Raw genomic sequence first — 72,089 nt, 5'->3', positions numbered from 1 at the left:
AAATAAAAATTTAGCTTTTTTGAACAAAACAAAAGTGTATAATTAATTAATGGCTCATAATGACTGATGCAGATAATTAATGAAGATACTAAAATGTTTTACTTATTGTTTATTAATTTAAGTTTTAAGTAGATTAGTATATAATTTTATATAATGTTTGTAGATTAAATGATAATGAATTATTAAAAATTTTAAAATAAATCGACGAAATTTAAAATTTGATGATTTATCATAATCTGACTCATAATAGTATATAAAATCATAAACGAATATAAACCCTAAGTTTGATTATAAAACTTCATGCGGATTAAATTCTATTTTATTATAAATATAAGTATTTTTATTATATATAAAGTGGTTGATTAAGTTGATGTCACGAGCCAATTTAGTTGTGAAATTACTTTAAAAGATATTTTCATCTATTCATCTTTTTATAAACTATTTAAATAAAATAATCAAAAATATTATTTGAAAATCGAATAGGAGATCAACAAATTTATATAAAAAAACTTTAACCACTCTACTAATAATCATATTGATTGATATACTTTTTTATAAATATATATTTCTTAATATAAAATATTCTCTTTTGCTCCTATTGTGGGTGTGATAAAAGATGCTGTAAATTAAATTATTTTTTATGAGAAAGCATTTATTAATATTTGTTAAGGATTTAAACCCTCATACACACCTCACCAAGATAAGAAAGAAGATATGGGGAGGTGCAGTACTTGAAAGATATTTGCATTGCAAACAACAGCAAAGTAGCCTTTTTTAGCCCAATAATTTCCCCTTCCTTTTACAATCCAATTATGATGAAAGCTCATGTAGAAAGAGATGAAGTTGGATTTATCTCCTAAATATAATGTGTTAGAATTTATTTGATTAGAAGGCACTAAATCATACGATTTGAGTCCCCCTTTTTAAAGTTTTTTGGAGGGATAAGGGCTGAATTGCCTGTAAGTGGAGGCCGCACGTCATATATTTCTTTATAAATTTCCCCTTTTTTCACTCAAATCTCGGTGATCCAAAAACAAAAAGGATATTCTAATAATTGAGATTGGTATCAATGGTGGCCAATATATTTTCCTCTTTATTTAAATTACAAGATAAGATATATGGGGTATGATTTTAAGCTTAGCCCTAACCCCCCACACCAAATTTCCCATGCAAAAAAGGGATTTTTAAATAAATAAATAAATAATTTCCTTTTAAGAAAAAGAAATGCTGAATATTGTGATGATAAGGTTGACACTTTGATGCAAATGGCGTCAAGTTACTAAATAATTTCAGTCATATATATATATAATATATGGAAAGGTTGAATACGATTTGAGACAAGCAAGGAGAAATACGTCATGATAAATGCTTTTTTCTTTCTCTTTACCGTTTCGTTTTTGCAAAGTTGAGACGATAAGATCACTCTTACATAAGCATATGTTTTTTTTTTCCTTTTTTTTCGGTGTTAAAGTGCATCTCTCTACTAGGGTTTACATGATTATAATATGGGATTATTGTTCGCTCAATCATTGGTCCGATTAATAAAAAAATTGTATTTAAATTTTTTATAAACACTAATTTCAGATAACTTTATCATTTATCTTTATATCAATGATATATAAGATTATTAATAGTTTAGTTTGTATGAATTGAAATATTAAACATAATTCGCGTTGAACTTAATATAAAAATAACATAAATATAATATAAATACTTAAAAATTTAAATTTTTGACTTAGTCTTAGATAATAATAAAAAAAACACGTGGACTAATCAATAAACACCTCTAATCAGAATATATGTAAAATACAACGAATAAAATATGAATACATGAGGGAAACAAAACTTAAATAAAATACATATATAAAAGTAATATGAATAGAGGAATTATGAAAATGGAAAGAAAGTGGGGAATCACCAACTCAACTATGCTTTTCATCTATCAAAGTGTATGAATTATCCTTAGTCCATTCATCCTAAAAATAATGCAGCAAACTTTTTTTTTTTTTTAATTGGGCGTTCTTTATATCTGAAATATGCAGCCACTGCACAGTTTGCATGACATCAGAGAATACTAATGATTTTTCATTGCTCTTTTCTTTTTATTTCAATCATCGAAAAGTGCAGTAAATTTAAAACCACATGTTCAGCAACTCGAACTTTTGTCGGACGCCTTAACATTAAAAAAAAAAAAAAAAAGACCATCTCCATCACTCACGTATCTATTTTTTATTTAATTATGCCACTTAACTAAATGTTATTTAAAAAAAAAAAATCTTTTACACTAACAAAGATTAACACTTGACTAGGGTCCCCTGATGTCCCCTGAATTTTTAAGGTTCTATCATATACTAGACTGATATAAGGGTCCATATGAATTTATCTTAAATGATATATCGTATATGCATATATATATATTTTTTTTAATTTTTAATTTTTAAGAATAATAAAATGAATTTTCAATAAAAACTGAGTACAGGGTTTTAGCAAATCCTAAATTGCGACCTGACCCATAAAAGGAATAGGAGGGACATAAAAGCACAATATTCCAAATGGTTTGAAATCGAGACCACTACTGCATGGATTGATCCTGTTTAATTTATTTCACATTTTTAATAACTGAAATAAGCTGATTGAGTTATATTTTGATAGACATGAATATAAATTAAAAAAATTTATGGCTATTCAAGTTGAATTCAATTTTATTTTTTATTTAATTTATAATTGATTTTAATTTTTAATAATGTAAAAAATAAATACTTTATATTTAAGTAACGAAAATAAAATTAAAATTTTTAATTTTAGAAAAAAGTATATTCTATAAAAAGAGTTTGACTACTTTTACCAAAAAAATACAAAATTAATATAAAAAATTGAGAACTAATTTGGACAAAATGGACGGTTTGAAAATAAATAAATAGAAGGTTGAACCGAGAGCAACTGAAGTTACCCCTACTAATTGACAGCCAAAGGTATGAAATCTGTACAATTGTCAGCAAATTATAAAAATGAGATGAGGCGTGCATTTTGTGATAAAAGGAACAATTTTTGAGTAAATTAGGTTTTGTTCAATCATTCATGATATGGACATTCACAAACCTATACCGGTCCAGTGTACGGAAGATAATGTTTTATGCCCATTTCCTCCTTCAAGCCCATTCTATCTGCTAGTGCATATATTGGCTTTTTTATAAAATTAACCTAAAATTTTAATTAATTACATAAATAATTTTTTTTATTAAACACATAAATGACTTAAAATCTACAATGAAAGTTTGTGGAGCCAAAGAGTTTGGCGCCACCAATATGCCACATCAGCAATTGGGATTAAAAAATTAATTTTTTAGTGGAGCCATGTAAAATGGCGCCATCTGTATAAATATTAGAAAAATACTGTAATTTCTGATAAATGGGGAGACTTTAATAAAAAAATTTCATTTTCTGATAGAGCTAAATAAGTTCACGCCACAAGTTCCCAATGTGATTTTTTTTAAGTTTTCTAAAATTTTAAATATATTAAAAAAATATTAAGTATAATTAATTTTGAAAGTTTAATATATTTAAAATTTTAATATACTTAATATATATTTTTAATAGGAAAAGATAAAAAAAATTTCTTAATATATTTAAATTTTTTTAAGTTTATATTAAAAATGTTAAGTATAACTAATTTTAATATTTTAATATTTTTAATACATTTTTAAAAAATTAAATATATTAAAAAATTTTAAGTATAACCAATTTTAAAATTTTAAAATTTTAATATATTTTTTAATAGGTAAAGAGAAAAGATTTCTTAATATATTTAAAATTTTAAAAAACTTAAAAAAATTTAAATATATTAAAATTTTAAATATGTTAAAGAAAACGTTGAGTATAATCAATTTTAAATATTTAATCTATTAAAATTTTGAAACATATTAAAAGAAAATTTAAGTATAAGCAAATTTAAATTTTTAAAATTTTAATATATTTTTTAATAGGTAAAGACAAAAGAAAATTAATATATTTAAAATTTTAGAAAACTTTAAAAAAAAATCACAATCTAATGGTGCCAATTTATTGGGATCCACTAGAAAATGGAATTTTTTTTATTAAAGCCCCCATTTTTCAGAAATTATAGTATTTCCCTAATATTTATACATATAGCACCATTCTACATGGCTCCACCAAAATATTGATTTTTTTATCCCGGTTGCTGACATGGCATGTTGGTGGCTCCAAACTCTTTGGCTCTACCTATTTTTCACTATAAATTTTAGGTCATTTACGTGTTTAATAAAAAAAATGAGTCATTTATGTAATTAATCAAATTTTTTAAGTTAATTTTATAAAAAAAGCCGCATCTATTAGATTTTTGTACTAAAGTAACGAATCTTCTAAGATTTTTAAATATATGGGAAAAAAACTTTTATAGTATAAAATATATATTTGACCCAAAAATTCGAATAAAATTAATAAATTACTTAAATAAATCAAAGTGCTAGCTACTTGTGTTGAATCATAATTTTTAAGTAGTCTTAACTCTCAGTTAATTTTTTGATTTGTTTATATATCGTATTTTATCTTTATTAATGTTGTGAGTTTTTTTTTTTTTTAACAAAAACATCTATCGAAACAAACAACTCTCTTAATAACAATTTAATGCTGAAGGAAGAAAACATTCAACAACTTAACCCACCATCTTTCTTTTTCTCCCACAATTAATACATAAAATCTATAGATAATGATGTTTTATTCAGATGGTGATATGGGTATTAAAGCCCGAATTGTTAGTAGTAGGCTTACATGTAAGAGGGAATGTTGAGTGTTGGATTGTGGTGATCCTAAATTCAACTTGGGCTTCCCCACCTAGCGCAACAATGACTTCATTTTTTTCTCATTTTCTTCTTGCACATGGATTTCATCTACTACAAGTAGCTGAAGAAGAGACACGGTTACGAGAACACACGTTTATTTCTGCACTGCTACTTTTCCCTCTCTTGTCTCATTGGCATCAACAACATGCTGAAACAGAGATAACCAAAATGAATGCCAAATGAGAAAACTACGTTACCAAATCTCATTTTAAGTAATGAAGAATGGTTTTGGTTTCGACAGTTTTCCTTTTACTAGCGGCAGAGCAATTGATAGCTAAATTCCTATTGTTGATTACGACAATTTAAATGGTCTAATTATGTTTCAATTTGTTAGAATTTATGCCAATGTTTTAACGGTAAGGCTTTAACATGTTTGTGAGCTACAACTCACAAAACAATATATCAGTCACGTGATTATATTCTCAATTTGGATTTCTATCTTTTACTAATTTCTATTTATATAAAATAAAATACCAAATATAAGATTTTCATGTTTTTAAGTCATTATTAGGAATCTATCTAAAGAATTTTTATGAGATTTGGATATTCTTATATCATCAATTATCTTTGTGAATTTGACAAGAATCCATAATTATTAAATTGAAAATTGTTGTTGTTTGGATTTTAATTCGATTGACATAAGCATTGTTCTCAATGTAAAATGATATGGGTTCGAGTATGCTTCAGCACATTATCCTCCTATTTATGGGCTGGGGATGAACTATGAGTAATTCTAAATATTGTGTAAAAATAAATAAATAAAATCAAAACCTATAATAATATTATTCAAAAAAATATTATAATTTTTATTATTAATAAATTCAATCGAATTGAATTGAGCTGAAATTAAAAAGCTAAACTTAAATACGATTGAAAGTAGACCAAATGAGCTACCTAAACCATGAATTCCTCTAAAACTAAATCTCCAAGTAAAGCAGTGTAATACATTATTCTAATAACGCAAAGATTTATAATATTCAATTTACTCCTTTTCATTGTTTGCAATTTAGAAATTGGAAAAGAAATTAAAACCACATTCTTCCTTCACAAAATACTGAAATTCTTTTTGGTGATAATAAAAAACAAAACTAATTACAATGTAGTATTTTGAAAAGAAAAAACATTATTAATCTTATCCAAATCTATTAACGTGTGCGTCATCGGATGACGAGAATCGAATACTTGCAAATAATCAGATCCGGACAAAGCTTGTTTAGCTAGACAATCTACAACTTGATTTTGATCTCCCGGAATATACCGCAAGCACCACCGTTTTTCTGGAGATAAAATACTTTTTTCTGGAGATAAAATACTTTGGATGCGCCTAATTAACGCGAAATTTTCCCCAGTAGAATTTCTATCAAAAATGGCTTTGACAACTTCCAAACTATCAGATTGAATGATGACTTCATCGTGACCCCTTCGTTGAATTAGCCTGAGACCCTCCAGAATGCCCCATAATTTCGCATTAAAGATAGAACATTTTCCAAGGTGACGATTATACCCAAGGATCCAATCTCTATTAGCATTACGAATAATTCCATCGGCTGCAGCATTTCCAATTTCAATTTGTACTGCCCTATCCGTGTTAAGAAAAATAGGATCTTCAAAAGATTCCTCTTCAATGGTAGATTTAAAACTTCCCTTAACATCTGTTTTAAGAACTAAGAAGAGTTGCTTCACCCAACTTAAAGAAACTTGAATAATCTCTCTCGCGCTCTAAGATTTTCCTTGAAAAATAAAAAGGTTACGGTTCTTCCATAAGCGCCAAACAAAAAGTCCAAAAAGACAAGCCTAACTAGATCCTTCCTCGCAAACTATGCTATTATCCTGCAAATTAGCAAAAGACCAGTCTTGAGAATTAGAAGAGAAAAAATTCAATAAATAATTACCTGGAAGAACTTGACTCCAGGCTTCCTTAGAAACAGCTCAATCTCTCAAAATATGAAGAATATCCTCTGAATGGAATCCACAGATAGAGCAAGACGAATCAACTGCAAGGCCCTATCTGACCCGTTCCACATTACTAAGGAGCCTTCCTTGTAATGCAGTCCAAATGAAAAATCGAACGCATTGAGAACCTCGCAGCTTCTAAACACTCTTCCATTTCTCATCTTTCGGCTTCCAATCACTTTATTTTAACATCTTATAAGCCGATTTAACTGAAAAACCTCCAGTCGAAGTGTGGCTCCAAGAAATTTTATCAACACTAGTAGATGGATGAGGAGGCAGAATGCCCTTAATACATTGAGTCACATCATCCGAAAGCCAAACCCTGAAAAAGATCAATGTTCCACGAACCATCTTCATTAATCATCTCATTAAGTAGACAGTCCAAATCTTGTATAATATTATTTAGAATATGACGAAGTAGAGGCCCTACATTCGGAATCCAATTGTCCTTCCAGCAGCGAATTTTATTTCCATCTCCAACTGACCAGAAGAGATTTTCATGAAGTAATGGCCAAATTTTAGAAAGAGATTTTCAAAGAAAAGAACTTTTGTCTCTAGCAATACAATCCGGCAATTCCTCCTTCAAATGATACTTCGACCGAAGCACACGAACCCATAATACATCCTTGTTTAAAGCAATATTGAATCCCAGTTTCAAAAGAAAGGATATGTTTTGATCACAAAGTTTCCTCAGCCCTAGACCACCACACCACTTAGGTTGGCAAATTAAGTCCCACCCCACGAGCGACATCTTTTTTTTGTTATCTGACGAACCCCAAATAAACCGCTTCATCAGACTTTCAATTTCATTGCAAATTTTCCTAGGAATCATCATAGATTGCATAAAATAGCTAGGGATGGTTAAAAGGACTGACTGAGCAAGAATAACTCGACCAGCAATTGAAAGTTTTTTGGAGTCCCAACTGTGAAGCTTCCCCTGAACTTTTTCAACCACAAAATTCAGAGTACTATTCGTCACCCTTTGGTGGAAAAGAGGTACCCCAAGGTAGAGCCCTAGATCGCTGACTTTTTGAAACTCAAATAAGGAACTGATCGTATTAGCTGAAGAAACATCCACCCCTGTAGAGAAAAAAATGTTAGTCTTCCTTGCATTAATGAGATGACCAGAGAAACTACAAAAATGATCCAAAATATCTTTAATAATCCTACCATACACCAAGTCCGCTTTGCTAAAAATAATGAGATCATCCGCAAAGAACAAATGAGAGATAGGTGGCCCTGTTGAGAAAGTCATATTGGCCTCCATTTATCCGTCGAAATAGCTGAGTGAATCGAATGGACAGGCCATTCCATGCAGAGCACAAAAAGATAGGGAGAGAGTAGGTACCCTTGTCTAATACCTCTAGCCGGTCTAAATTTAGACATAAGTATAGCATTCCACATAACCTGCATAATAGAGTTCGAAATAGAGAACATAATAACTTTAATGAGATACAAAGGAATACCTGCAGCATAGAGAGAAACATGAATAAAGTCCCATCTCACTCTATCATAGGGTTTCTCCAGGTCGATTTTAATCGTCATCCACTTCCTATTTTTCTGGCACCTCATGGAGTGAATTACCTCTTGAGCGGTAATAATGTTATCAGTTATGTTCCTACCTGCAATAAGATCGGCCTGTTCCTGCGCAATAATTTTTGGGAAAAATGCTTAAAACGATTAGCAATTACCTTCATTACTAACTTATAAAGGACAGAACAGAGGCTTATTGAACAAAACTGTCCAAAACCTTCTAGGTTCGCCACCTTAGGAATGAGAACAATCAGGGTGTTATAGCTTCAATAGATCCCCCATTGAACATCTTACTGACGCAATCACAAACTGCCCCCCCCCCAATTTTACTCTATTGTTTTTAAAAAAAGAGGGCATGAAACCGTCACTTCTTGGGGCTTTAAGAGGAGCCATTTCAAAAAGGGCATCATTGATCTCTTTATTAGTAACTGGATTCCCCAAAAAATTAACATCATCGTACTCCAGCTGAGGAAAATTACTAGGAGGAAAATCACTATAGAACCAGGGCCTTCCCCATAAAACTTCTGGAAAAAAAATTCACATTAGCCTTAATAGCCTCTGGGTCAAAAATCCACTCCCCATCATTATTGCGAATAGCAGTTATGCGATTACTTTTCCTTCTTTGCAAGGTTTGAGAATGGAAGAACTTCGTGTTTCGATCTCCCAAGTGCAGCTAATCACACCTCACTTTTTGCTTCCAAAGGAGTTTTTCATAATGTAAAACATTCTCGAGCTCCTGTCTAAGACTCAAATCTTCCTAGGCAAAACGATTCGAACCAGAAACATCCATTCTACTCTGAACATTAGCAATTTTATGAACAATGTGTCTCTTTTTGGTAGTGATATGCCTATAAACCCACTTATTCCACTCTTTTAAATTAAGAGTAAGCTTTGATAAGGAATTAGCCATGTCTCTAGTAAAATCCCATTTATCATTCATAAAATCCTCAAAAGCTAGGTGCTCAGTCCAACCGGCCAAAAACCGAAAAGGTCTTCCTCTAAGCAGAAAAACCTCAAGATTTTGATTCAGAAGAAGAGGTCGGTGATCCGATTTGATCTTAGGTAAGTGAGTAACCAAACTATTGGGGAAATTACGAATCCAGGCATCGTTATCCAAAACACAATCCAACCTTTCAAAAAGCGCACATGTATGCCAAGTAAAAGGAGATCCTCTAAAACCCAAGTTGTGCAACTCGACTTCCTCCACAAAATTGCCAAACTGAGGACATCTTCTTCCTTTAGTACGGCCATCAAACTTTTCAGAAGAAGATAAGATTGCATTGAAGTCACCAATAGCAATCCATGGACTATGAATAGGCAGAATAGAAGACCTCAAATCATCCCAAAGATCTTTACGTTTTGCCGATTAGCACTAGTATAAACAAACGAGATAAAAACCAGATGTGGAGATGACTTTTGCCAAACTTTTGTCAGAAAAAACTGAGGATGACTACGGACCACCTCAACTTGAATGAATCTTTCCAACCAAGCCAGATACCTCCAGAGTAACCAATCGCCTATATCCGATGAGAGTACTGGAAGCCTAACTTTGAAATAATGCAATCAGCTTTTGCACTACTGACTCTGGTCTCAAGCAAACAAACTATATCTGGTTTGTGTTTGATCGCGTGATTTCGTGATAGATTTTAAATATTTATAATTAATCGTTCTTGAAACTAACTATTATCACCATGTAGGCAAGTGTACCTATCGAACAGTAGTATAGTTTTAGCAAGACCAGATTGTCGAACCCAGAGGAACTAAAAGTACTAGTAATGACTGTCTTTTTATTATCTAGCCTAAGAATAAAAGGGTTTTTGTTTGAACTAACTAATTATCTAAACTAAGAACTCACAGAAAGTAAAATTGGGGGATTACTTTTGGGAAACGATTGAATTAAGACAATACCTAAGGAAAAATCCACCTAGACTTTACTTGTTATTGTGGCTCCGAATCGGACGATTTATTCATTTAACTTGATCTGTAGAGATCCCTAAGTTATGTTATTATCCCTATTCAAGACTAATAACGACTAATCCCTAGGTTGAATAATTAAGACCTTTCTCTAATTAACACCTTAGGGTTGCATTAACTCGATCTATGGATCCCCTTATTAGGTTTCACCCTAATCCGAAAAAATCTTGTCACCCTATCTCTAGGCGCGCAATCCACTCCGTTTAATTATGACAAATGTACTCTTAGACAGGGTCTATTCCTCCTTTGAATAAGAGCTTATCTTGAATCAGTATCTTGGGATATCAAAACAAGAATTAAGAACACATAATTAAGAACAAGTTAAATATTTATCCTACAATTCAGAAAATAATAACAAAATTCGTATTAGGTTCCATTCCCCTTAGGTATTTAGGGGTTTTAGTTCATAACTGAATAAGAAAACATCTCAGAATAATGAAGAATACAAAACATAAAGAAAACCCAAAACTCCTAAAGGGAAATTGAGGGAAGATCTTCATTCTTGATGATAAATTCGGCTTCTGAGATGGATCAATCGACTTCCTTCGAGTAATTTCTTTCTTCCTCCCTCCGTGTGTCCCCTTTCTTCCTCCTCTAGGGTGTATTTATAGGCTTTGGAATGCCTAAGAGCCCTCAAAATTAGCCTTTTTCGAATTGGACTCAACTTGGGCTCGGTAGGGACACGCCCGTGTGCGATTACTTCAGGCCGTGTTCGAACCTATTAAATGGCACGGGCGTGTAAGATTCCCGTGTCTATGATATTCTGAATCAGAAGAAATTACTTAGATGATGGGAGACACCTATGTTTTCAGGATAAAATGCTCAACTTGGAATATCATCTAAGTAATTTCTAAGTAATTTCTTACACGGGATGTTTCACATCCTCACTAAAGATTCACTCAAATCACTCGAGATGTTTAAGGACATTGAATGAAGCACTCAATAGTCAGTAATGAAAAGTCATTACCATAGGCTTGCATGAAAATCAAATCTCCACCACTATAAATTGAGTTGAAACATCAATCAAAAGGTCTTTAGAGGGTTATAACGAGGCTTGGTTAGGGGGTGTTGTCACAAGCTAAAAGAAAAAAGGTTAGAATCGAGATCGAATTGAAAAATTACCTAACTAGAAAAATGACTAGTCATTAATTGCGTACAACAGAGCTTCTTCTCAGAATATGGAATTTCACTTTTTTAGCTCAAAAAATCATTATTACTAATATGTATACATGTTTTTTTAAGAACAATTTAAATAAATACAAAATAGAATAAAACATAGCTAAGCAACTATTCCAACTCATATCTCGACAAAAATAGGGATCAATTTAATTGAGGGATTTCAACAATAATGGGTTAAGGGTTAATGTTAAGGGTAATACAAGAAATAAGTTGTTAGGCTCAAAGGGGTTCACTAAGGGTCAATCGTGGAGGTAGGCTTTTCATGGCATGAATGGGTTAATCCTAAGTGCCTCTATCATCTTGACATATCAAATCAAATAGTGTGGTCTTGACATGCATAATCAGGCAAGTTCTAGAATAACAGTTCAATACTGATGCACTCAAAGTAATAATAAAAGTGAGCATGAAATAATTAATAGATACTCAAAATTCTCAAAAATCTCACAAAAATTATGGCTTTTTGATGTTTAAACTTGTAAATTTCCAATTCAAGATAATACCTAGACTTGGGGGAAACAACCCAGAACTTTAAATTCTTAAAAAACAACTTATCATGCTTGATTCTCTAATGTCTTAAGGTTTAAACAATCAATGCATAAATGCCTTATTTTAATTTGAGATATATCAATAAAAATCATATATCTATCAAAATTTATCCTAAATACGATATGAGAGCTTTTCAAGAGAACAAGGCAGTCATTCAGGGATTTTTCTGATAATGAAATGAAAACCCCCCCACACTTAAGATGTACATTGCCCTCAATATACAAAGATAGATATATTGGCAAATGTAAGTGTAAGTTCATAAAATAGGGAGAAAAGTGAAACTTCCTAAGTTAAAAATGGATGGAATTCCTTGATTAACAAAAGCGAGTTTATTGAAAATAAAGCTGGAGGACAGACATGATTCTGAAGGACAAAAGGAGAATTGCGGGAATAATTTGATAGTAATCATAAAGATAAGTCGTGTTTAAAAACAAAAGAATCTTCGAAAATTAATAAAAGAAAAATAAAATAAAATAAGATAGATAATCTAATTCTTCAAGTGGCACGGCCGGTTCACACGCCCGTGTGGATCGTGTCTCGCCCGTGTTTGTCGCGAAGTGAGATGTTGTCACACGGCCTTCGAGTAGGCCCGTGTGTATAAGCCATGTGTCTACATGATCATGTTACACGACCGTGTGTGATGTGGTTCGCTCCTTCCACGGTCGTATAGGTCTGTGCACGCCCGTGTCATTTTGACAGTACCGTCCACGGGTGCTAGACACGGGCGTGCCGCACGTCCGTGTTCATTTGGCAGATTTGACCACGACCAGGTCACACGCCCGTGGCCACTTATCGCATCCCGTGTTGGGAAAGATAACTTTTACCCTGTTTTCACACGGCCGTATCACACGGTCGTGTTTCCATTCGTGGTTGTCACATGGCCTGAAGCATGACCGTGTGATCGGTCGTGTGGAGTTGGGAACTTGTGCTCAAAGGCTCTGTTAGTGACCTAGATGTTTTTTTAAAAATTAAAATTTAAATAATTTAAAACCGTTAGTACTCGGGTTACCTCCCGAAAAACGCTTATATATAGTCTAAGCTCGACTTTTACCTTATTGGTTTATTCAGGGTAGTTTGTAGAGTTGTAGCTCCTCTCCATCGTCTTTAAAATTCTCACCATTATAAAGTTTGAGACGATGTCTATTTACTTTGAAAGTACCGTGTGATGGGTAACTTACCTCTATTGTGCCATATGAGCGAACAGATTGAATTACGAAAGGTCTTGACCATCGTGATTTAAGTTTCCCAGGAAACAATCACTACAAGAAAATAGGGCTTTAGCGGCGTTTTATCAAAAAACGCCGCAAAAATTATAAAACACGGAGCAATAGCGGCGCTTTTGGTAAAACGCCGCTAAAAACCAGAGCATTAGCGGCGCTTTTGGGAAAACGCCGCTAAAAACCAGAGCATTAACGGCGCTTTCGATAAAACGCCGCTAAAAGTCATATAATCCCTAAAACCCTAAACCCCAAAAAATAATAAACACTAATCTATAACCCCTAAAACACTAAACCTCTAAATCCTAAAAACCCCTAAAAACTAAACTATAACCCTTAAAACCCTAAACTCCAAAAAACATCATATGGATGTTGATGTGTATATACATAGATATTAATGTAAAAGCTTATGTTCATAATAAATTATGGAATTAAAACTGAATAGGGTTTGAAACGATATCACATACAATTAAAGAATTTCAATTTGAAAGAGTGTAGCTTAAAACTGAATGGGGTTTGAAAGGGAAGAAAAAGGTTTAAACCTTTGAAACATGAACTACAATTGAACAACATTGGTGTGTTGGCATACAAATTAGACGACATGTTTGATGGTATTGGGATGTCACCCAACTGTTGGCTGAGTCTTAGCAATTAACATTCAACGCCAATTGTGAATTGTGAATTTATTTAAAATTTCATTTATGGATGTAATTTAATTATGATTTTAGGGTTGTTTTAGCAAAAATTAATAACTAATATTATTATCTAAACATGAATTATCATCAAATTAACTCTAAAACTGAAATTAAATACTAAAAAATATCAAACTCGGGAACCAAATTATACATTAAACCAAAAGAAAATATAAATTATTATTTTGGTTTTTATCTTTTCAAATAAGTAAAAAGGAAATTAATAGCTTCGACTTCAATACTATATTCAAATCGAGCAAAAGTGACAAAAAAAATGTCAACATTTTTTTTTATAAAATCTAACACTAAAAAACAAAAATTTAAATTAGTATTTTACGCTTTGTCTACAGAGGAAATTCATATAATCAGTATTACATCATCAAATAAATTTTACTAATTCAATAAATTAGTATTTTAAGTTTTGTCTAAAAAGGAAATTCATATATTCAAACATTTTTTTTATTCAATGAAAAACTCAGCAAAAAGTAAACAATAGTGGCGTTTTTATATGAAAACGCCGCAAAAAATATTTTCCTTCAAACATCACGTGTTTTATCCCCAAAATTTTCCCCTGTTAAACCCTTAATTTTTCCCCCGTTGGTGCCTCTTATTCTTTCTTCCATTTCAGGTGCCTTAAGAATCGCTCCCTCCCTCCTACCACATCCACTCACTCTCCCCTACTATGCTGTTCGTCTCTCTAATTACAGCCATTTAATAAAAATTTTAGTCTTTTTTATAAAAATCCAATTTATAAAAATAGTAATAATAAATATTTTATAAAATCATTTGACTAATAATTTTCACCAGACAAAACAAGGGATTTTAAGCAAAACAAATAAAATGATTTTTTGTGGCGTTTTTTTGAAAAACGCCGCAAAAGATAAGCAATAGTGGCGTTTTTCATAAAAACGCCACAAAAAATCATTTTGCTTTGAACAAAACTACGCCGTTTTACTCTACTAAAAACCTATTTTGTTTCTCATAAACCACAACCTCGAAATCCCTTATTAATTTTATCCCCAAATTTTACCCATTGGAACGTCTAAAATTTCCCCCTAAAATCTCCCCCTAAAATCGGTATCCCCAAAACATATCTAATTTTTCCCCCAAATCAAAATCCCCAAATCAAAATCCTTCTACCATTTCCGTGTCGCCATACTAAATCTCCAAATCGAAATCGAAATCCCCTAATCCTCAGCATCTCTCTCACTGCATTTCTTGCTTCTCTAAATCTCCATCTCTAAATCTCTATACCTTTGATTTTCGCCGAAATCTAGTAAGTCTAAGTTCAAATCTTGTATGGGTAAGCTAATCTTTTTCCTTTTTTGGGTATTTGTGGGAGATTTATCTTCAATACATTCAAACTTTGACCTTTTTATTTAATCTATTTCTGTTATAGATATTGCATTTTCTCCTCATTTTGTAATCTTTTACCTTTGGTTTTTGTTATCTGTTCTCTTCTCAGATAGTTTCATGATTGCAGATTTTAAGAAATTTAAAGGATGCTTTCTGGCCATTTCAACGTGGTACTGCTGATAGTTTATTCTTAAAGGCAGCAAATGCTACTAACTGTATAGATAAATTTAATAGCTTTGAAGATAGGTATTTTATCTATATTTCAATTCAATATGTATTTAGATGTTATTTTGGTGTTCTAGGTTATGATTTCACATTTATTTCATGCAGTGGGTATCGGCTTGCATCTGCAAAGGCTGCTCAACATAGGCTAGATCGGGGTGTCTGGACCAGTGTTTATTTTGGGGATATGAGGCGTGCTTTATCTGGTATGATTAGATGGTGTTGCATGAGTAAATACTTTTTTATTTTAGGTATCACATATCAAGATCATTAAATGTAAAGATAATTGAAACTTATTATTGTGCGTTCCTTCTCTCGTTCTCATTCCTTGCAACAGAAAGGGTTCAAAAAATTATTTGCACTATTTCCAGTTTTAGCATTCGATCTTTCTTCCTTTTCTTGTCAGTTCAAAGCTTTTGGTTTCAGCTATTAAGTTCATTATCCTTTTTCTCCGCTTTTGAATTTCCTTTCTCAAACCTGCTTTAGGTAAAATTTCGTCTTCTTTTTGCTCATGAAGTTGTATGGCTCAATGCATTTCTGATGTAATGTCAATGTTTATGTACTTCTATTATGATGAAATTGTTACCATATTTCCAGCATGTGAACGCTTTATTCTTCTAAGAACCAATCCGAAAGAAATGAGAGATTATAGCATTCTCCTCTATCATTGTGGATTGTACGAGCAGGCTCTGAAATTTCTCAAATTGTATCAAGACATGAAGGTAAGTTTCATGGTACACCTTAATATGCAACTTCAAACTCTGTTTTGAAGAATTGGGACAAACATGTTTAGTGAACTATTTTCAGAGTTCTTCCACACAAAATCCGTCAACAGATCCAGTTAGCAACCCAGAAGAAGGTGCTGTGAAGAAATTGATTGTACGTCTCAATCTCATTGCAATGGAGGAAGGTTGGACCCGGCCATGGTATGTCAGAAATTATCTTGGCAATAAATCTGAGCCATGGTAAGAGCTTCATACATTTTCCTGTGGCGTTTTAAATTTCAACATTACCTTTTCCAAGTTGGATGGTCAACTTAAGAGTGAATTTACAGAAAATGAGTTCACATGTCCCTTAACTGTGCAGTTTAGAATCATAACACGAACCTGCACGTAGCATAAGACGGATTGATCCGTACTTAGGATTCGACCTAAGCATATTGCAAAATGATGAAATAAGGTAATAGATAATTGCATTTGGCCTTGGGTTCTAACATATGGTTAATTTAGTATACGAGTTTTTTAGGCTGCCTTAGTAGTATTATCTTATCCATGTACAGCAACAAAGATTTTGTTTTGGCTTACCTTAAATGGTTGTAAATGATTGCTATTTGGACCTGTTGTGTATTTAACAGTGTATGAAAATAGAAAATATGAATACACCACAAGCTATTAATATCAAACCTATACAGTAACCACTATCAAAAAAATTGAATAATAAGGCTGCTGATTTCATGGCAAATATGAGCAGAACAGCTCCCTTGGGTCTGATTGTGTTTGTTGAGCCGTAGAGTCGATTTTTCTCCATTATATTAATTGGAGTTCCTATTTAGACTTTCTGGCTGGATTATTGTTTTCTTTTATAATAAAAATATTTTACTTAAAAAGGAAAATTGTTTTATAAGCTGTGGAATTTTTTAACTTCATTAGAGAGTTGACAAACATTTACAAAATTTTGTTTATGGACATGATCACTCATTTATCGTTTTCCAGCTTTGGTCATAGTTGATGAGATTAACATGTTTGATAGAGCAGAGGTATCAAATTTCCATCTAGATCTTTATTCTTTCACTTTGTTTTTGAATGATATTTTTGAAACAGTTAAAGCTACGCTGGTATGGTTCGAAATCCGTGTTGTTGCTGTAGAATACAAGGTCTTATTCAAAGGTAATCCTTTTAGAGTAGTATTATATTTGTTTGCATGTCCTTGTTGTGTGGTTGTCTATGTTCTGTTCAATGATGCCAACCAGATTTAGTATTGTTAGATATGGCACATAAGAGTATTAGTTTCAAGGTTGTATCTTTGGCTTGGAGAGAAATGATAAGTTTGATGTGCATCCCCTGAACAAGTATGTTGTTCAGGGGAATTAATAGCTGAGTGATATTTTTCATGTGTATTTGGATGTGATTAAATGATTAGAGAAATTATTATTTTTTATACAGTATCAAAAACCCTTGACAACATAACCACTATCATTTTGATGTTTAAATTACATTTTAAGCTATTAATATGCTTAAATTACATTTTGATGTTTTTAAAATTAGCTAATAATTTATGAAACGTGGCAATTTTAAATTAAATTAAATTAATTTAATTTAACTAATAAAAATCAAATTTAATAAAATTAAGTTTTCATTGTTTTACTCTCTCTTTTCGCATGATGATCCTTTTTTTTGATAAATTTTTTTAACTGTTAGATAATTTTTATTTGTAATTCTTTTACCTGTTTTTACTCTCTTTTTTCAAGTATTTGAATTTAATGTGTTATCCAATTTTTTTTTGTTATAGATGTTTATCTAATATTAATTATCTTATACAAAGTATATAGAAAAGAATAAAAAATTTTATTTTTAAAAAAAATTAATAAATGAATTTTGAATTTGGATGAAAAATGAGTCAAAATTGAGATTTAAAAACAAAAAAAAAGCTTGCCGAAGTTTAGGTTTTGTTATTGAAAAGTAGGTTTGGATGAACTTGAATTTTCTATAGCTAAGTTGTTGGGTGGAGAAAAAAAAGAAATGTATATATTTATAAGTTTTTTTTAGAAAGAAGTTTAAGGAAATAAAAATTATTTTTTTAGTTAAATATTATCATCTATCACAAAATGATTAGATAAGTGAATTTTTTAACAGATTGGGTAATTTGAGTAACATAATGTAGTTTATATGTTACTTTGAGTAATGAAGTTTAGCTTAGGTATCAATTATGACCAAAAAAAAATTCAGTTATTTTTTTGTGGTTTAAGCCAAAAGATTTCAATTTTCATTTTAATAAAAAAATTTCCAATTTCCAAATTACAAAATAAAAGTAAAATTTTATTAATAAGAGTTAGTGTATTTACTTTTTGATTGGTCCTATACAGTAAGTTGATTTTCTAACTCTCAGGGTACCAAAGTTGGTTGACTAATGGGCTAAATGTTTATCTTCTTTCTATGATTATATGTGCTTGTCAACTACTAGTTTGAGTGAAAAATAAAGACATTTTGTGAGCAAAGTGTCCTTTCCTTCTAAGATGTATTTTGGTGGAGCTATTAAACTTAGTTTGACATAGTGTTTTTAATTGCAAAATTTTGATAAACTTTTTAGTGTTTTGTTTTAGTCTCTGATCTTGTATTTGATGGCATGGCAGAACACATTTATCCAGGATGGGAAGGAGATGGCATCAGTGCTTTATACTTATCGCAGCTGTGTCAAAGCACTTCCTCAGGTATTTTAGCCTTAGTTGATTCTAATTTGTACATATTTTTAAGGTAAACAATGTTCTAATATAATATGCTAGTTTTAGTGTAAAGCAATGTTCTTTTTTATGTGGTGTAGGGGGTATGTTGGAATTCACAATTCGGGATTCAGAAACTTGCTGCTGAAACCGGAGCTGCTTCGATCTATTGTGGATTCTGGTTTTGAACATCCTTCCGAAGGCAAAGTTTTAAACTCATGTCTGATGTTAACATTCGTGAATTCTATGAATTAAGTCATTTTGTTTTTCTTACTTTTAGTGACTTATAATGGTGGGCAGTATACAAGTTTGGTGCTTTATTATTTTGATTCTATATTTATATTTAATCTAATTTTTATTATTTATTTTAGTTTTGATTCTATATTTTTATTTTTATTTTAATTTGATAATGAAATTTAATAGAAAATTTTTATATTTAAATCATGGACATTATTCTTCTCAATATTTTGATAATGAATTTTAATTTTTTTATATATATATATTTTTAAAATTTCATGACCTTTAGCGGCGTTTGTGGGAAAAGCGCCGCTAAAGGTCCTGACCTTTAGCAGCATTTTTTCAAATAAATGCCGCAAAATTTTGTGGCGCCGTCTATAGCAGCGTGTTTTGCGGCGCTTGCAAAAACGCCTCCAATAGTTTTAGCGGCGCTTTAAAGGCCTAAAAAAACGCCGCTAAAAGTTAGTTTTGCTGTAGTGAATTTGAGTCTTGAGTTGTATAGTAAGACAAAATCTTCAACTTCAAATTATTTTCGTTGCTTTAAACGAGTGTCATGGCGTCGCTTTGTTGCTTCCTTGTATAGGCGTGAGTTTTCATATGCATTGGCTCGCCACTCATCAAGCTCATTCAGCTGCATCAACCTGTTTTTTCATACAAGTTCGGGATCAAGGTTTAGAAATTTAATAGCCCAAAAAGCTTTATGCTCTAGTTCGAATGGTAGATGACAACTTTTTCCATAAAAAGTCTGTAAGGTGATGTCCCTATGGGGGTCTTAAAAGCAGTTCTGTAAGCCCATAAAGCATCATCTACCTTCATTGCCCAATCTTTTCTATTTGATTCTACTGTTTTTTCAAGGATCCATTTGATTTCTCGATTTGCCACTTCAACTTGTCCATTAGTTTGAGGATGGTATGTGGTCGTTGTTCTATGATGAACTCCGTATTTCTTAAGAGTTTTTTCAAATTGGGTATTACAAAAATGAGTGCCTCTGTCACTAATAATTGCTCTAGGTGTTCCGAATCTCGAGAAGAGTTTCTTAAGAAAACGTACTACCACTCTAGCATCATTAATATGTAGCTTGGGCTTCCACCCATTTGGACATATAATCAACTGCTACTAAGATATATTTATTCCAAAATGAACTAAGGAATGGGCCCATGAAATCGATACCCCAAACGTCAAATATTTCACATGAAAGCATATAGTTTTGAGGCATTTCATCACATTTAGATATGTTACCTGTCCGTTGGCATTTGTCACATAAAGTAACGTAGCTGTTAGCGTCTTTGAATAACGAGGGCCAGTAAAAACCTGATTCAAGTATTTTATGTGCGGTCTTAGTTCCACTATAGTGTTCTTCTATTGGCCCTGAGTGGCAATGTTCCAACATGTTTGATGTTTCTGATCTTCTAACACATCTTCTAATAACTTGATCTGCATATCTGCGAAAAAGAAAGGGGTCGTCCCAAAAGTAGTTTTTCACATCATTAAAGAATCGCTTCTTTTACTGATGTGTTTACCCTTTTGGAATAATGTCAGCGGCTAAAAAATTCGCGATGTCGGCAAACCAAGGCACCTCAGAGCCAGATATAGCACAAAATTGTTCTTCAGAAAATGAATCATTTATTTCAACTTCATCTAGTTCTTTGGTATTGGAGTTCTCGAGCATGGACGAGATTTTCAGCTCCTTTCTTATCCTGAATTTCCAAGTCAAATTCCTGCAATAGGAGAATCCATCGAATGAGTCGAGGTTTTGCATCAGTTTTAGATAAAAGGTAGCGAAAGGCGGAATGGTCAGTGTAAACAACAACTTTAAACAGTATGAGATATGATCAAAATTTATCAAATGCAAAAACCACAGCTAGCAATTCTTTTTCCGTAGTAGTATAATTCTCTTGTGCAGCTGTCAAAGTTTTGCTAGCATAATAGATAGGTTGAAAATGCTTGTCTCTTCGCTGTCCCAATACTGCACCTACTGCAAAAGCACTCGCATCACACATTACTTCAAATGGTAAGTTCCAGTCAGGTGCAATTATGATCAGAGCATTAATTAATTTATCCTTTAAAGTATTAAATGCTTCTAAACATTCCTGATTGAAATTAAAAGGTATATCTTTTTCTAGCAATTTAGTCAAAGGCTTAGCTATTTTAGAAAAATCCTTAATAAATCTTTTATAAAAACCAGCATGTCCTAAAAAGCTTCTAATAGCCTTAATCGAACTAGGAGGGGGTAATTTTTTGACTGTTTCTATTTTAGATTTGTCCACTTCAATCCCTTTACTGGAAATTTTATGCCCTAATACAATACCTTCTTGAACCATGAAGTGACATTTCTTCCAGTTAAGGACAAGGTTTGTTTCCTCACATCTTATTAAAACTCGTTTTAAATTTTTAAGGCAGAGATGGAAAGAGTTACCGAATACCAACAAATCATCCATAAATACCTCCATGATATCTTCCACGAGTTCGTCAAAGATGGCCATCATACAGCGCTGAAAAGTGGCAGAAGCATTACATAATCCAAAAGGCATTCTACGATAAGCGAACGTACCATATGGGCATGTGAATGTCGTCTTTTCTTGATCTTCAGGAGCTATTGGTATTTGGAAGTAGCCAGAGAGTCCGTCTAAAAAGCAGTAGTACATGTGCCCGGATAATCTTTCCAACATTTGGTCAATGAATGGCAAGGGGAAGTGATCTTTTCTTGTGGCATCATTCAGTTTCCTGTAGTCAATGCAAACTCTCTATCCGATTACTGTCCTTGTTGGGATTAATTCATTCTTCTCGTTGGTCACAACCGTCATGCCTCCTTTCTTTAGGACAATCTGCACTAGACTTACCCAAGAACTGTCAGCTTGAGAATAATCGTCAACTCCATTTCTTTGAAAAGAATATTTTTAATACGATCCAAGAAAGCAATAGTAGGCATCCTGTCTACCGTGGTTGTATTCACGTCTCCATCTAGCAGATCAAAATCATTATCATGTCCCTCGTTGGAGCCATTTCGATCAAATGCGAAGTGTGAAATTTCATTTAAAAGCATGTCTTTCCACGATAATTTTAGAGACGGAACTGGATCAACAACCATCGCAGCAGTTTCCTATTCCGCTTCTTCTTTGAATCTCACTTTCTTTGTTCCGATTCCCATCGGAGCAAAGAACACCATCACCACTGATACCAGACTCACCCATTTTTTTCCATTAGCCTAATAAGTTTTAAAGCACCTGAATTTTTTTTTAAAAAAACTACAAAATACTGAAATTTCATAGATGAGAAAGCGCCAAAGATAGGGGAATGCATAAGTCAGTTAAATTGGTATTAACCTACCAATTTGATTAAGGGAGAAATACTAAAACTATACATTAATTATGGTTTAGTTTGTAATTATATATATGAACTTCAATTTTGTACAATTTTATATATAAAATTTTAATTTGATTCAATTTTTGTAAATTATTAACACAATTATTGATATAATATCATTTTATGTTTATATATTCCATATATAAATAATTATATTTATCCAATATAAAAAATAAATTGATGTATTTATTTCTTTAAATGTATATGATTAAATTAAAATTAAAGTTTCAAGTATACATTTGAATTATAATTAGAGTTTCACGTGTATAATTACACCAAATTAAAGTTTATGTATACAATTGCACATTAAATTAAAATTCATATATAATTTTGAAAATTTTCCGTTTGATTAAAGGCTAATTCACCATTCCCTTAGTTGAAAAGTATTTAAACAAAAAAATGATTTTGAAAAGTATGGTAAAAAAGTGTATTTGTTAAATTTTATTGTTTTTCATTACTGTCAAAAATTGCAATTGAAGGTAAAATGTCTTTTTTAGACATGATAGTATAAAGTAATTACTTAAGTTAAATGATATTTAAATAATTTAATATAATGATACATGAAATATAAATTTTAAAATAAATAATATAAATTATCTATAAAACTAGTGATACATAAAATATTTTAAAATTTTAAATATGATAATAAGCGATATTTAAATAATTTAATATAATGATAAATAAAATATAAATTAATTTTTTTATATATCTTTTAAATAGTTAATATATATAAATGTATTTTGATAATTTTCACTTCCAAACGCAAAAGTCAAAAACAATTAAAAACTCAGCTTTGACATTTGAATGTAAAAGCACTTTTGAAACTTACGCAATAAAAAATGGGGTCTCCCTATATAATTTAGATATCTTCTTTGTAGTGTAGGTGTTTTTAGGATGAAATTACCTCATCAATCCTTGTATTATTAATAAAGAAGCAAATACATTCCCTAACCCATAAATAAAAGGATAATACACTTTAGCATACTCGAATCTACGTCCTCTTACATTGACAGTAATGTTCATGCCACTTGAACTAAGACTCAATTGGTAAAATATAAAAAAAATTGATAAATTTGTTAACATTTCTAGCAAAAACCATCCAAACTGATGACATAGCACATGATGATGTGTCACAAACAACGATGGCAAGGCATAATATAAAATAAGCATAATGATAATTTAGCTTCTAATATTTACCCATTTTATTATTTTGGCTTTAATTTTTTCTCTCTTCTTTTTTATCACTTTATCCTTTAACCTTCCAAACTTAATTAAATTGTTTTCTTTTGTAGTGGAAAAGTTTATTGGACCATTAAAATTTTAACGATATTCACTTAGAAACTCGCTAATTGTCCATGTGTACTTTATAAAAATTCAAAAAAAAATTAAATTAACTTTAAAAATAATTTAAAAATTGATCCATATCAACAATAAGATATACGTTGACCCATACGATGTTAGATTAATACCATTAAAATTTAACAATTCAGTCAACTTCCTATTACAAACAAAGCAACCCCAAGCTGCCCATGCCATGGCCAATTTGGGCCAGTGTACCCGATTATTAAACCAACCCAATTTTTTTGGACAATCCTTTCTTGAATTAGATAAAAACAGAAATCTATTGTTTAATGAAATAAATGATTAAATAATTCTTCCATAATTCATTATTTAAAATAATTAATTAGTTGTCTAATTATTCTTAGATCATGCCGATTTTACCATTTAAAATTTATGTAGAAACTTATTTAATTATTGATTATTTTAATACCAAATAAAATATAATAAGAGAATCTATATCAGCTATCTCTTAACTTTAATTAAAGTTGTATTTCAATCACTAAACTTTAAAAAATTTTGAAATTCTCACACATGTTATTGGATTATTACAAAATGATTAGGTTACCGTTATATATCGTTATTAGAATAACATGAGTTTGATGTGGCACATTAACTTACCACCTAATTTTCATGTCATCCTTTATTACCCTCACTACCGCCATCATCGCCGATCACCAAATGTTCAACATTTTAACCATCTAACAAAACCATTAGGTTATCCAAAGAAAAACTTGAGTAAGACAATAAGGTGGTGCTACCGCCAATATCAATGTGCTCTCCCCTTTTAGGCAAATCTGCTAAAGAACTTCCCATCACTAAGTAGAGTTTTGCAAATTATAAAGAAAGTTGGCCATCTTTGTTTTCTTTTGAATATCTGCTATTTTAGGCTTTGAAGAATCTAGTACTTTTACTTTTGAAGCTGCCACCGAGAGTTAAATAGGGGGTGTTGAATCTGCTATTCCGACATCTATTTTCACAGGAGTAAGTCAATTGAAAAATATAAAGCTCTTCTCCTTTCTTAGATTGCATCACTAAAAGTCAACACATAAGAACAGTCAGTCAATAGGATTATAATAGTATCGTTACTCGCCTTCATTCCATTCTTATGCTTCCCTTTAGTCCAGTTTGCATCAAGTTTGTTTAAAGGGATAAAATAAGTGCTACATCTTCAACACTAAGTTATTGAACAACAATGATATTTTTCATAAAATTTGAATAGAGTATATTTAGTTAACGAGTTTTATTTTATTATATTAATTCAATTTAAAATTTTTTAAATTAAACTAAGTAAAATGAAATTTGAATTGAGTCAATTTGAATAAATTTGTTCGAATTAAATTGAAAAAAAATAAATCATCTATATTAAAATCTTGTTGATTATATGACTAAATTTCAAGTTAAAGAACATAAGTACCATAGAAAACTCTTGAAACAAAATATGAAAAGAAAAAGCCAAGATAATTAGTATGATAAACTTGATTTAACAATTTACTTGTTTAAGGCCTTAAATTTATCATTTTATAATTTTTTTTAAAATTATAATTTAACAGTTTTATATAATTTTTAAATTTTTTTTTAGTAATTATTAACTTTTTAATTTATATATGTTTATAAAATCTTGGAAACAGATGTTTTATAAATATCTTAAAATTTGAAAGTTTATTTTGAGTTGTTTGTAATTTTTTTAAAGGGACCAATGTTCTCATTTTCAAAATTATCATAGACTCAAGGGGTAGTTATGTCATTCTGTTATTCAAATTATATAAATTATTTGAGTTATAAAATTTAATTTGACTTTAGTTTGAAAAATCAAATTACTTATTCGAATTGATTTAAAAAACAATCAAATAACTTGAATAAATTAATTTAAATTTTTTAAAAAATTGATTTGTTCTCAATCAAATTAATTTTTGTTACCCAAAACCAAACAATGATTTTTCTTTTTCTCATCTTTGTGTAGAGACATTGGAGATAAATATTCATGTTTCCGATTATGATTTTGTTGCGTTAGTTTTATTTTATTTTACTTTTTTTTAATAAAAATTATATGATGTTCTCTTTGTAGATTTCCTATTATAATTTCTTTTCTTTTTTTTAAAATTTTTTTTTCCAAGAGATAATAAAAGAAGAATACAACTGCTTTTTGTTTCCTTATACTTTCATATATGAGTTAGTAAATTTTATGATTTTATTAACTTTTTTATTTTTATTACATATAATTTATATTGATAATACATATTAAAATATTTTAATTAAAAAATCATTTCTTGACTCCAAAATCGAATATCAAAATCTGCCACTGTAGATGACGATGTGAGCCTTAAAAAGTAGTTCAAATAATACAAACAAATTAAATAATGAATCTACATTGCCGTTTGTTTGTTACATGAAGATTTTTTTTATTTACAAATTTTCCAATGTAATCGAAAATTAAAAAACTCGTATAGAGTAAAACATCTATACATGCACTAAAGTAAAAGGCTTTTGCTAACTAGAAATATGGATGTAGTGATATCATTAATAGAAGATTTAAGCTCAAAAAAGGAATATGCAATGAAAATTACTTAGTTATCTTTAGCTCGGCCTCCGAATTTCTTCTGATCGATTATTAATCTCGTCTGTCTGTACAAATTCTATCACAAAATTAAGTAAAATTTATAATCAATTATTGAAAAAGGATAAAACGAAAGAAACTAACATAAAAGAGAATCTCGAAGCTGTAAGATCTTACTTGACCATTATTATTATTATTATTATTATTATTATTATTATTATTTTGGATGATCTGATTAAATTGAACTGATTTTCCTTTGAAAATTCAATCTTTCCTTTTTTTTTTTTTCTCCTCCTCTTTTGCTTCTTCGTCCCCCACCCCCCAGACAAACAGAGGGAAGAGAATCGATTAAAACGACAGCGTACTATAACTTTTAAGACAACGACTTATCTACCTCTTTTAGCAGCGAAACGACCTCGTTTCGGTGGAGCGGTTGGGGGGGCTTTTGGACTTATTTGTCGTCTTCAGTTCACCAAACTCGCAATCTTTCAAAAAGAACCATAAGAAAAATAATTCAAGAAGCCTTCAAGAAATCAACTACTACACATTAATTCAGGTTTGAATTTCGATCCTATTTCTTTTGGGTCTTATCTAAGTCATAAATTTAGTTTAATTTTCAGTTCGGTTTTAATTGTTGAAATTTAGGCGGCGGGGTGTTACGCGGTTTGATATGATTTGATGAATCGAGAGGGCGGTGATTGGTGACTCGATTTTTTGGAAGAATTGGAACGCGTGGCAGCATCTGGTTGGTGGTAGGTGGCAGCGGCAGCGGAGGAGGAGGAGGAGAATTGAGCAGAAATGCCGGAGGAGGATTTGGTGGATATAAAGTTCAGGCTTTATGACGGGTCGGATATTGGGCCGTTTCGGTACTCCGCCACATCCACCGTGGATATGCTTAAGCAAAGAATTGTCTCTGATTGGCCCAAAGGTTTATCATCAGCCATTCCCCTTGTTCCATTTCTTTTCGAATTGCTAACGAAGTTCCTGCTGTTGGGTTTTTGTTTTGTAATTAAAATTTACATTTTTTGTAGATTTCTGGGCTTCTGGTAAATTTAGAAGAAATGTTTTGCAATATAGTATATAGTAATATTGCAGAGGTGATCCAATTTGGAGTGCGCACTTAATTATTGTGAAAACTGAAACTAAATGAAGAAAGCTGTAGGGTTAGCAATGGAATTCAATAAAAGGGGGGGGGTATAGAACAAGTTGATAGTTGAGTTTTATGGTAGATAATTTTAGGAATTTTGGTTCTAACCTCTTTGCCGTGAAATGTTGTCTTTAGCTTTGTAAAGTACCCACAAACTATGTTACCCAGATTTGTTTTTGCTAAAGTACTTGTGTCGGAGAGACATTGCTGGACCTGAATATGGGAATATGAGCCTTCAAATATAGCAAAAACTTTTACAACTGACCAAACCATGTGCCCAAATAGCATATGATGCCAATGGCCAAACAAAAGGGAGGAGATCCCCTTTTTTATATTGTTGTATCTGCTCCGATGATGTATTCAGAATGATCAATTAATAAGAATTGCAAATTGTCTTATGAACCTAAATTAGGAGAGAAGGTTAAACTTGGTTGTACTGTAAATACATGTTATTATCGTGAACCATTAGGCTTTTATTGGAACATTTCATTGATGCTATTGTCTCTTATTTCTTTAAGTAAATGGATTGAAAAAAGAATGATTCATGATTTTATTTCGAATATTATGAAATAACTTCAAGGAGCACATTGACTTTTGCTCCATTGTCTTGTTACCTACGTCTATCAACTGTCTTCTGATTTTTTTTTATCTGAAGACCCAGAAGAAAGCATAAAGGCTAAGAGTTTAAAGCATTTTGTTTTAACTTTCTGCTGTCCTTAGGTAAGACAGTTGTTCCAAAGGCAGTGAATGAAGTCAAACTAATAAGCTCTGGTAAAATTTTGGAGAATGACAAGACTGTTGGCCAGTGTAAAGTACCCTTTGGTGAAGTTGCAGGTGGGATTATAATAATGCATGTCGTAGTTCAGCCATCACTTGCAAAAACTAAAACAGGTATTCTTGTTTTTATCTTCCTGTAAAACTTTTCTCTTACAGTTTTAAGAGTTCTTTCCTTTTTGCAATTAAGATTAACTTGCTTACTAAAGTTAAGGTTGGGATATCCAGCTGTTTTACTTGCATTAGTAAATGATGCTACAAGTTGAAACTTGGAATTGCTTATGACTGGGAACCGATGTTTGGATGCATGATTGATGTTGTTCTGAAGGATATGATACGTAATCCCATTTGTAGGTGGAGGGTTTTCTCTATTTTGAAAAGTTTTGAAAACTAATTCATTTTATACATGCATTTTGGGAGAAAAATGTGGAAAGTGAGAATTACCATTTAGACTTCGTCATTAATCATTGATGAGTGTGCTACTCAAGTTATGATGAACCTATTAGAGGCCATCTTTTCCTGTTCCTTCATTCATTATGATGAGATGCTCTTAGCCATGTTTTGCCTCTTAATGAGAATCCATTGATCTCTAGAAGTTATTAGCCATGGGATTGCTTCGTCTTTAAAGTCAATAATCTGTGATTCATTGACACAGTATGATTGTAATAATGTTTCTTACTGCGTTAAGTGTAACTTCATGTAAGTGGTAACAATCTAAATAACATTGAGATGATACTTCTGCATTTGCTTGAAACTTCATGTATCATCTTTACCTAAGCTTGATTTTATGTTTGAACAGAAAAGAAGATTGACGATTCACCCAGAAAGACTGTATGCTCATGTTCCATTTTATGAAACCAAGCATATAGAGTTGGAACTTCTTTTATGCTGTTAACGATGTTTAAGAACGTAAAACGTCGTCTTTGAGTATCCTCTGTGTGTTCGTTGCAAAGTCTATGTTTTCAAGTTCTTAATGGAGTGATGAAGATGTGCATTTTCCCTTACTTGGGTTCCTTTAGTTTCATTTATGATTGTTTCCAAATACTAGCTTGAATCATTTGTAAAGTTGTATAGGACCACTACATGTAAACAGAATATGCACACCAAATTGTAAGGAGAAATGTCTTTGTATAAATGCTTTCTGTTACTAATAATTTGTATAAATGCTGTCTCTTATTTTGTTATTCGGACTCAGGGTGTGATAAATATGGATATTCTTTTTCTATATATGTGAAAAATAGCTGAATTATGTATTGACCATATGTGTTAGGCGGTAATTCAGGAAAACTGAAGAGCAGGTAGGAAGAATAGGCCCTTTTTTTCCTGCAGGTGATGGAAGATTCAAACTAACAAGCTTTAAATTTTTGGATGTCTTCAGAAGAATACAAACTGTGAAGGTGCAAAGTGTACACCTTCCTCCAGCATTCCCCTGTAGAAGAACCTCGCAAATTTTGCTGTAACACTCTTCTTTGCATTGTCCAAGTTGTGAACAGGCCCTCCGCAAATTGCATGTCCCGTCCTCTTTCCTGCATCTAGAATGCCTTGAGCAAGCTCTCCTGTGATCTTGTCTAAGCATCATATGTTCCGGGCTCCTTCAACTGCCGGCTGTCATTGCCAGTGGGCTCCCACTCAAGGTCCCACCCTGGTACATTGGCTCTGTTGGTGCCACCATCTCCATAATCTCCCTCCTTCATATGCTACCAACAGGTAGACCACCACCTAGTATCTCTTCCTTGTTGTTGTTAAATTGGGAGTTACTCCAAAACACTCCTGAGCCCCACCATAAGACAAGCTTGGTTAGGCGACAGATGGCTTGAAGGAAGTCAGGTTTAGGTAGCCCAAGTTCCCAGCAAGAGGTTCAAGAATAATTGCTGCTGGTTCTCCTTTGTTATCTTAAAATTATTTTCCACAGCTGATATGTCATTGTTAAGAGTTTCAGAAGTGGCTGCCTCTAACACCGGAGGAGTGAAGCAGCCCTAGGGTAGCAACTCCACTACCATCCTTGACAAGAAAAGGATCAGTAACATCCCCCAAATTTGATGATCTTTGCCATTCGGTAAAAGGCACAGGCAAGGCCCATGCGTGCTTCTGTACAAGAGTTTACAAATCAAACCATTTTGATGCTAGGGACAGCTGCGATTACCATCTCTGCCAGAACATTCTCAGAAAGACAAGGAGTGCCAAAGCTGGTTCCTTTCTTCATTGTCTCAGCCAGGGCTGCAAGAACCTACAGATATCTGCAAACTCAATGAAGAAATCCTAGTATATCAGAAGCAAAATTTGTCAATTTCTCTCTTTTATTGACCTACAAATTCTTAGCTGCGACGATCTTGCACCCCCTACAACAAAAATAATAAATCAAAACTAGATCTGCATACGGGGCGTCAAAATAATTTCTGAACAAATTTAGTATGAAGAAATTCGTAAACAGTGAAAGGGAAGTCTGCAATCTTTCTCAGCAAGTTAAAACAGTAGGATAGATGCAACATATCAAATTATGGTAGACCAAGGAAGAAAACATGTAACCTCGTCATCATCTGCATGGCCCCAGGACCCAACGTAGTTGACATACTCATTACCGTCTGTGTCCCACACGCAACAACCCTTAACGCAATCAATTACGACCGCTTGTCCACCAACCAAATTAAAAGCACGAACAGGAGAATTTTCACATCCTGGCGTCAAATTCTACCTTGTAGAAGTTCTTGCGGGAGTCAGAAGGCAATGACTTGGCAAAACAGTGATTCAAAATCAATGATCACTTCATGTTTGGCAAAAGCAAAATAGTTACTTTCTGCCTGCCACTGTTGTCTGTATAAAAAGCAATAAAAGAATGCCAAATATTCAATTAAGCACGGGCAATTCATTTCTTCCAATTTCAGATCAGAATTTAATCCAAAATTGAAGTAGGATTAATCTACAATATAACATTCTAAATTTCAACTCAAATCAATTCATCCGACATATATTATAGAGAATTCAAAACATATTTTCAGTTCATAGCAAACCCAATTGACAAATCAAAATATCCGCTAAGAAGAAACAGATGATAAAAGGAAAAAAAGAAAAGGGGCTGAAAATTACCTTAGCAGGAGTGAAAGCTTCTTCAGATTTTTTCAAGGGTATAATTCTTCTTCTTCTTATATTCACCAGAGGATCGCGGTGAAAGAAATGCTTTATATAGCTTAGATCCAATTGTTATGATTGTAAATCTTCTTTCTTGTCTCAAGAAGAAGCTGCTGAAACTGTAAAGAAAGATTAGCCTTTGGAGACGAGACAAATTTGGTAGGTCAGCCGTCAATTATTTTTCCTCAGGAAAACCGTTAAAAGTCAAACTGGGTGGGCCGCGGTTTTCCCTTGTCTTTTATGCATTAATTTTTTTTTTCATTTTTTAATCCAAACTATGTGTTAAAATCGGATATTGAAGTATTTAAGCTTTTCCTTTTTCATATTTGTATGTTCTTCCGTTGTATTTCACCAATCCAAACATGCAGAAGTAATAAGGGGAGGAGGGTGAAGAAGGTTCATCTTTTTTTGAAACAAACAAACATGGATACAAAAGCATGGAGGGATGGATCATCATCCTCTAAGTCACAGTTTCAAATTGTCGGATATATGTATGTATGCCTCAAAATATAGAAAAGTTGCTCTTCATACCTACAAACCAATCCATTATATGCCCCACTATTTACAAAATACCCTCAAATCAAAACTCCCGCATCACACACTATTCGACTGACACGAAATCACACTTTACAGTATCCTATCAACTCTTTTTAATCAATCGACGAAAGGACTCAGACCAGTAAATGATATAAAAAGAAAAGCTAAAGCAGTATCAGCAAAAACCCAATAGGATCCATTCATGATGATATATGCATGGAAAACTAACCAAGTGTTTATGGGTATATTACTAAGAACACACCACACGAGAGACGGAAAGTGGGTAAAGGAAGGTATTAGCGTATTGAAAGGAGAGAGTGCCACCGTTGATCAATGGCTTGCCGTCGTTCACGAGGCAGTCATTGTAACGAAGGCGCTTGAATATTTTGGGGTTGATGAGACGAGCGGAGCTGAACCAGCCGCAGGTTAAGTGGATCCCTGAGATGTCACAGCCACTCACACATACGTTCAGAATTTCCACTGTGTAGGTGGGAATGCCGCTTGGCAGTGGGGCGGTGGGTCCCTGGTTTATTACTATGTCAGCTTTGCTACACTTCTCTCCCCATATCCGGTTGGGTTCCGCCATTGCTGTTCCTGCACACACATAACGACAAAACCAAATATGCCTTTTTAAAGGTCCCACCCCCAAATAAACCCCATTCATATCCATTTTTGTTTTCAAAATCAAATCCATCCCATACTTTAATGTTAAAAATTCAGATAGTGTGAATAGGCCTAAGCTATCAAAATTTGGGTTCCAATTATGGAGATAATATTGTTAAAAGGATATAGAAGATAACTTGGTTTAAAAAAAATTGTGATGTCGATTAAATTTTAGATGAGTTGACATCAACATTATTATAATAGATAGTATTAAGTATTGTAAAAAAAAATTGTGAACCACTTTTCTTTTCTTTTCTTTTCTTTTTTTCTGTATGACAAACAAATAAAGAAAATAAAGCAAATGTAATGTGAAAAACCACCAAACTAAACCAATAAAGGGGAAAGGTCTACAGACAAAATACACCTTTTAGGAGGATGATTCACAGGAATTGTAGGGAAAATGATAAAAAAAAGACAAAATTTAACCTAAAAGGCATTGCTACAAAGGGGGGACAATATGCAAATTGCTTTTAAAGCTTTAACCTTTTCATCTAACTTAAATTTTTTTATTGAAAAAGAAAAGAAAATTTTCAAACAAGGTTTTGAGTTAGCTCTAGAAAAGCACTTTTCTCCAAATATATCAAAAGATTTTGTTAAGAGTGTTGGAAAGATACTTTTTTTAGATTAATAAGTATAATAGCTTCATTCAATGCATCTTCCACTTTTCATTTTGCTTAAAATACAAAAAATTAAGTGATAAAGGACTTGTAATTAAATTTTCACTTTATACATCTTAAATTCAATATTTATACAATCCCTACTCCTAACTCTTATTAAAAATAAATACTCAGAATTAGCAAACATATTCAAACTTAACATTTACATTAGTCGTAATGACAAACAAATTTATATTATAAAAATAATTTGAAGGCAGTAAGCATAAAAAGATGGCGCTAGATTGTGGAGTAGGCACAGTGCAGGACTGAACTCGGTGGGCTAAAGACATTAGACTTCCAATTACGAAGAAGGCTAAAGGTTGATAAAACTTTGATGGGATTTAAGGACTCCCCGTCTTAATTAAAGAAACTGAATCATCAATGGCAAGGCAACATGACAGCCATTGTTAACAGTGCACGTTAGCTTCAACCATAACAGAAGAAAAAAAAAAGGACAAAGAAATACAACAGACGTGTGCGCCTCTGACATTTGAACCGTACGCATTGCTATTTGTTACTACGAATTTTTGGCATAAAAAACACCCGTCATATCATAAGCCCCCACACATTCGAAAAACAACTACCAAAGAAATCCCAGTTTTGTTTTAAAATTCATTTTTGCATTTTATAATGAAGAAAATTTGTGGGTAATTCTAGTTGTTTTTTTATTGTACTTACGAAGAAGCTTGCGATGTGGCGTTAAAAGGGTGTGGTTCCCTTGGTTGATCCTTAGCCTCAATAGCTTCAAACCAAATGAGCCATTGATGTTTTTACCTTGACCTGCAACAAAATCCCACAATTTTAGTTAAAGAATGCCTTTATTATACTATAATAATAAGCAATAGAAAAAGACAAAGAGGAAGATAACAAGGAATTTATAAGGAAAAAGAGAAACATGGAGAAACCCCCATGCTTCTGAAAGAGAGGTGTCCATCATCCACTTTGATAAAGGAAACAAATATTTTATATATTAAACTAAAAGGAAAAAAAAAAGAGAGTATCTATGACTATGCATGTAAATCACGCACCTGAGAAAAGGGCGACGAGGGAAAGGAATAATACGGCGAAGGACAACGATGATAGTACAAATAGGAATCGCCGATTCATCGGTGAAAGCAACCAAAAATTCAAACGAAGAAGAAAAAGGAGAAACCCTCTTTTATCAGATTCTCTTCTCCAAGTCTTAATGGTCAACGAGTAGACTCGGGGAACTTGAAGCAGGTGAGTTGAGCCTCGAGTTGATAAGGAGGTTCTCAAAACGCCATGGGGGAAAAAAAGACAAACGAAGAGTTTTCTTATTTTCCTTTGATGGGTGTTTCAGATACCAGAAAATCTGCATCTAAACAACGTTGAAGATTTATATATATATAAGAACATCACATCCATCCATCCATCCTTCCAAATCTAATTATATATACGAAAAACGAAAAGGGGAGATGAAAAAACAGCCGTCAGATGAGGAGTAAGGGGCGATTAAGATTTTGACTAGAACCAAAAAGGTGTACTAAAACCGACTAGGTTTCACGAGAGCTAAAGTTTAGGGTCCAAAACAGACTAAACAGTGACCTAAACGACGGCGATTCGTACCACACCAACTCACTAAACAAAGAGTTTTGAAAACCCATTTTCATTTCTTGTGTTTTCCTATTATCTCAATAAAAAGGTAAGTGTTTTCTAATGATGCTAAAAAGTAGCAGTTCCTGAGAAAAGAGAATGAAATGTTTGCAATGAAAGGGAAAAGAAAAGAGTTAGACAAACCCATAAAAACACAGTAGAACTTGAATAAAAATAATATGCATAGAAAATCAAACTCCCAATGGCTATAAAAAAAAGTAGTGGAATTTACTGAGCAGATGACAGAGCAAATAGTACACTACACAAACACTGCAACAGCGATGCAGAGGAGAACCAGGCCAGATAGAATTGCCTTATTTATTATTCATTTGCATGAATTATAGTAATGGGCTTAGCTTCTTTCTTTTTTCTTTTTTTTTTTTACTAAGTATAGTTGCAGAAAGAAGATCGTGAAAGAGGGAAATGACAATAAGAAATAAAATCCCAGAAAAGTTAATCGCAATTATTGAACTAAAATTCAAGTTTTTACTACATTTAACCCCCTTTTTTTTCTCAATTTAATAAGAAACATAGAAAAATAAAGAGAGATTCTTCACCTTAGGATCCGTGGCAGAGAAGAGAATCAACAGTTAAACGCATGCGTTTGGGATTTCTTTTAGCTCGAAAAAGAACTCGGATTTAGAAAGAAGATAAGCAATGCCAAGGGCCAAGGTTGAAGGCAAAGAGAACTATGTGAGTAATATTTATAGTTGAGAAAAAAAAAAGAGTTAGTTTTCAAATTATTATTTTTTATTTACTTTTTTTCATAATAGTTAGTCTTTATTTTTATCAATATCATTATTTATATTCTTTTTTAACATTTAAATAAAATGATAATATATTTTAATGTATTCAAATACATGTCTTTTTATATTGTTAATAATATTAATATTAACTACGTTAAAATTCAATCCACGTAATTTTCAAATAATTAAATTAAAAAATTTATTACTATTTAGAATTTAAAATATAAATATATATAATTTATAGAATATCAAACATAATTTCAGGTTGAATCTAAATTTATAAAATAGATTTCAATAAAGATCTTGACCTCATAAAAAATATAAAATTACAATTTGATTCTTTTAAAATTTATAAAATTAAATTAATAGATTTTAAAATATAATAATATATGAAATGTTTGCAAATATGTTTGTACAACGAAATTTGTAAAAACTTAATGTTTGAAATAGTTAATTTCTTTGATTAATAAAAATATATTGATTCAATACTTAATATTAGAAGTTATTCAAATACATAATTATTATTTAAATTTAAAAAGAGAGAGAGAGAAAGTATCAAATGATGATAAAAGGACTGATATTAGATCAATGTGTGGGCGTGTGGGGTCAGTGGACAAAGTCACGTGCGGCCTATTTGTATAATTTAATTATATCTATAATTATTATAATCATTATTACACTTTATTTTTTCAGAATATAATCATTATTACATTGTTAAGTAGGGAATGTTTACCTTTGGTATTAGCTACTCTTATTTGAAAATGAAAACAAAATCTCTCAAAATAAATGAAAAATTCTATAAATATTTGTGTAATGTTTTTTTTCCCCTAAAATGTAAATTCTTGAAATTCTCCCAATTCTTGAATAATTTAGATGTGTTGGTTATTCTTCTCTATTAAAAATCTTCTGAATTTTTTGGTGTTTATCTTGAATAACAACAGCTTGTGGTTGTTGTATAATTTTGATTGAGTTGAATTTATGTTTTATTACAATCTTTTTATTTTCTGTTGTTTTAATTGATACGGTGATATTTTTATTTGATATTCTTTATGTTCATTTTATGGTTTATATTTAGGTTTGCAGTTGATCCTTTTAATAGTGTTATCTTCAAGATGCAAATTTATATTTTCTCCTTAAAAATATAATATGTTTTTACCATTGTATCTAAATCAATATGGTTTTAATTAATTGCATAGCCTAAATCAATTGGTATTCTTTTTTTTAAAACATTAATCTTATTGTAGGTTTTTATTATATCTATTTTTTTTACACAATGTTTAGAATTATCTAAAGCCTCCCTCCAGCTTTTAAATGAAAAGATAATATGCTTCACCGCACTCGAACCCACATACTTTTACATTGATAATAACATAAAATGTCAATCAAACTAAAACTCGATAGGTAAACAAATATTGAGAAATTAGAGTGTAAAAATTGGATGAAAAGAGAAGAAAAGGGAAGAAGATGATGAAATGATGCAAGTCGAGAAGCCCCAAAAGAGAAAGAATGGGTGATGTTAATAATTACATAAGAAAGGAAAGGAAAAGGTCAAAACAAGCAAATGGGTAAGTGATGAGTAGAACTTGAATGGGTAATGAATTAAAAGTGGATTTCCACATTTATCATTATTCTCATTACTAGATTTTGACAGCAGAATCTTTTTCCTTTTCAAAATAAATGCTAATTTCCTTCGAATTAAATTTTGAATAAATTATTTTCAGTTAATTTTATAAATGTTTTTTTTCCTCTATTGAATTTTTTTTTCATTTTACTAATAATGGGGCAAAGTATAAACTTTTGATTAGCAAAGTAACGACTTCCTTTTGGATAGAATTGGAGCATATAATTATAACTCTTATATATTTATGTATAATTCCAAAAAAAAATCTTGTATTTTTATAGTAATTTTATAACTCCAGATCATATTTTTATGTTTGGATAAATAATATTATCTTGAATTATGATAGTACTATTTGATTTTGTTTCTTTTACGATGAAAAATTATTTTATGTTGAGTGAATTTTTTGATTATATTATAGTTTGTCAATTAAATATTTTTTTATTCTAATAAACGAATCAAATAGGATAATGTAACATTTTTAATAATACTAGACATCCCCCAATCCAAACACCTTTAGTAGGATGAAGATGATTATCTTGAACTAATATATGATATACCAATGGTGCTAAAATTCGATAATATAGGAAGTAACTTTGATCCTAAGGTGATGCAAGATTTTGAGCAAGTGTACACTTTTATACTTCCACCTTTTGCCATCGTTTTTTTTTTCTATATCAAAGTTTTTCTTTATGATTAGTTTTAAACTTATGTTGTAACACCGGTTATTGAACTAAAAACAAACTCAAATAAGTGATGTCACATTTAGATGTTTAAACCAGCCATTCGATTCCAATCACTCCATCATATGATTAATCAGCTAAATAACGCATTTACTTCTTATTTCTGCACCATCATACTTAAATATAATTATTTATTTAATATCCAAGTTCTTTTTTTGGCCCAAGTCATCAAACAACAAAAAAGAACACTTTCGAGTCAATTTATAACACTTTGATTCAAAATGAAGCAGAGGTATCGATACATTGAAATTTTATTTAGCTATTAAATTTATATGTATATATGCTAAAGTAGAAAGACATAAAATAAAACTCAAAAACACCTTCAATCAACTCCAAACATCTCCAAATCAAGCCATTGATGTAAACATGATCAAATCAAATAAATAGCAAATGTGGTATTTAAATATTTATATAATTTCATAAAACATCACCAAAACACTATCATAGATCCTTAGTTCCAAAATAAGTAGAAAACAATTTAAAAGAGCTATAATAGGAATTCAAATTTTCAATAATTATAATTATCATCAATTGCATATTCAATATCATTTTTATTATCTTGATCTTTTTTCATACTTATCATTCAAATTCAATAATAAATTTTAATAAATTAGTGGTGGAATGTCAATCTGATATACAAAATCTTATCCAACCAACTACACCAAATGTTACAATATATAAACAATAGGAATCATGTTAATGTTAATCTCCCTCGGACACATGAATGCACAATAGTACATACAGTATTCCTAACATATCACACATTACATAATTTGTACATGCGTGAATAACTATTCCTATCAGCATGTTTATCATTTTCAATTAATTCACACCAAGTTTATTAGGGCAATATTTGACAATCATATCTCAATTCTCTCAAAATTTTAAAATATAAATTATTTAGTAATCTCAATATTTAAATTTAATTAATAATCTTTATCCACTAATTAAAAATTAAAAATAAGTTAGAAACTATATATAAAAATAGAATTTTGCACAATCTACTATTATAATATTATATTTCAAAAATCAAAATATATATTTTTAAATTCAATCTAATTTCAATTATCAATTAAACTTTTTTTCTCATCAGTTAATTAAACTTTTATATTATTATATTGTAATTTTATAACCATGTTATTAATAAAATGTTACAACATTTATAAAAATAAAAACAATTAAACTTAATTTGATTAATACATACAATCAACCAATGCAAAAAAACTTGTAACACCCCCTAACCCCAAACCGTTACCGGAACGAGATTATGAGGCATTACCGGACATATCAGACAACTTACGAATAATTTACAATTAATATAACTTTCATAGTATAATATAATAATTAAGTCCCTATCTTGAACTCTCGAAGTTCAAACACGTATTAAAAGTAGAACGGGACTTGTTCAAGTATTCCAAATTTTTTTTATAAAAATTTCAGCAGCATTTCTACTTATTTTTACCTAAACCTCCTGCAAATTCAAACCAAAACAACCAACACCAATATTTCACATTCATATACTAATATTTATATTATTAACAAAATTTTAATTTAATAACTATTATAGCATCATTCAAAATTGATTAAAAACTTCATTCATTTAACAACTTGATGTTCATGTATCAAAATATCATGTACTTTCCTTACCATTTCATTTAACCATCTAAATTTTATAATTCATCCTTCACTACCCAAAGTAATATACATATTCAAGTGACTAAATAACACCTATGTACATGCCACCTTTACCCAAAAGAAAAATATACATCACCAAGTTTGTGTTGGAGTCGGGATTGTTCTGGATGCTGAGCCGGGACACTTGACTTCTACTAACCTACGCACGGAAACAACCGTACGCTGAGTATGGATATACTCAGTGGTATTACTATAATCCAAGACTATTTAACATTAATAAATTACAAACATCAATTATTTACCCTATTAACAAATAATCTCATTTTCAAAATTTCATTTCAATTATTTACCCTATTAACAAAGCTCGGACTATGACAGATACGCGGATTTCCACCCAAACACACCAGAATATCCAACCCAAACACACCCGGAATATTGTAAATCCTCCATAACACACCGGTATAATATATCCTCCCAAACACACCAATAAGGCATTAAATGCCTATTCGGATAAACCGAAGTATATAATAACAGAAACATCTTCTCGGCCGAATTACAATCTCTTCATCACATCACAAATCCAATGGCATGCCATTTGTATCGAATCTAGTCCGACGAGTTAATAGGGTATTATTTTACTTTTCTAATTTCAATTTCACATACTTACCTCAAGTCTTATTTACCATACATAACAATTAAAATTTCAGCAATCAATAATAATTAAAATTCGAATTATAGTAATACACACCGTAATTCTCCCGTTTTAGTCCTCGATGACTTTCTCCTTTCCTTTCGATGCTGATGCTTCAGGTTCTTTGTTGGCTACGAAAATAATTATTTATAAGCATCAATACAACATGATTCAATTTAATTCATGAGCCTAAACATGCAAATTTAACCATTTTTAATGCATATATATATAATTTCACCATTAAGCTGTCTACTTGAGTCATTGTTACTAAATTATTTATATCTTGAGCTACGAAACTCCAAATTAATATCCGTAAATTTTCCTTAAAACTAGACTCATATATCTTCTAACCATAAAATTTCCAGAATTTTTGGTCTAGCCATTTAGTACAGTTTATTCGTTAAATACTCCCCTGTTATTTCATTTGACAGTTCTGACCTCTCTCTACTAAAAATAAATTATCTCATTGTACAGAACTCGAATAAGGTTCTTGTTTATTTATTTTGAAACTAGATTCATTAAGGAGTTCACATATATAAATTACACTCCATTATAATTTTTGTACAATTTTTAATGATTTTCCAAAGTTAAAATAGGGCATCTCGAAATCACCCCGAACCAGTATTACAAAATTTCAAATATCTCTTGAGTCATCAATTAATTGCTTACACTGTTTCTACTATAAGAAACTAGACTCAATAAGCTTTAATTCCATATTTTGTTCATCCTCTAGTTCAATTTATAAATTTTTTAGTGAATTTTCAAAGTCAGACCATTGCTACTTCCCAAAACTGTTTTGATGTAAAATGTTAATAACCAATTTTATAACACCAATTCACACCTTATTCCTATTCAAATTTCATTTAAACTCAAATTTAACTATTAAATTTTCAACATATTTTCTTAATTCCGAATTTTTCTCAATTTAGTCCCTAAAACACAAAACTTATAGCTTACTTTGCAATTCAATCCTTATATCTATTCTAACTTGAATTTCATTCAATTAAACCCCTATTTCATCATTTTATTCAACATGAACTTTGTTTAAAACCTAAGAACTTCCAAACTAACAACTTAATTTCATCAAAAACTTGTTTTAAGACTTCTAAAATATCAAAATTATGAGAAAAGGACTTGATTGAGCTTACCAATTAACTCCAAGCTTCATAAACCCTATTTCCCCTTTTCTTTCTTCTTTCTCCCCTGTTTCTTCTCTGTTTTCGTTTTCATTTCCTTTTCTTTTAACTTATTTGTTTCTTTTATATATATAATAATATAATATAATATAATATAATATAATATAATATACTTAATTATTAAATAAATATATATTTTTTTTAATCAATAAAATCTTTGATATTTTCCACGTTAAACCGCCTCAGCTATAGGAAATAGTTTAATTTCCTCTTAAGTCCTTCTAATTTTTCTTTAATCTATAATTAAACTTTTACCCTTATTCAATTTAATCCTTTTTACTAATTACTCTAAATTAAGCTAAATTTACTTAATTAAAACCTAATTAAACACACTACTAGACTCATAAATATTTTTAATAATTATTTTCGAACTTATTTCACTAAGACGGAGGCCTGATAACACACTTTTCTGGTGCTCACGGATTTTGGGTCGTTACATTTCCTCCCCCCTTAAAAAAAATTTCGTCCTTGAAATTTTACCTGAAAATAAATGAGGATACTGTGATCTCATAGTTTCCTCTGGCTCCCACGTTGCTTCTTCTACACTATGGCTTCTCCATAGTACTTTTACCAGAGGGACTCGTTTGTTTCTTAATTCTTTCACTTCTCGAGCTAGTATTTGAACTAGTTCCTCTTCATATGACAAATCTGGTCTAATATCAATGTTTTCAGTAGAGATAATATGAGATGGATCCGATCGATACCTTCGTAACATGGAAACATGAAAAACATCATGAATTTGTTGTAATTCTGGGGGTAAAACTAATCGGTAAGCAGCTGGTCCAACTCTCCCCATAACTTCATATGGTCCGATAAACCGAGGACTTAACTTTCCTTTTCGGCCAAATCCTAATACTTTCTTCCAAGGAGAAACTTTGAGAAACACTTTATCCCCGGCTGAGTATTCAATGTCCCGACGTTTCAGATCAGCATAAGATTTTTGTCTGTCAAAAGCTGCTTTTAATTTCTGTTGAATCTTCTTGACTGTTTCTTCTGTTTCACGAATTAATTCAGGTCCAATTATCTTCTTTTCATTTAATTCTGTCCAACATATAGGTGATCGAAATTTTCTACCATATAGAGCTTCATAGGGAGCCATTTGAATACTGGACTGATAACTGTTATTATAAACAAATTCAGCTAACGGCAAGTAACGTTCCCAACTAGATTCAAATTCAATAACACAAGCTCGAAGCATATCTTCCAAAATTTGAATTACTCGCTCAGATTGCCCATCAGTCTGTGGATGAAATGCTGTACTGAAATTAAGTTTAGTACCCAAAGACTCATGTAACTATTTCCAGAATCTTGATGTAAACCGAGGATCTCGATCAGAAATTATAGAAGCCGGTATACCATGCAACCTTATAATTTCCCGAATATAGACCTCTGCAAGTTTCTGAAGTGACCAATCCATTCTGACAGCTATAAAATGAGCCGATTTTGTGAGTCGATCAACTATTACCCATATAGCATTTTTCTTACTTGCAGACAATGGCAATCCCATAATGAAATCCATCGTAACACGATCCCATTTCCATTCTGGAATAGTAATCGGCTGTAATAATCCAGTAGGAACCTGATGCTCTGCTTTCACCCGCTGACAAACCAAGCATTTACTGACATATTCAACTATCTCTTTTTTCATCCCAGGCCACCAGTACAATTCTCGTAAATCTCGATACATTTTCGTGCCTCCGGGGTGCATAGCAAACGAACTATCATGAGTTTCCCGTAGAATTAACTCTTTAAGCTCAGAAGTATTTGGAATACAAATCCGATTTTGAAACCTCAAGCATCCACAATCATCAATACTAAAATTTTCTACTGTACCATTCTGTACCATCTCTCTTTTCTTCAATAATTTGTTATCTTCCAACTGAGCTGATCTAATCTGATCAAACATTACCGGTTTTACTCTTAATTCAGCCAAAAGACTCCCATCATCAGTGATACTAAGTCGTGCAAACATTGCCCTTAATTCAATTACAGCTTTTCTGCTTAATGCATCAGCTGCAACATTAGCTCTTCCCGGATGATAGTCTATAACACAATCATAATCTTTCAGAAGCTCGATCCAACGCTTTTGTCTCAAATTCAATTCCTTCTGAGAAAGAAGATACTTCAAACTCTTATGATCAGTATAGATGTAACATTTTTCACCATAAAGATAATGTCTCCAAATCTTCAATGCAAAAATCACAGCTGCTAACTCAAGATCATGAGTAGGATAATTCCTTTCATGTGGTTTCAATTGACAAGATGCATAGGCTATTACCTTCCCATCCTGCATCAATACACAACCCAAACCACTCAAAGAAACATCACTATACACTACAAAATCTTTACCCGATTCTGGCAATGTCAAAACTGGTGCCTCAGTTAACATTCGCTTCAATGTTTCAAAACTTTTCTGACACTGATCATCCCAAATAAAAGGAACATTCTTCTGCAGTAGTTTAGTCATTGGTAGTGCTATCTTCGAGAATCCATTTACAAACCTCCTATAATACCCAGCTAAACCGAGAAAACTGCGTACCTCCGATATATTCTTTGGCGCCTTCCACTGAATAATTGCTTCGATCTTCTTTGGATCAATTCTAATCCCATCAACAGATACTACATGTCCTAAAAATACAACCTCTGATAACCAGAATTCACATTTATTAAGCTCTCCATACAACTGTTTCTCTCGCAAAATTTGTAGAACTATTCGAAGATGCTGATCATGTTCTGCCTCTGTCTTCGAAATACCAATATATCATCAATGAAAACCACCACAAATTGATCTAAATACGGCTGAAAGATACGATTCATGAGATCCATAAAAGCAGCTGGGGCATTTGTTAACCCAAATGGCATTACCAAGAACTCATAATAGCCTTACCTCGTACGAAAAGCTGTCTTCGGTACATCACTTCCTTTTACCTTCAACTGATAGTAACCCGACCTTAAGTCAATCTTCGAAAACACAGAAGCTCCTCTCAACTGATCAAATAAATCATCAATGCGAGGCAACGGGTACTTATTTTTAATTGTTACCTTGTTCAACTGTCGGTAATCAATACAAAGTCGCATAGAGCCATCTTTCTTTTTAACAAACAATACTGGAGCTCCCCAGGGTGAAATGCTTGGTCTAATAAATCCACGATCTAGTAAATCTTGTAACTGCACCTTCAACTCTTTTAACTCAGTGGGCGACATTCGATACGGAGGTATAGAAATTTGTGTTGTACCTAGATACACCTCAATAGCAAATTCAACCTCTCTGTCAGGTGGTAAGCCCGGTAATTCTTCTGGGAATACATCTGGAAACTCACGTACAGTCCTAATCTTACTGCACTGACTCCCAACTGAATCAGAATTAATAACATATGCCAAGTATGCTGGACAACCCTGCTGCAGTAATTTATTAGCCTTCATGCTGAAATAATGTGTGTCGAACCACTGGTACGGATGCCATTCACTTCAATTCTATTCCCATTTTCTGTCTGAATACTAAACCTCTTTTTATAGCAATCCAAAACTACCCCATGTTCATATAGCCAGTCCATACCCAAAATGATATCAAAATCACCAAAAGGCATGATCAACAAGTCCACAAGAAACATTTTATCATGTATTATTAACGGGCACCTCCGACATACTCTATCTACTAACACCGTTTGTCCCAAAGGACTAGACACTTCTATAGAAACTTTAGACATTTCAGATTCTAATTTCCCCGATTCGACTAGTTTTGAATTTATATAAGAGTGTGACGAACCCGGATCAATTAAAGCATAAATCGGCTCAGAATACAATAGAAATATACCTATAACAACATCATGTGCATCACCCTCCTCACGGGTCCGGACTACGTACGCTCTGGCTGGCGCTCTGGCCTCTGACTGTTGTGTAACTATATCGCTGTTTCTTCTGACACCTCCACCTCTAGACACAGAACCCGAACCACCCCTACTAGATCCTCTGTCACGAACAGTAGGTACTGATCTTTGAGATGTTGCAGGTGTGGCACTTTCACCTTTCGGCCAATCTCGGATGAAATGATCTGTAGCCCCACATCGAAAACATCTTCGAGTTACATCATCGAAATTTGGTTACCTGAAAATAAATTTGGATACGGTGATATCATTGATTCCTTTGTTTCCCATGTTGCCTCCTCCGAACCATTATAATGCCACAACACTTTAACTAATGGTACTCATTTATTCCGTAATTCTTTAACTTCTCGAGCTAAAGTCTTTACCGATTCTTCTGAATACGTCATATCCGGTCGTATTTCACTATGAGAAATCACATGCGAAGGATCTGAGCGGTACCGTCTTAGCATAGACATATGGAATACATTGTGAATCTTTTCAAGTTTCGAAGGTAACACTAATCTATAAGCTATCAGACCGATTCTTTCGATAATTTCATATGGTCTGATAAATCTTGGGCTCAATTTTCCTTTTCTGCCAAACTGCAATACTTTCTTCCACAGAGAAACTTTTAAAGACACACAATCACCTATATTGAACTCTATATCCCTTCTTTTCAAATCTACATATGATGTCTGACGGTCCGAAGCAGCTTTCAAACTGTCCCAGATTATTTGAACTTTTTCTTTAGTTTCTCATATCAAATCAACTCCCATTAACTTGGGTCACTCAATTTGAACCAATAAAAGAGAGGCTTACATTTTTTTCCATACAGAGCTTCAAAATGTGCCATTTTGCTACTGGATTGATATCTATTATTATAAGAAAATTCAGTTAAAGGTAAACACCTTTCTCAGCTACCACCAAACTTGAGTATATAGCACCTCAACATATCTTCCAGAATCTGAATCACCTGTTCCGATTGCCCATCAGTCTGAGGATGAAACGCGATACTAAAATTTAGTTTTATACCCAAAGGTTCTTGTAGTTTACTCTAAAACCTCGATGTAAACCTCGAATCTCGATCCGAAATAATAGATGTTGGCACCCTATATAAACTCACAATATCTGATATATACAATTTTGCTAACTTCGAAAGTGAAAAATTTGTTTTGACCGGAATAAAATATGCTGACTTGGTCAATCTATCCACAATCACCCAGATCGAATCTTTCTTTTTCAGAGTCATAGGCAATCTGGATACAAAATCCATCGTGACATGCTCCTATTTCCACTTAGGAATCATAATAGATTGTAGCAAACCTGTTGGTACCTGATGTTCTGCTTTTACCTGCTGACAAATCAAGCCATTTGCCAGAAATTCACAGATTTCCTGTTTCATACCCGGCCACCAATACATTCTTTTCAAATCACAATATATTTTTGTACTACCCGGATGAATAGAATACATGCTACTATGAGCTTCAGATAAAATATCATTTTTCAAAGCTGAATTATTCGAAACACAAATTCTATTGTGAAAATATAACATACCGCTATCATCAACAGTATATTCAGTACTCAATTTGTCCCAAACTATTTGTCTTTTCAACACTAATTTCGGGTCCTCATCTTGCAACTCCCGAATTTGTTGAGAGAACATAGGTTTTGCTTTTAATTCTGCTAATACAGAAACATCTTCATTAACAGAAAAATGAGTATTTATTCCCAGATGTGCAAACAATGATGACTTCCGACTAAGTGCATCAGCAACCACATTAGGCTTTCCGGGGTGATAATCAATAATCAAATCATAATTATTCAGTAGTTCTAGCCACCGTCTCTGTCTCAAATTCAGCTCTTTCTGAGTCATCAAATACTTCAAACTCTTATGATCTGTATACACATAACACTTCTCACCGTATAAGTATTGTCTCCAAATTTTTAAAGCAAATACAATTGCAGCCAATTCAAGATCTTGTGTAGGAAAATTCTTCTCGTGCGATTTTAACTGTCGAGAAGTATAAGCTACTACTTTTCCTAACTGCATTAAGACACAACCCAGTCCATTTAGAGACGCATCACTATACACAACATACGATACACTCGATTCTGGCTAAGTCAAGACGGGAGCTTCTATTAACATTTCCTTCAACTGATCGAAGCTCTGTTGACACTCATTAGACCAAAAAAATTCAATATTCTTTTATAGTAATTGGGTTATCAGTGAAGCAATCATTGAAAAATTCTTAACAAAACGACGGTAATATCCTGCTAATCCCAGAAAGCTCCGTACTTCTGTTATATTCTTTAGAATTTTCCAATTCACTACTGCAGACATTTTGCTTGGATCCACCAGAATCCCTTCAACTGATACAATATGGCCCAAAAATTCAACCTTGTGGAGCTGGAATTCACATTTGCTGAACTTTACATATAACTACTTTTCTCTCAAGGTCTGCAGCACAATTCTTAAGTGTTGCGCATGTTCAAATTCTATCTTTGAATAGATCAGTATATCATCGATAAACACAACTATAAATTTATCCAAATAAGACTGAAAAATTCGATTTATCAAATTCATGAAAGCAGCAGGAGCATTAGTCAAACCAAATGACATTACTAAAAACTCATAATAGCTATACCGAGTTCTAAAGGTAGTCTTCGGCACATCGCATTCTTTAACATTCAACGAATAATAACCAGATCTAAGGTCTATCTTCGAGAAAACTGCAGCACCTTTTAGTTGATCAAACAAATCATCTCATATAAGTACTATTGTGACATTTACTTCTAGAAATGTCTAAATCAATGTGAAGTCTATAATGCCACTAAGTCAATAAATATAATTTCCAAATAATTATATGCAGTATTTTCTTCAGGGAATATGCTAAAATCTTCAAATGCCCAAAAATCTATTAATATCAAACTTTGAGAGTGGATCTTATTTTTCAGGTGTACAACAGCTACATAACTAATGACTTTTCATATATAAGTTTTCTCTCTTGCAAGTTCTCATCAGTAATATTTTACCACGTAATTTTAATTGATAACTTATTCTGAATACTGTAGAGTTATACTCATAGTTTTTAAAAAAACTTGCAATTTTAGGTGCATCCAACCATAATAAGATTTAGATAGAATTATCATATTTTATTACTCATAAGTAAACCTTTCATAGACAAATATTTTATTTTCAACCCTTTAATGAGGATGATGAGAAAAGAAAATCACAAATATTATAAAATGAATATAAATTAATAACTCAATCCCTTTTTTATTTATATGAAATATAATATTTTCCTCATTCACAATCTCAATATGAGTTCCATTACAAATATCTTTTAAAAGTAATGCATTAACCATCACAAATTTTGTGCTTTTTAGATAGTGATATATTAACTCTTCTAGAGCTTTCAACTAATTTTGTACTATCAAATATTGGAATAATATTTGTTTGTTTTAGTACCAAATAAGATATATATTTTCTATCTATAATAATAGAATTCATTACTACATTTTTATATCATTCCTTAAAGAATTTTAACAGAAACAAAATATTTGGGCATACGCCACATATGTAGCCAATAATCTTTTATATCACATTGATAACATAAGTTATCTTTACCCTTTAAAAAGTTGTCTTGAGAACTTTCATTGTTTTCTTATTCATTACCATGTTCCCACTTTTAGTGGTCATTGAGTATATATTTTATTTTCTTTATGTTTACATTCACTTCGGGGAATACAATAAATTTACTAAGAAGAACTTATAAATGTCCCAATAGATTCTTTATTTCATAATCACCATCGCAAACATGCGTGGATTTTAAATTAGAATCTATCTATTCATGTTGTCATGATTAGTCTCCAATTATAATAAACATGATATAATAAATAAAATATAGTAAAATAGACCTGAAGATCTTTAACATCATCGTCATCACTTTGACAAATCTATTCTTTACCCATGCTTGTACAATTATAAATCAAAGATCGGGAATAAGAACCACAATCTATTTTGAGATTGAATCTTTCAACATCCTAAAGATGAAGTTGTAAGGGAGAAAGTTTAAGGTGAAAAGGAATTTGATTGGTGGGACAACTTTGAAAGATTTTTAAAAAATAAAGAATCATCATGCTGATAACATATTATAAAATAAAGAAAGATAGAGAAAATAAAGAACAAAGAAAATATAAAAGCAATAGAGAATATACTTTATTGATCAAAATGGGTGATTACAATGCTTCATCAGAGTCTCTATTATAGGCATAAGAAGTATAAAAGAAGTAGAAATATAATTCTAATAACTATTAGAATTTAAAGTATATTAAAACTTTATCTTGATTATGATTGACATCCACTTAATAAGATATTAATAACAATAATATATTTATATAATTTTAGAATTTTTTAAATTCATTCTAAACATGCATTTTAGTATTTTTTTAATACTTTTTAATTTTTAGACATATGTTAGCGTTGCATGTGCTACATCAACATACAGCCCAAATGGTATGTCACCTGTTAACTTTTGTCTACACATCAACATCCATAAACAGGCAATTTTCGTTAACAATATGATCTAATTTTTATTTTTTATCACTAAAGATTCAACAAGATGAACTCTTTTTTAAAGATTTATTTTTTTTAAATTTTTTTTACTAAAGATTTGTACTCTTAAACCTTTTATATTTATATACATCTAATTAGATACATATTTTTTAGAGAAAGAATAATGACCAAGAATATTTTTTTTTTGAAAGAGAGAATAAATACTTACATACAACAAAGAATCAAAGTATTTCAAAATAATACAGCGAAACTAGAAACTTATCCATATTTTCACATTGACCGCTTGTTTTAACTTTTACCATTTCGTTTCCCCATACCTACCTGATTACAATTGATACCTTTGGCATGTACTAAACCCCCCCCCCCCATTTCCTTATTTTAATATTTTATATATTTATAATTTTTAAAAGATTAAATTAAATTTTTATTATTTTGAGGTTATTAATCTAAAATTATAAAAAGTTTAAATAAAAAAAATTATAGTGGTAAGTATCCGCCCCTCTAGAGCATACAAAGTTAAAAAAAAAAGTGTACTTTTTTTTTAATATAAGGATGTTGAATCTAACCAAAAAACTAAAACAGTAGCTATTGTTTTCCTTTTCTGTGCCAAGATTGCATGATAGGGTTAGATTCCCATGGGCAAATTCAAAAACGTGTTTGAATCCAACTTTTGTCGAAAAGTGTTTTTAATTTTTAGAGTAATTTAATAAATAATGTAAGTTCAATAGTTAAAATAGATGAAAATTAAATTATGGGTTAAAATGAATTTTTATAAAGTTGAAGGACAAAAAAATTATTATGTCAAAATGTATAATAAAAGAAGTATTAAAGAAACAAAATACAATTCCTTCACTCGAAGCCCTATTTAAGGTGGATTTGGATGGGTAGTATGTTTACAAGCGGTTAGTTTAAAAACAACGGTGACGGTGAGATTAGATACTATAATAACTCTGTAGCGTGAGATAAAAAGTAAATTAAACGCATCGTACCACACCCGATCACCTATCCAAACTCACCTATATGTGCTTATCAATAATTTAGGGTTTAAATAAAATCTTTTTAATTTTGATGGATTTAGTTTGACCTAAACTATATTACCGTTAGGAAGAGACGTTTTTGGTGTGGTATTATTCTTTTTTTTTAAATCTAATTTTATTTATGTATAAATATTAATCTAAAATAATATTTTTTGAAAAAAGAATAATATTTTTACTAACAAAAAAAAAAAGATCGCCTTATCGGACTAGTAAGACTTCATGACCATAGGATTTGAAGAAATTCCTCCACTTTGTATGAGTCGAATTTCAATTAAAGATTTCGTATTTGGATTTAAATTATTATTTTATAATATTATATTTGTTTATGAAAATATATAAAGATAATATTTTTGTTATTTTATTTTTAATAATGAATATGTTAAAAGTTATGAATAATGAATTTTTAATATTTGAAAATTAGTAGAAATTTATAACACTTTAAACACATAAAAAAATAAAAACAAGATATAAATATGGTATAATGTGAAAGTATATTTATATTTAAAAAATACGGCATATCTCTAATCGAGTTGATATGACAATTTGATAAATAGTCCAAAATATGATATGACATGAAAATAATAACATAAACACAATATACATTAAAAAATCAGATATATGTATAATAAATTATTAACATGTAAAATTATATTTATATTATCTTTTTTATAAATATATATATGAGAATAATAGAAATATAAAAAAAATAGCATGAATAATCCACTGGTTTTGTCAAATGAAAATATAAGTTGTTTTTAACTCGGGAGATGCATGGATTATTTGTTACTAAAATAATATTTAATTTATTTATTTTTCTATAAGATTTATTCAAATTTGTGTTATTTAATCAAATATAAAAGTAATTCTAAATATTTTATAATTAAATAAAAATAAATATTAGAAATATTCATTTTTAAACATAATTAAAAATGATAATAGAATACAACTAAAACAATCAAATAATTTTTTTATCAAATATGGTACTTTATTTATATATTTTTATTTTTCATTTCTATTTTGCGATTATGAAAAATTATAAATATTAATAAGAAATATAGAACATTTACAGGAAAATAAAAGTAATTATTTTTTCTATATTTATAAATTTAAAAATCACATGAGCAATTTTTTTTATTTATAAACATGTCTAATAATAAGGAAAACTAAAACAAATATGTTAATGAAGTACCTAAAAATACAAAATACATATTAAAATTGAATAAACGACGTCTAAGAAAAATTGGATTAACCATCTTCGAACAAAATTAAATAATAATAATAAAATCATAGAAAACATTACAACACCTGTCCTCCACGATCCTATTTGCATATGAATCTTTTTACTAACTAATTTCTTACTCCACGTAGATTGTATATGTATATTTATATATTTTGTTTTATTTAATTATATATTTTTAATTTATATAATGTAAATAAATATCATTCAAAGATGTATGACTAATTATTTTTATTTATTTTATAACATATTTTTATTTCATATAATATAAGAAAATTAAAACACTATTCTAATAATATACTTTTATCTATAAACTTTAATAGTGTAGATTATAATGAAAGAGATCAAGAAGAAGTATAATTTAAATATTTATTGGATTTTATCTATTAATATTTTTAACTTTAATATTGTTATGGCATTCACTATTATTAACTCGTTACTTGATTAGATCCTGACCTGTATTCTATACGGTTCGCACTTTCTATGAGACTGCACGATGTGGGGTTTGCACTATCATATAAATGAATCCACATCGTATAAACACATGTTAACCTTAGAGTAGGATACATGTCGATGTGCATGTCAATGTACCTATTATATCACATCCATGAACAATAACTATATCATATAAATACATAGTTTAACCCATCTGAAGCGGATACACATAAATACTCAACAAATATTATAAAAAAATAGTATAAATTACAGTACAAGTATAATCAAAGATAAATATAAAAACACAAATAATCCCTACTTATAGAAAAGATAATGAACTTGCTGGTTCCAGAATCCACATGCAGCTTTCCTCTATTTTCTCTTTCGGCTCCAAAAGTTGAAAATATGGATCCAGTGTTCTATTTCAAAAGTAAGCCCAAATTATACGCTGGGCCTTAAATTTCTCAATAAAAGCCCAAATGGATCTAAGATTTCTAAAATTCAGATTTCTGGTAATTCAGCACTTCCAATTTCATTTTTTTTAAAAAAAATAAGACTCAAGTTTTAGTGTATTTCTGTTTTGGCACTTAACTACTATTTTTTGTCAATTTAATCACTTTCGTTAGCTTAATTTCATTCTTTAGTCACCCCACCATCAAAATGCTTTGGTTAGTAGATAAAAATGCTTATGTGACTTGGTATAATAATAAACTTAGCTTTAAATATGTATTCATTTTGTTAATTTAATCCTGATTTTGAAAAAAATCAATAAATATAACTCTCAATATTTACGCATTCTATCAAATTGGTCTTGATTTTTAAAGTTTAAATAGTATAGATTAAAAATAGTTTTTAATTAAAATTAAAAATAGTTTTTAATTAAAATTAAAAAATACATAAAAATTCAAAATTATTAAAATTTAAAATATATTTATAAATTGATAAAATTTGATATTTCCGCACCTTTTTTTCCACGTTATTATTTCTCCTTTTTGCCTTTGTTTTGGTCTTCCGCCCTTGGCCCTGTTTTTTTGGCAAATTAACACATGGCTGGAACGTCTCCTGTTGCCAATCTTTGATCGCCAGCAAACGGTCGTGCCTTGGGTCACCTTCGGCTCGTCCCATTTTGCTCACGGCCACCTTTATGGTGATTGGTTCATCTTGCGCTTTTATCATGTAATTTTTGTGGGCACAAAAACTGCCAAGGATATATCTTAGTAATAATGAAATAGGAATATAGATAAATCAGTCGGATCCACCAATTCCCTATTACCATTTTTTATCCAACCGATATTCTTTCTTTAAAAATATTCCTTTAACCGGTTGAATGTTAACAAATACTAATAATAATAATAATAATGATCTTACTTTTTCGTTTTCTCCCTTCTCTCTCATCTCCCCCGTTAAACTTCTTCTTTAGAACTCTCGCTTCCTCTTAGGTCTCTCAAGTCTCACCTTTAAAATTCTTTAATACTTTCCACAGTCGATAGGCCTCTCGCCCTCGCCTTCTTTAGATCAGTGGTTCTTGGATTCCCCGTGCGGCCACCCACTGTTATTTTGTTTTAATTCTTTGAGCTTTGAACCAAAGGAAAGCTAAACACTGAAACAAACAGGATATGAAAAATAATTGAAGAACTAGGAAAGAAAATGTGAAAAAAAAAGTTTAAATGATTTTTTATTAAAAAATAATAATATAAAACTTGGAAATTGCAAAGTGGACGGTGCTGGTGCAATTACATTTACCAGGCACGAGAAATAATAATGTAACAAAAAATTGTGAAGGTTAACTGTGAACTATTTAATTTTACCACTAACCTATTTTTATTTGAATTAATATTTGATTTATTTAAATAACATTTATATTTTTATTATTTTATTATAAATCGATTAGATAAATAATTCAATCGAAAATCAACCACCTAATCCAATTATGAAAACATGGAAAACAGAAGTACCGATGGAAGGGGAAAAAGTTTCTTGGTAGCCACTTGTCACCAATTCGTGGAAGCTCTCAAGTACTTGACAAAGGTAGTGGTAGCTTTACATGACCTAAGTTTCATGCAATACCGGAGCCAATGGGCTCGCAGCTTTTACTTAAAATTGAAAGATTTTTATAATTCAAAAAAATTTTAAATTAATAATAGTAAAATTATATTTTGATTTTTTTAAAAATTAATAAAAATTTAATTTAATTTTTAAAAATTATAAAAATATAAATTATTAAAATAATAAAATTATATTTTTATTATTATAAAAATATATAATTTAATTATACTAAAAAAGAATTTTACCTTTGCCATTGGTTTCATGCATAGGGACTTACGTTGGTTAGTTGACTCTCATGGTATTGTTTCACATATATAGCCATTAACAAGCATATTTAGTAAGTACCAAACAGGAGAGTGCTCTCCCTTACTTTATCTTCCATATCAACATTATGCCCATACTATATTTTGCAAATATATACAAACACAAAAAATAAAAGAATACAAGCATATTTGTATTTGTGGAGATGAAGATGAAGAAGATGAAGAAGATAAAAAAGTAAAGTGATGGGGGGTTTGATCTTTTTGCGAAAAGTTTTAAATACAATTTTAAAGAAGTTCAACGGGGGAACCGAGATAAAGGAAAAATGCGGGGGAGAGGAGAGAGGAGTAAGAAAATGAAATAAATCTTTACCTTTTTTTTTTTTGGTCACATGTCATATGATTGATTAAAATTTTTTTTTAACCAATGGATAACAATTGGACTAAAAGTGGTAATAAAGTTAAAGTTTAAGTATCACTTTTAATAAAAAGAATATTTAAGTACCTAAATGAGAAAAATATTATAGTTTAGGGGCTAATTTTTCATTTGAGCCTTTGCTTAGACCAAAATTTTTATTTTTGGTGGATTTGACCGCCGTTACTAATATTTTTTTTTGATATTATGTTGAAATTATCTTAATATTAGAAATATTTTTTTAGAACAATGAATGTCACCTTAACCACATTTCAAAGATTGAAATATCCCAAATTAAAGAGATCGTGAGCTATTTCAGTATTTGTGTTTGGCTCCAATCTTAACTAATATTATATTTAATGATATGGCGTAAGAAAAATATTTTTTATTTTTGTAACTAGCATCTATCATATAATATTTAGATTTGTGACACAAATAGTTTATAACTTTAATTATAAAAATTTATATAAACCTAATTTGGTGAAAATTTTATTTTAAATTGTAACTCTTTTTATAATATGTAAATTAAATCAAAATAATATAAAATTTATAATATATAATCTTAAAAAATTATTCTATTAAACTTTTTTATAAATAAATTTATGGAAAAAATATATATAACATATTTTTATAAATAATCATATTATTTTTATAATATATAATATGCACGCGTAAATAAATTATGTCTATATTTTTTTGTTATAATTTTTATGACATAACTTATTTACAAATAAGTGTATAGTAAAAATTTTATAACACGTTATTTTTTACAATATGCTTTTTGACTATGACATTAAATTTTTTTAGGATTTAAATAATATAATTTTTTATTATAACTTTATAAAATTAACATAAATTTTTTATAATATAAACTTTTAAGATTTATAATACAAGTTTAGAAAATTTTTACCATAATCATCCCAACCACTTGTTCCTATTTAAGCTTACTATATAGTTTTTATAACATAAACTTGTATAATTTTTTTTTATTAAAGTTAAATCATGTATGAGTTTTTGAAAAATCACAAGGTAATTGGATTTGAGTGTAAGTATCCACATAATTATTCTAATTCTTATCTATTTACTAAGAATTAGAAAATATAATTGGAGCACTCCAATTATACCCAATTCAGTGTGACTTTGCGATAAGTACTGAAATTACAAACGATTATATACTCAAATCCAACTTTTAGGTAACTTTTGAAATATTACCTAAGCAATATTGGGTGTGTGTTTGGCATTATTTTTGGTAACAAAAAGAGGCTTGACAGCCTTAAAAAAAAAGCTAAGAAAACAAAATGTCGATTAGCAGGAAGCATCAAAGGCATCAGCGCAGTAGACCTTCACCACCTCTTTTGGTGGCCCTTCAAACAATTGTTCTGACATGCCAGCCATGAAAGTCATCTTAACCAGACAGTCCGCAAGTGAAATTGTCTTTCGAAATACATTATTGAGCTCGACAATACCAATCACTCAATCAACATGAGCTTAATACTTTCTTAATTAAAGCTTTAATGTGAAATCAGTTAACATGATATTCCATACTTTCCTTAATTAAAGGAAATTAATAGAGTAAGTTAAGGGATGTGTATGTAGAGATACCTGGATAAGGGTTGACTTTTCTGCAACATTATCCCCAAATTAAGGAAGTCGATTTTATTTAGATGCAACAATAATAACATCGGTGTATCGGAGGGTTCTTAGTTTTTAGTATACCTCTGAATTGTTTTGGGCGAGTTTGTAGTTATAACATTTTAGTTTTTTTATTTTTAGTGTCAAATTATAAATTTTGGTCTAATTTATATTACAATAAAAAATAGGGTAATCTATAAAAATAGTCACTTTTGTTTGCCACAGGTTATATTTTAGTCACTTATGTTATATATTATTTTGTTACGAAGTGATCACTCTACCGTTAAGTTCCGTTATCTATCTAACGGTAATCCTACGTGACAGTTCAACTATATTTTAGGTGCCAACTTGGATTTCTAAATGGGATGAAAATAGATTTTTAATTAAAAAATTAATTAATTAAAATTTTTAAACCTAAACCTCAACTAAAAAAACTGTTCATCTCCTCTTTTTTATTTTTCTTTCGTCTCTTCTTTTTTTCAATGATTTTTTTTTCATTTGACTGGAAAAATTATTATTAAGCTCAAAATAGTTGAAATCAAATTGACTGCTTCATAAAGATGGATTCAATAGAAGGTTCAGGTATGTCTTCTTTGCATTCCTCTATCTCTTTAATTCAATAATGAAAAGCAAAAGATTAGATTTTTTATTATTTAATAAAAACCCTAAATTAAGGTTTAGTTAAGGTTTTTTTAGTTACGGTTTAGGTCTAAAAATTTTAATTAAAAATCTATTTTCATCCCATTTAGAAATCCAAGTTGGCACCTAAAATCTAGTTGGATTGGCACGTAGGATTACCATTAGAGAGATAACGGAACTTAACGGTAGAGTGATCACTTCGTAACAAAATAATAACATAAGTGACTAAAACGTAACATTTCACACATAAGTAACTAAAATGTAACCTGAGACAAACAAAAATGACTATTTTTATAGATTACCCTAAAAAATATAATTTATACATTAAAATTAAAATTTATAAAAAAATTATATTAATTACTTAAAAATATTTAAAAATAATTAAAAAATTATATTTATATTTCATATATCATAAAATTAATAACGAGCTATCATAAATTATTTTATTATATTTTTACTATAATCTAAATTGAATATTTTTAATGCCAAAATAATAATAGCATAACATTGTGGTAATAGTATAATAACACGTGAGAGCAAGAATACTTTACACTTAAGTCAATTATAATTTTTATTACAATTTAAGTTTATATATTCTATATGTCAATTGATGATTGGACATAATATATTATAGTTTAATTGGAATTTACTAAGACTGTCAATCGATTCATTACATCTAGATGGAATTGAGGAAATGAATTTAGATAATATTCAGGAAGGATAAAAGCCAATTGAAAAAATATCAAGGAAGCAACATAGGAAAGCAACATACATGCCTAGACAAAAAAGTTAGCAACTTGGGAAAACAACATCCAAGTTTAGACAAAAAAAAAGCAACTTGGGAAAGCAACATCTAGGTTCAGACAAAAAAAGGAAGCAACGTGAAAGCAATTATGTCTTGGAAAACCTGTATGGGATTCAAAGAAAATTAAACATAGTTCAAGAATTCTCCTATAAATAGAGATGAAGGAAGCCTAAGGGAGGCATCGAAGTTAGTTGGAAAAACCTTTCCCTAACCACTTCTCATCCACCATCCTCTCTTGATATCTACTTTTTATCCACCATCCTCTCTTTCTTTGTAAAAAAACATTTTCCTTACTACTAGTTTTATTTTGTGAATTTGTAATACTATCTGCTGTCTCCTCTCTCCCTTTGTAATTGGTATCAAAGCGTCAGTGTAACGTTATCTGGAGAAATAATATCGTAGTATTCATTGTAAGTTCTTATCCCTTATTTTCAATTTTGTTTATTTCATACTTGTTTATCTTAAAACTTATATACATGTTATTCTGTCTTACAATAGCCTATTTATGTCTGGGTGAGACTATTGACTTTTTAAAGTAAGAACATATAAAGATAACAGATGGTTTTAGATACTTGAGATAAATTTCATGAAAGAAACTGATTGTCTATATAAGGATAAAATTTGCAATCATGCTATGCATATTGATTCTAAAAATGAAAATAATATTTCAGCTCTTAGTAAGGGTTTTAATAGTTTAGTAGATATTACTTCTATATATTTTCATAAGTTATATAATAAAGTAAGTAAAATAAAATAGTAAATAAATAATTTAGGAGAAGTTACAGAATTAGATTTGAACAACGAATCTAAAGAAATCTTATCTGAAGTTAATAATAAATTAGAACAAGTTCTTATTAATAAAAATATAGAACAAGAAATAAATTTAGGACCTTTATATTATGGAAATAATAACATAATATTAACCTTGTTAGAATAATAAGACACTTCCTCAGAAGAATCGTCTTCTAAAAACAAAAGACATAAAAAAAACCTGAAAAACAGAAAAGAAAATATACTTATCTACAAAAATATGATTTCTAATCCTATAAACAACTTATAGAACATTGGAAGAAAAAATTTACTAAGACATCTGATAAAAATGAAAGCATAGAATATCTGAAACTAATAGAACAACTTTATAAAAAATATAAAAATTTGTTTACATTATTTAATTATCATTATATGTTAAACTATGACACTACAGACAGTAGTAGTAGTTCTAATAATTCTCTATGACACTACAGACAGTAGTAGCAGTTCTAATAATTCTGATAAAAATTCTGATAATTCTATAAATTTAGAAGACCTAAATGTTACAAGTTACAAATCTGATGAAGAAAATACTTCAACAGATGAAGAAGAAAATATAGAAATACCAGAACCAATGGATACTGATCAAATAGATTATAATCCTCATTGGAAAAAGTAAAATAGAGCTAGGTCGTCAAAAAGATGATTATTTAAGATCTTTTCATAAAAACTATGAACAATTTGAAAATACAACTAGAATTTTTGGTAATAAACCGAAAATATTGCTACTAATGAAATAAAATCTAAAAATTTAGGAGAATCATCTATTCAACCAGTCCCACGTAGAATAGGTGGTCTAAACAAAAGAAATGTTGCCCAAGGAGGAATATTTTTAGATCTAACTAATATTTCTATAGCAGACTATGAAAAAACCATAGATGAATTTTTAAACTACTTTGTTGGAATATTTCAAGTAGATGTTTTACAATTCCTGTAATACCCCTACTCGTATTCATTGCCGGAATAGGGTACGAGGCATTACTGGAGTTTACGAATTATTTTTTTTATATTCAATATAGCCCCTTTATAAATATCTAATCTTCCCTGCAATATTAAATCGAGACCAATCCACATCAACCAAATCAATTCAACATATTTTCAAGATAAATTCATGCATATTTATAAGATAACGTCATCACATATCTAAAACCGGGTTTGTTAACCATACTAATGGCTAACTTTACATTCATTTCACGTTAACATTTACTTTGTTAGCTTATACATGCCATTGATTTCCAAAATAAAGTTTCTTTATATACCGAAATCCTGAGGTTGACAGTGTGATGTGTCTCCGACCAAATCCGACTTCCGAGCTCTTAACACTACAAAACAGGGAAAAAGGAAACGGGGTAAGTACTTTGTGCTTAGTAAGCTCATGTAACAAGAATTATACTTACCTAATATTTTCAATACAATATAATAAACATTCCTATATCCTATCCATTCAATGCATTATTACCCTAATATGCACAAACTCAACATTCAAGTTAGTAAAATAATTTCCATGTGTCAATCATATATATAATGATTGATGAGCTCATCAATACCATGATTTCCATTTCCTTGTTATTTTTCCATATTTATCCCGTTGAATTTCTCGGAATTTCGATGGATTTTCAGAGGTACACTTTTAGTGTACAATTCCGGGTCCGTCAATTCATATTCGTGTGCGCACATTTCCATTTCAGAGAGCACACTCCCGCGAACCTCAACCTTGCAGTGGGATTACCGGTCCAGGCTAAATCCCCTGCAATATAAACTCATAGAGTATTGCCGGGATTACCAGTCCAGGCTAAATCCCCTGCAACGACAATTACTCTAATGAGCTTGGATCTGAATTTTCATTCCAGGCTAAATTCAGACCCTAATTCGGATTACCCATCCGGGCTAAATCCATTTTCCACGTATTCTTCGGGAGGGCTATATCAGGATAGGATCACCCGTCCGGGCTAGATCCTTTTTACCGTCAATTCCTTTTCAGAGATCCATCGAATTTTCCTTTCATTCAACCGTGATTTCTTCCCCTTTTTATCAAATATATCAATGTTTCACCAATTTTCATACAATGAATATTCAAATTATATTCACATAAATAACATACAATCTCAAGCATTTAAGAATATAATTCAAGTTACATGAACTTACCTTGATACTTGTTCGTGTACAAAAATCTACTAATCCTGAACTTTTTCCTTTCCTCGATCTAGCTTCGTATTTGAATCTTCTGGATCTAAATAAATAAATTTAATTATCAATTTAATACATTTCATGCTCCTATGCAACAATTTCTATAATTTCATTATTATTATTTATAGTTTATTCAAAGCTGTCTATTTGAGTCATAGTCACTAAATTATTTATAACTTGAGCTACGGAACTCCAAATTAAGATCCGTTAATTTTCCCTAAAACTGGACTCATATATATTTTTACCATAAAATTTTCATAATTTTTGGTTTAGCCAATAAGTACAGTTTATTCTTTAAATTCACCCCTGTTCTGCTGTCTGATAATTCTGACCCTTCTTCACTAAAAATTAATTATCTCTTCATACAGAATTTGAATGATGTTTTAATTTGTTTCTCTTGAAAATAGACTCATCCAGGATTCTAGACATATAAATTTAAGCTCCTAATTATTTTTATTCAATTTTTTTATGATTTTTCAAAGTCAGAACAGGGGAACCCGAATTCATTCTGACATTGTCTCACAAAATTCATTATATCTCAAAATTTACAAATCCATTGTTTACACTATTTCTTCTATGAGAAACTAGACTCAATAAGCTTTAATTACATATTTTTTTCATCTTCTAATTTTTCAATTTTTACAATTTATGGTGATTTTTCAAAGCTAGTCTACTGCTGCTGTCCAAACTGTTTTTGTGCAAGTTGTTTATTACCATTTTTCCCTTAACCTTTTAATAAATGATAATTTCGTCCCTACTCAATTAGCCTCTCAATTGAGCTTATTTTTCTCAATTAACATTTTATTCTATCACCTTAAACTAGTTTACAACCTTTAGGAATCAGAATTTCAGCAATAGACTTTAATTCCAAGCATTTTCAGAATTAGGTCCTAAAAATCAATTTCTATTGAAATTACCTAATAAAATCATATCATAAACAAATTAAAGCTTTAATTTAATTCTATTTCATCATAAACTTACAGCACTCAACCATGGTGACTTTCAATTTCATCCATGAAATCAAAAACTAATGAATTTAATAGTAGGACCTAGTTGTAAAAGTCTTAGAAACACAAAAATTACAAGAAAAAGGCAAGGATTAACTCACTTGGTGCAAAAATTATGAAATACCAGCTTATAGAACCCTCCTATGGCGTTTTTAGCTGCTGGAATTGAAGAGAAATGAAGAGAAATCTAGATATTTCCTATTTAGCCCTAGCTTTATTTAGTTAATTTTGCAATATTCCAATTTTACCCTTAATTTATCAATTTTTCTGCTGATTTCATACCCTTGTCGTCCAGCCTAAATAACTTTTGGTTCTAATTGCCTTTTAAATCCTTTCTAATAACTTTTAGACTCTTAAGCTATTTAATCACTCTGGCAACTTTTACACCTATTACAATTTAGTCCTTTTCATTTAATTGACTACCCAAACATTAAAATTTCCTAACGAAATTTTAATAACACTTTAATAACATTTCATAAATATTTATAAAATTATTTTTGACTCAGTTTTACGAGATATAGGTCTCGATACCTTGTTTTTACCTAATTTCTTCAATAATTTCTTTTTCTATCTAATCACTAAATTGGTAAAATTTTTCTATCAATATTTTCATACGATTTTCCTATCATATCAATTTTCAAGCAAAAATATTGAAATAAATTTCTCTTTAAATCGGATCTATGGTTACGAAACCATTATTCCGATAACCTTGAATTTAGGCCATTACAATTCCTAAGAAGATGGGAAGAATCAGAAAAAAGGAAAAGAACAAATTTAAATTTAATATTCCATGTATTCCATTTATTATAATATTAATTATTTGAGAAATTAATTTTATTATAATTTAAGTTTATATGCTACATACATCATAATATTAATGAATTTAAACATCATATATAAAATATCTAAAATCTCAAAAGCACTTTTTTGACAATAATGTTAAATGTTTCAATTTTTTTATGTACTTACCTTTATATGAGTGTAGCATCACGATTTTTAGTATTTGATTTTTTGATACAATACCTAGAACTACCAATAACCCATTCTCAACCCTTAAATAAAAGGATAATTCACTTTAACGCACTCAAACTTACGTCCTCTTGCACTTGGAACAATGAGGATGCCAACTGAGCTAAGACTCAATCAATTAAATATTTCAAATAAAATATTTATCTACAAGATAAATTTTAAATTCAATCACTTTAATATTAATTTAATATAATACTTATTAAACTTAATAGAATATTTATCTACAAGATAAAAATTAAATTAAATTTAATAATAAGATAATCATTTTAATATTAAATTTATTAAAATAACATTATTTTTAGAATAGTTAATCTGAAATCAAATTATCCTATGGAGTCCAGGTAGGAGTGCGATTCTTCCGTTACTCAACCACCGAAGAACCACTATTACCGACCATCCATCAACCACTGAAATGCCACTGTCCCAACCCTCACGACACCCTCACGGCACCCCAACCGATCCTGTCCAGCCATTAGTTGGACCGTTGACCTAGTTTCACATACCAGGTTTAGTTTGACCAATTTTAGGTCTCAATCTCAGTTTTTGATTCTCAGTTCTAATTTTCTATCTTAACTCCAATTTTCAAGTTCAATTACCCATTGGACCAATTGTTTGACTTAAAAATTAATTTCCAAAAATGTCATATTTATTTTTAATTAATTTGATTAATTTAGCTTTACTTGATCAAAATTAGTTTTTCCAAAAATCACTGAGATTTTTCAAAATTAATTTTTAAGAAAAATTTTTAATCAAATTCTCTAGTTGAAAATTTCTCACGATCGCCCAATTCAATTTCACATAGAATAAATTAACTCAATTAAATTATTTCCAAAGTCGAAGAAATTTCTTCTGATTCAAATGCAGTCCGATCGAGTTTTTGTTGAGCTAGCAGAGGGACCAATTAGACATATACAATTAGGCTTGAGTAATTACAATTATGTTCAGAAGCATTATTCTGATAATTTGCAATTTACTTAATCATGGAGTTTGTCCACAAGAAGTATCATGATTGAAAACTCTTCATTGTATACTCTTTACGAAAGCAATTCATCTATCTACTTTGTCTAATGACCTCGTTATATGTGTGTTACCCTCACATGATATCCTTGATTTCTTTGAGTTAAATTTGTTCACTCAATACAATCATATTTTATCTCGTTGTCACAATTATGTCTTCTTAATAATTAATATAATTGCCGTCAACAAATGACTATGATAAATTTCTCATTCAAGAACTAGCAACTCGTGGTCACATTCTATATTTATCAATTCACACAATGCCAATGAGAGGATATCGTTAACTCTTTAATTGAGCTATGAATTCCATTGTTACTAGTAAAGTCATGTCATACAATAGTCATGTATCCAACATCATGTCATACAATAGTCATGTATCCAGCATACCTGCTATAAGCTCGATCATCTTTAAAGCATAAACCTTTACTTATATTAAAATACACGAGTTACATAAGCATGGTTAATAACTAACTCAAGGTTTAGTTAAATCACACTATGAACGTCACAAGTGAATTAATACACAAACGAATTCAAAATTAATTCAACTTGGGTTGATGGAAAGTCTTTCATGAATGTATATGCTCCGCTCCTTGCCATCAATTCAATGCACCATGTGCATTTAATTTAAATATTAATGCAATGTACTTGTAGATTACCATTCGACCATACATGTATATTCCTTAGCTTGGCAGAATATGCTTTTATTCTTGAAGGTAGATATGTAACCTTTCATATATACTAGTCATACATTGAGCCCAATGAAGGTGAAGAGTTGGTGGTGCATGGTTTCACATGGTGTAATGTATCAATTGAAGTCGAATGATCTTTGCTGCATCTTCCTTGTGTGGTTGACCATGTAGACGTACCTAAGACATATTAAAATACTTTAAAAAAACATAAAACATTAAGACATTAGAACGTTAAGACTTAAAACAAATAAGACATAAAAGCATTAAACATAAACAAAACATAAAGACATTAAAACACTCATGAATGCATTAATTAAAGGGACTGAATCTTGAAAACTAAGTGGTCAAATGTTAGGATCTGAATGGCCACTTCTAGAATGTTGCATTTTCCTTTGTCTTGTTGGATTGGAATTTTGGACTTGAGCTTCTCATGTTCGACCCAATCTTCTTGGGGCGTCCCATGGATAGCTTTTTTAGGTCGTTTAGCCCTAGCACTTGTGAATGGCCCATTCGACGTTTGTAAAGGTTCTTTGGAGCCTGGGAATGACCTGCCTAATATTACCCCAATCATAGGTGCACTTGGAGTTGACCCAATTGAAGTGAGCCAACTTGTAGATGACTTCATTGACACTTGAATTGGATCCTTAGCCCTTGAAAATGACTCGATGACCAATGACTTCATCAAAATCAATTGCATACTTAAAATTGACCCATAAAAGCTTGGAATTCTTGAAATGTAGAACTAATGTCAATAATTGCAATATAGAACGATCGTAAAGCAAAAAGAAAGAAAATAAGAACACATAGATTTTACGTGAAAAACCCTTTTGGGAAAAAATTACGGGTAGGGGAGAAAAAAATTCATTAATGTCAATTTCGAATGATACAAAGGCGTTTAGACTACATTTATTATAGGTTAAAAAAATCTTATTCTAATCAATGACAAATAAATTAAGTGTAGTAAGGTTGAAAAACCTTATTCTAATCAATGTAAAATAAAAGAAGTATAATTCTATATGGATTTTACTTTTATTTTATTTTACCATTGTATTTTATTTAACAAGGATTCAAGTCACTCAACTCTAACAATTTCCACCTTGGCACGAATTCTCAATGTACAAGTTCTTCACCATGAACTCTCAATGAACAAGTTCTCCACATTTCCATGAAATTTCTTGAGGGGTTTTTTCAATAACAAACTGTAATAGTCCGATTTTGACCCTAGTCGGAACAGTGGTTTCGGGACCACATATTCGAGTCAGAAAAATATTTAAATATTATTTTTCATGTTTATGATATGTGAATGAGCATGTTTGAAAATATCGTATGAAAATTCGAATGTTTGTGTGTTTAATTTTGAAAAATGACCTAATCGCGTAAAATGTGAAAGTTGCTTGCTACTTGTTAAAAGTGCTTAATTGATTTGGCTTTATGATTGTGAGGTCATTATGAGGTTATTTGACAATTGAAGGAATTAAATGACAAAAAAGGGCATGTGTTTGGTGAATGAATAATTTTATAACAAAGGGTAAATTTGGAAATTAGTTAATGATATGTTTTATAATAAAACAAAAGCATAAATTAAGTCATTTTCTTTCATCTTTGCCGAAATTGAAGAGAAAATTATAGGGTTTATGTGTTTGAAGCATTCGACCAACATCTAGCTTGACTAAAGGTCTGTTTTTGTTCGGTTTTTGATAATTTTTACGTTTTTGTAATCGTTGCTTCGTATATTATCAAACCCATGCCTTAATTTATGATTTTGTTAATGATTTTGAAATGTGCCATGGATAAATTCATGAGCTTTTTGATGTTATATATTGAAATATGAAAGTTTGATGTTGGATTTGCATGTTTTGTCTTTGGATTTTTGATGAATTTGAGCAATTTGGGCTAAATTGTGAAAATGTTATTTTGAGGGACTAATGTGAAATAAATGAAATGTATGGACTTGTATGAGATCTATGAAAATTCGGCCAAGCTTGTGTACAAACAAATTATATGTATTAAGAACTAAAGTGTCAAAATGTGAAAATTCGGCCAAGCTTGTGAATTAAGAACTAAAGTGTCAAAATGTGAAAATGTGAGGACTTGTTTGCAAAATGCCCTAAATGTGTGTTTGTGGATTGTTTTGAATGAATTTGTGATTGAAATGGTTAATTTTGAATTGAATTATATTGAGAATTAAAGAATACGAATTTAGATAGGGGGAAGTCGGAAGTCGTTGAATGGTCGACTCCGTGTTCAAATCCGTACGAGGTAAGTCGATATACAAATAAGCTTGTTTGAATTGAATTATTATTGTTCATTTGATATTGAATTGTGATTAATGAATGTCCGAGCTAATTAAATGCTATCCGAGAAAGTACCGACAAAGTTACGACATCCAAAACGCCCCATACAAACCTTAGGAATTGTTAGGATACATATGTCATGAAATAGGATTTCCGATATCTGTTTTGCGTGTAAGACCACATCTGGGACATTGGCATCGACTTTTGTTTTACGTGTAAAGCCATGTCTGGGACATTGACATCGTATCTAATTTCGTGTAAGATCCTGTTTGGGACAGTGGCATCAATGTTTGATTACATGTAAGACCACGTCTGGGACATTGGCATTGTATATGTTCTCTGAGCTATCCGTGTATCCTTACGTTTCCGAATGGTTCAAACGGGCATTCCAAAAAAATGAATAATTTGGTGAAATCATATCAGATTCAGGTATGTTTACTTTGTATAGCCTATTTGAGAATAAAAGGTAAGTATTTGAATATGAGATTTGTGTAAGCATTGGTATACAAAGTATAAATGATTTGATGATACTTATTTTCTTTGAATGATATGTTTATTTGTATATGGCTTACTAAGCTTTTGAAAGCTTACTTTGTGTGTGTTTGTATTGTTTTATAGATATCGAAGCTACTATGGGCTCGGAGATCATCGAGGATCGTCAACACACTATCGAACCTTACTTTGGTACTTTGAACATGTATATATTAAAGTATGGCATGTATAGGCTAGAAGTTGTGGAATTATGTTTTGTGATGTACATATTTAGTCAAGTGATATGGCTAGTTTGTGTTTGAACTTATAGTTTGATAATGGTATGTGATATGTGATGCTAATGTGAAACTGTGGTATGTTTTGGTTGGCCAAAAGAAATGGTCAATGTTGAGAAGTTTTGGTAAGTATTGAGCAATTGATTGAATGATGTATTATTGATCATATGTTTAGGTATGATTTTAGCTTAAGTTTTGTTATGAATTGAGATTTGAAATGATTGATAATGTTATTGCATGAATTATGTATGGTTTGGTATAGATATTGGCTGAAATGGTTGTGCATATATGTTTGGTTTGGTGTTTGTAGGTTGACCCAAATTGGGGTAGCAAATTGGCTATTCAAATGGCCTATTTTCGTCCACACGGGTAGAGACACGGGCGTATGTCTCAGCCGTGTACGACACACGGCTATGTGGCACGATCGTGTATCCCTTGCGGTACCCTACAATTGTAAGTCAGGCTCGAGCACGAGCAAAGCACACGGGCGTGTGGCTAGCCGTGTGGCCCAAGTCAGACTCGACCACGGCCAAGGCACATGGGCGTGTCTTGTGGCCGTGTAAGCAAGTCAGTATGTATGCCCTGTTTTGACACGGCCTAAATACACGGGCGTGTCTAGTGCCATGTAAGACACACGGCCTGATTACACGGGCGTGTGACCTGTACTTGTTTGAAAAATGTTTAAGTTTTGAGAAAATTTTGTATGTCTTTGATTTAGTCCCGATTCTTTTCTGACGCATGTTTTAGGTCTTGAAGACCTATATAAGGGACTCTATATTGATGTTGATCTCTGATGCTTTGATGTTTATGAAATGAAAGTTAAATGTTACGATTCGTCTGGTAATGCCTTTAACCCTAGTCCGGCGACGGGTACAGGTTAGGTGTAACACCCTTATCCCGTAACCGTCACTGGAATAGGTAAGGGCATTACCAAACAGACAAAACATTACAGATTAATACAAAATCACAGATATCACATAATATTAATGCACAAGCAAATCAACAATTCATCCCTTATGGAGGTCTCCAAGACCTAAGACATACTTTTAGAAAAGGTCAGGACTAAACCGAACACAATTTTCAGAACTTAGAAAAATTTTTCAATTCTGTTTAGGTCACACGCCCTTGTGACCAGGCCGTGTACCTCACACGGGCACCAGACACGCCCATGGTATCCAGCTGTGCCAAAGCAGAGTATATATACTGACTTTTACACACGGCCAACAGACATGACGGTGTGCCACGGCCGTGTGATACTTAGCTGGTTATTGACTTAAGCCCACGGCCATATGACACGCCCATGTGTCTTAACCGTGTGATCTTAAGAGGTTACTGCTTTGCATACACGGCCACAAGGCACGCCCGTGTTCCCTGACCGTGTGGCATAATGCAAGCTTGGTTTAAGCCAATTTGCCACCCCTTTTTGGGTCATTCCTACAAGCTATTAAACAACATTTATACCAAAATTTTCAGCCAATTCCATGTTCAAAACATGCTTCATTATAACTAAATCATCATCATTCAATAACCTATTCAAATCCATACCAAAACACATTAAAATCTTATTACAACAACATGCCAAAATGCTCATTTCATAGCTCACTTATGGCACCTTCTAACTCATGTTTAAACTTACTATTTCCTCAACTTGGCATATTTCAAAATGACCACCACATACAAGGCCATATAACCATTACAAGCATACACAATTTGGCATCACAAACCATTTACCAAAACTAAGCACAAACATATCATTTGCTAGCCGACTCTCATGGCATAACATATATATACATATCAAAACTTAAATACATAGACATCCTAGCTTATACATGCCATACTTAAAAATATTTACACTTACAAAAGTACCAAAATAAGGTTTGATAGTGTGGTGACAATCCTTGAGGATCCCTGAGATTTCAGCAGCTTTGATATCTATAAAACAATGCAAATACACACAAAGTAAGCTTTCCAAAGCTTAGTAAGCTCGTACTAAAATCATCAACAGTATATAAAACATAAACATCAAACCATAAGTATATAAACATTTTCAATCTTTATGTTCATACCAATTCACTAAACTTCACATACATAATATCATCTACCACCTAGGTATCGTACATACCTGAATCTTCCCATACTTATTCGTTTTCATTCTTACCTCTTGATGAATATTTTAAGACTTTCGTAAATTATTCATACTTTAAACATCCGCACACTTAGTGCTTAAGGATTAGCCGAATCTAGAACGATTCCACACACTTAGTGCCCTTTTCAGTTAGCCGAAGCTAAATTGGTATCGCACACTTAGTGCCTCATAAAGCCAAAGCTAGTTTCAATTGCACACTTAGTGCCAAATACTATCGATTCATCATCGCATTCATTTAACCAAGCATATATATATAATCTATGTATATTAAGACATCAAAATATACTTCATATCATATCTTAAGTACGAACTTACCTCGTACTCGGAATTTGTCGACTCGGACTATTTATTCTACAACCTTCGATTTCCCTCGGTCTAAGTCAGAATTCCTCTTTTCTTGATCTATAAAGATTCAAAATTAACCCATTTATTCATTAAATCATTCAAAACAATCCATATACACACAATTAGGGTATTTTACAAAATAACCCTTAACTTTTCACATTTTGACACTTTAGTCCTTAATTCACAAAATACATAAAATACACAAAATTTGCTTGTACAGAAGCTTAGCCAAATTTTCATGACTCATATACAAGTCAATACGTTTCATTTATTTCACATTTTAGTCCCTCAAAATAACATTTTTACAATTTAGCCCAAACTACTCAATTTCATCAAAAATTCAAAGACAACATATACAAACCCAACATCAAGCTTCCATGATTCATCAACTAACATTACAAAGCTCCTAGTTTCATCAATGGCATATTTGAAAATCATCACCAAAATCAGAAATTGAGCCATAGGCTTGATAGTATACGAAGCAACGATTATAAAAACGTAGAAATTATCAAAAATCGAATAAAATACATACCTTAATTAAGCCTTGAACTAGTCGAAACCCTAAAGCTCTTTTTCTTTTATTTTTTTCTTCAAATTTCAGAAATATAACATGATAATGGCCTATTTTCATGCTTTGTTTTATTTTATTAAACATTATATGCCATTTACCAACTTTGCCCTTAATATTAATATATAAAAAATCCACCTACTAATGTCTATACTTGTCCATGCATTAGTACAATGGTCCAATTGCATCATAAGGACTTCATACTTAAAAAGCCACATCAAATAGACACTTTAACAACTAGCACACAGCTTTTACATTTTACGCAATTAAGTCCTTTTTGCAAATTAAACATACAAATAGTTAAATTTTCACATGAGACTTTCACACATGTAAATTCACTTATAATAGGCACAAAAAATAATATTAAAATATTTTTCCAACTCAGATATGTGGTCTCAAAACCACTATTCCGACTAGGGTCAAAACCGGACTGTTACATTAGGGGTGTTACATGAACACCAACCAAGTGCAAGCAATGCTCAAAATTAGTTATAAGAAGTGACTTCGTCATCATATCTGCAGCATTTTCATGAGTTCTAAATTTTCTCACAACAATATCACCACAAGTAATAATATCACCCACAAAATGGTACTGAACATCAATGTGTTTAGTTCTCTCATGAAACATTTGATCATTGTAAGGGAGATGACATTCTGATTATCACAAAACACTATAC

At 30.9% G+C, this 72,089-nt stretch overlaps 3 protein-coding genes, 1 long non-coding RNA gene and 1 pseudogene across 7 annotated transcripts; 2 read left to right on the top strand and 3 right to left on the bottom strand.

Annotated features, from left to right (window-relative positions):
* Positions 1–17,336: 17,336 nt before the first annotated feature.
* Positions 17,337–19,337, top strand: LOC107947645 (spliceosome RNA helicase DDX39B-like). The gene is made up of 3 exons (XM_041083298.1): positions 17,337–17,417; positions 18,881–18,958; positions 19,069–19,337. Exons 1-3 carry the CDS (start codon positions 17,368–17,370, stop codon positions 19,220–19,222), a joined length of 282 nt encoding a protein of 93 aa, XP_040939232.1. The 5' UTR covers positions 17,337–17,367; the 3' UTR covers positions 19,223–19,337.
* Positions 19,338–26,464: 7,127 nt separating this feature from the next.
* On the top strand, positions 26,465–29,567 carry LOC107946868 (membrane-anchored ubiquitin-fold protein 3). Of its 2 annotated transcripts, XM_041083297.1 has the most exons (5): positions 26,465–26,627; positions 26,788–27,018; positions 27,108–27,390; positions 28,330–28,500; positions 29,183–29,567. In XM_041083297.1, the coding sequence occupies exons 3-5, from the start codon at positions 27,261–27,263 to the stop codon at positions 29,236–29,238; spliced, it is 357 nt and encodes a 118-aa protein (XP_040939231.1). In that variant the 5' UTR covers positions 26,465–26,627; positions 26,788–27,018; positions 27,108–27,260; the 3' UTR covers positions 29,239–29,567. The 2 variants fall into 2 exon arrangements, with proteins under 2 accessions (XP_040939231.1, XP_016736851.1); XM_016881362.2 differs by lacking the exon at positions 26,465–26,627 and having other exon boundaries at positions 26,692–27,018.
* A 47-nt stretch (positions 29,568–29,614) lies between these two features.
* LOC107944357 (glutamate-1-semialdehyde 2,1-aminomutase, chloroplastic-like) lies at positions 29,615–30,959 on the bottom strand (annotated as a pseudogene).
* Positions 30,960–31,897: 938 nt separating this feature from the next.
* Positions 31,898–35,655, bottom strand: LOC107946867 (protein TAPETUM DETERMINANT 1). 2 transcript variants are annotated; one of them, XM_016881361.2, is made up of 4 exons: positions 35,537–35,655; positions 34,394–34,698; positions 34,044–34,145; positions 31,898–32,640 (listed from the first exon to the last, which is right to left on the bottom strand). In XM_016881361.2, the coding sequence occupies exons 2-4, from the start codon at positions 34,470–34,472 to the stop codon at positions 32,297–32,299; spliced, it is 525 nt and encodes a 174-aa protein (XP_016736850.2). In that variant the 5' UTR covers positions 34,473–34,698; positions 35,537–35,655; the 3' UTR covers positions 31,898–32,296. The 2 variants fall into 2 exon arrangements, with proteins under 2 accessions (XP_016736850.2, XP_016736849.2); XM_016881360.2 differs by having other exon boundaries at positions 34,394–34,704; positions 35,537–35,654.
* A 17,325-nt stretch (positions 35,656–52,980) lies between these two features.
* On the bottom strand, positions 52,981–54,604 carry LOC121211082 (uncharacterized). 2 transcript variants are annotated; one of them, XR_005906458.1, is made up of 4 exons: positions 54,494–54,604; positions 54,125–54,356; positions 53,720–53,954; positions 52,981–53,175 (listed from the first exon to the last, which is right to left on the bottom strand). It is a non-coding gene; the product is annotated as an uncharacterized lncRNA (long non-coding RNA). The 2 variants fall into 2 exon arrangements; XR_005906457.1 differs by lacking the exon at positions 54,494–54,604 and having other exon boundaries at positions 54,125–54,485.
* Positions 54,605–72,089: the final 17,485 nt, after the last annotated feature.

This window comes from Gossypium hirsutum, chromosome A12 (genome assembly GCF_007990345.1).
Source record: "Gossypium hirsutum isolate 1008001.06 chromosome A12, Gossypium_hirsutum_v2.1, whole genome shotgun sequence".
Taxonomy (NCBI): Eukaryota; Viridiplantae; Streptophyta; class Magnoliopsida; order Malvales; family Malvaceae; genus Gossypium; species Gossypium hirsutum.
Note: the sequence above shows the minus strand (reverse complement) of the source record. Positions and strands in the feature narration are given on the sequence as shown.

Coding starts and splice junctions, on each gene's coding strand:
- LOC107947645 (XM_041083298.1), top strand. CDS start 17,368: ATGGTTCGAAATCCGTGTTGTTGCTGTAGAATACAAGGTCTTATTCAA. Junction 17,418..18,880: donor ATACAAGGTCTTATTCAAAG/GTAATCCTTTTA, acceptor ATGGCATGGCAG/AACACATTTATCCAGGATGG. Junction 18,959..19,068: donor GTGTCAAAGCACTTCCTCAG/GTATTTTAGCCT, acceptor TATGTGGTGTAG/GGGGTATGTTGGAATTCACA.
- LOC107946868 (XM_041083297.1), top strand. CDS start 27,261: ATGCCGGAGGAGGATTTGGTGGATATAAAGTTCAGGCTTTATGACGGG. Junction 27,391..28,329: donor TGTCTCTGATTGGCCCAAAG/GTTTATCATCAG, acceptor TGCTGTCCTTAG/GTAAGACAGTTGTTCCAAAG. Junction 28,501..29,182: donor ACTTGCAAAAACTAAAACAG/GTATTCTTGTTT, acceptor ATGTTTGAACAG/AAAAGAAGATTGACGATTCA.
- LOC107946867 (XM_016881361.2), bottom strand. CDS start 34,472: ATGAATCGGCGATTCCTATTTGTACTATCATCGTTGTCCTTCGCCGTA. Junction 34,146..34,393: donor CCTCGTCGCCCTTTTCTCAG/GTGCGTGATTTA, acceptor ATTTTGTTGCAG/GTCAAGGTAAAAACATCAAT. Junction 32,641..34,043: donor GCCACATCGCAAGCTTCTTC/GTAAGTACAATA, acceptor ATGTGTGTGCAG/GAACAGCAATGGCGGAACCC.